Source organism: Geotrypetes seraphini, chromosome 4, assembly GCF_902459505.1.
Source record: "Geotrypetes seraphini chromosome 4, aGeoSer1.1, whole genome shotgun sequence".
Lineage (NCBI taxonomy): Eukaryota > Metazoa > Chordata > Amphibia > Gymnophiona > Dermophiidae > Geotrypetes > Geotrypetes seraphini.
Window position 1 is genome coordinate 200,057,244 of NC_047087.1, and position 72,089 is coordinate 200,129,332.

Here is a 72,089-nt window from a genome sequence, read left to right on the forward strand (position 1 = left end):
TGTCAAGTTTAACAAGAAATGTAATGTTTGTTCGTTGCTCTAATTCAAGCTCAGACATTCTCGTGACGGCACACAAAAACATGCAACAACAATAATGAATGCCACTCAGCAAAACAACAGCACACGTCGACATGAACACAGCAGTAAGACACTGATATACCAAGGTTTTGAAACCTTACCATGCTGCCAACGTAAGCGTACGGTGGCAAGTTCATGAACTTAATTGTCAGACCTTGTATATATGTATGTATATATACATTTAATTTCTATTCTACTTTAAGGGCTTCTTTTATGAAGGTACGCTACGGGTTTTACCACACACACTGGATTAGCACGCGCTAGCCAAAAATCCACTGCCTGCTCAAAAGGAATTGGTAGCGGCTAGCGCACGCGGCATTTTAGTGCATGCTATTCCACGCGTTAAGGCCCTAGCGCGCCTTTGTAAAAGGAGCCCTAAGTCAAAGCGGATTACAATAAAACGCACAAATTCAAATGTAACACACAAAAACACATATCACAAAAACACCTGAGCATCAATTAAACAGACTTTACATTATCAATATCCTTTTCCACAGAGCTTCAGCAAATTTCTAAAATGTAATCCAGTTAATAAAAGGCCTGAACAAAAGAAAGGTGTGTCTTTAACATCTTCTTAAAATTCATCTTATCATCACACAATTGTAAAACTCCAGGCAATGAATTCCACATCTGTGGTCCTGCTGTTGGAATAGCAGATGTCCAGGTTTCCATATAATGCACATCACTCGCTGCCACTGATTCCAATTTTATCATACCCTGGGATTGCAAAACACAATCTGGTATACATCTCTGTGATATCTGAACCAGATACCATGGTGCATCCTTGTAAATCACATGGTAAATAATCATCAAGATTTTGTAATCTATACGGTGTGAAATTGGAAGCCAGTTCAGTTGTCTTAGAACAGGGGAGATGTGTTCATATCGTGACACTCCTGTTATTAACCTTGTCACAGTATTCTGAATAAGCTGCAGGGCCCTTATCTTTGGTTTTGTCACACCTAACAATAAAGAGTTACAAAAATCAAGCTTAGTAATCACCAGACTTTGTACAATCATTCGAAAATCCTGGCTGGATAATAATGGTTTTATCTGTGTTAAGAACCATAGCTAAAAATAAAATACTTTTAATCGCCTTTTATATATGTTCTTGTATCATAGGTCTTGTGTCTAGGAATACTCCTAACAACCTCATGTGTGTCAGTATCGGCAATTTCACAACATCCAATTTTATTTTATTAGTCTGCAATAATTCTTCATCCTTTCTGACAAACATAACCTCTGTTTTCCGTAGGTTTAACATTAATCCATGGCTATGCATCCAATTTTCAATACTGCACATACATGAAGTTAACTTTGCAATCACATATTCAATTCCCGCCATCACTGGGAAGAAAACCTGTATATCGTCTGCATATATCCTATAATGTACCCCTAATTCTTCCATTATTTATCCCAAAGGTGCAATGCAGATATTGAATAGCAACGCAGAGAGGGTAAATCCCTGAGGGACTCCCTTATCAAGTCTCTTTACAACCGAGGTCTTACTCCCATTCTGCACCACAAACTTCCAATCGTATAGAAATGATTGGAACCATTCCAAAACTGTCCCTCCTAATCCCCCTATTTCCAATACGTTAAATAACAAATCGACATCTACAGTATCAAACATGGATGATATATCCAACGATACTACAGAAAATGTCTGACTCTTAGCCATTCCCTGCCAAAGCACATCCATCGTTGACAACATTAGGGTCTTCTTGACTACATATCCTTTTCTGAATCTGTATTGATATTTATCCAACTAGTTTTTCCTTTGCACAAAATCCTCCAACCCATATAATACTATCCCCCTCTTTTACTAAGGTGCGCTAACCGATTAGCGCATACAAACTGATTTAGCATGCGCTAATCAATTTAGCACACGCTTTAAACCCGTGGGCTCACACTGCACAGAAAGCAGCACGAGATCACTATAGTATGGAAATCATGTAGGGTAGAAGGCAGAATCTGTGAATGCAAAATAGAAGAAAAGAATATATTGGAGCGTCTTGCAGGCAAAGGAGCAAGTTCCTGACTTTGGAACTGGAGTGAAGAAGAAGGCAGCTGAAGCAGGGAATGTCCTGGATTGAAGGCTAAAAGATGGAGTTCCTTTTTCTGGGCTTAGCAGTTTCTTTTTTGGACTTCGGCTTCCGCAGCCCCTGAAACAGCGAGATCGGGGCAGCAGAGAGCAGGGTGGCGCTGGAGAGTGGGAAAAGAAGGTCTGCAACTGGTCCCCAGCGGTCGCTTCTGGAGTTGATCAGCCAGCCCAATCGGATCGTGAAATGTATATTGTGAATCACGTCCCTGCCTACTTTGCATGTGTTTCTCCTCATTTGCCTGCCCAGATTCAAAGCAGATCGCCGGAGAGGTTAGCGAATGGGGCCAGTGGGAAATTTGATAGTAAAGAGGTCGCAAACCGATCGGTACACGATCGGTTTGCTTTGTGAATCTAGCCCTTAATAAGTTTAACTGCCCAGCTTCTAAGCAAACAAAACAACAAAAGATAAGTCTCCTGCCTTGCTTAATTAGGGTTAGCTGGTCTCTGCTTGCAGAGACTCAGCCAGCTTCAAACCTCCAGTGAACAAACACAGACCCTCCATCCCTTCAGGAATACAGCATGCTCCTTGAGGCTATTCAAGTGTGTCTAGAGCCTCAGCTTCCAACAGGCCCTCAGGAGCTGGACCCAGACCAGGTGAGTCCTCAGCCATTACCACATCTTCACTGCTGTGAGGTGGAAGGGAGAGACTTCTCCCCTCACCTTGCTGGCTGCACTCTTCCATGGGCTTACCTTGCTTCCCTTGCTGCTTGTGCCTCTCCTGTCTCCCCCGTCTCTCCCCTACTGTGATTCAGGGCTTTGAATTTAAGACTGTCATAGTCCCACTCCTCTCTCCTAGGAGAGGAGTTGGGCTGAAAATCCCTAGGGAAATAAAGCTGGTTTCTCCTAGGCTGGCGATAGTGTGAATATCCTGCAGGACCAGGTCTCCCCTTCTCAGTAAAAGTCCTAGTAGGCTTTCTGGGATCTTTATACTGGTATGGCACTTTCTGCTGAATAACTTTAGGCTCATACCCTTCCTGCTCTACCTCACTGTCTGAGGGGTAGTCAGCCATTTCTATTTCATTGCTTTTAATCAGGGTCAAAGCTGGCCATGGATTTGTCACACTATATAGAATCAGGCCCTTATTGTCCTATAACATAGGTTTAGGGCTTGCTTTTAATGGCATCAATGAACTGGAATTGGATTCATATTTAACTCATCCAATACAATATAAATTTCTATACCTTAATCCTCCTAAAGTCCGCCTAAAAGGAGCACACAAGGAGGCAGTCTCTGGTGCTGGACTGGGCATCTTCACTCGGTGCTACTGAGTGACATCACTCATTGAGGTGGAGTCAGCACTGTCCTGGGCCCAAACCAGCAGCTGTTCTCAGGAGGTTATTCTCAGGGCAAAAAGATGGAATGTGTCTCTCCATCTCTCGGAATGTGTCCCTCCACACCAATTCAAAGAACTCCTCATTTTCATTAATAGCCTGTTTTTCACCAACAGGATGATCAGGACAAACTCAACAAATAAGTTGCAAGTGATATCATTATTTTTTTCATTAAACTAAATGCATTTGTGTCTAGCTTTAGACAGCTCTGCTCCTGTTCTCTGGTAAAGCCACATAAATAGCCTTAAGAAAGTAAAAATGGCAACAGTATCTACTGTCTGCATTTGGTACTAGTGTGAAACAGTACAATATACTTTATCTCTTGCTAATCCTAAGCAAACCATTTCTGTGAAAGAGGAGCATCTTTTATTAAAGACTCAAGAGGCATCTATAATGGGTTTTTGTATAACTGGGAGGAGAAGATGCCTTGTAGCAAAAGGATTATAGCAGTGACAGCATGCTGTGTAATGCATCCTCACTGGTATGGAGTATTTGCCTAGAATTGTAATATGTCACTTGTTAACAGCATATGAACTGCTAAACTAATAAGACTTAAAGTCCATCCCACCCAGAATCCTCACTGTGACAGTGGGAAAGCAGCAGATGGTTAGAGGAAGTACCTGAATTACTAATGGTGCTGTAAGCCACCTGGAGCTTTATATGGAAAGACCTTTATAAGTGTAAACCAGGGGTGCCCACACTTTTTTTGGCTTGCGAGCTACTTTTAAAATGACCAAGTCAAAATGATCTACCAACAATAAAATAAAAAAAAAAACAACACAAAGCACATTGTACGCAAAGAAAATGTTAATTATCATTTATATTCAGGGGTTTTTTTCAAAGTGGTCAAGGCAGATGACTTTAAAATATGCAATGTCACCTCAGTAACAACTATACAAACCATACAAATATACCCCTCCCTTTTTACTAAACCGCGATAGTGGTTTTTAGCACAGGGAGCTGCGCTGAATGCCCTGCCCTGCTCTCAACGCTCATAGGCTCCCTGCGCTAAAATCCGCTACTGCGGTTTAGTAAAAGGGGTCCATAGTGCAAAATATAGACAGCAGATTTAAATTCTCAAAATGGACACATTTTGATCACTAAATTGAAAATAAAATCATTTTTCCTACCTTTGTTGTCTGGTGATTTCATGAGTCTCTGGTTGCACTTTCTTCATCCAATATTTCTTCCCTTCTTTCTGCCTTCTGCATGATTCGTCTCCTTCAAACCTCATTCCATTCCCCAACCAAAATCTCTGTCCTTCTATGAGTCCAACTTTTTCTTCCTCTCTCCTTGCCCCCTCTCCTTTCTTTCTTTCTGTCTGTCTCCCTGCCCCTTTCTTTCTTTCTTTTTCTCTTTGTCTGTCTTTCTGTGTCCCTGCCCCTTTCTTACTTTCTTTCTGTCTCCCTGTTCTGTCTCCCTGTCTTTCTGCCACCCTGTCTTTTCTGTTTCCCTGTCTGTCTCCCTGTTCTGCCTCCCTGTCTTTTCTGTCTTTCTCCCTGTCTTTCTGTCTCCCCAAGCCACTGCCGGGGCTGTCATCTGGGAACAGGCTCCCCAAGCCACCGCCAATTTCTGGGAGCATCGCCAACTTCTGGGCCTTCAAGCCACTGCAGATGCCGCCGTTGCTGAGTTCTTCATTTTCCAACACTGCAACAGGCCAGCAGCCTTCTCCCTAATGTCAATTCTGACGTTGGAGAGGAACTTCCTTTCTGATGTCAGAATTGAAGTCGGGGAGAATGCTTCTGCAGGGAGAGCTTGGGGCAGCGGTGGGGGACATCGGGGAGAGGAAGGCTGATCGGCCTGGTAGATCGCGAAGGCAATGCGAGTCTATCACGGAGCCCGGGATAGGCTCCGAGATCGACTCACATTGCCTTCGAGATCTACCGGTTGATCGCGATCGACGTATTGGGCACCCCTGGTCTAAACCTTCAAATTGTGAATTTGCTTTAAGAAATTGGAGATGTGAAGAGTTCTAGTCTTCCAGTCATGGCCCTAAGCTCCGCTATTTGGAGGATGGTGGGCCTGCCGGGTGGGCGGGCTTGGGACTTGTCCGTCCAGCCAACTAATGTAAGTTAAGGAAGGTTGGGGTGAGGGGGGTGGTCACAGGGTTGTGGGGTTCGGGGGTGATCACGGATATGGGGGAATGTACATGAGGGGTGTCATGGGCAGGAGGGCCTGGGATGCCCCCTGCCCGTATTTTAAGGGGGTGGGGGATGCATCATGGGCAGGAGGGATTGGGCTCCCTTCTGCCTGTATTTTAAGGGGGGAAGGGGGTCATGGGGCTCACGCCTTGATAGGAGGAGTTGGGCTCCCTCCTGCCCATATTGGTTTGGGGGTGGGGGGGTTGGTTGCGGCAGGAGAGATTGGGCATATCTCCTGCCGTGATCGCAATCATCCCTCTTCCTGAACTGCCATGAACCGTGGCAGAAGAGATTGGGCATCTCTCCTGCCGCGGGTCATGGCAATTCAGGGGTGAGGTGATCGCGGCAGGGGATATAAGCCATCTCTCCTGCTGTGATCATTGTGGTGGGTGGTGGGCAGGTTGCTGTGGCCACTGAGCTGATCGCAGAAGCTGCGATCAGCTCAGTGGCCCCTTTTTGGAATTTATACCTGTTTTGACTTGGTTTAAGTCAAAAAGTATAAGTTCCGATTGGGCAACCTGCTCAATTTTTTTATTGTACTTGTTATACGACTAAGTCTAGGTCAGCCCAACTCCCGACCACCTCCTGCCCTTTCCCCTCTTCTAAAAATGCCTCTTTTCGCTCTAGGTGTTTAGAGGCGGGGAAAAGGCCTAAGCTTTTTTTTAGATACGTCTAAAACCAGCTTTGATTATCGGTACTGTACCGATTTAGGCCCCTTTTTGGACTTTAAAAAAAAATTATTATTATAAGCCCCATAGGGTTCACTTCATTAGTGTGTTTTAAAAATTTACCAGGGACAAAATCAATTCAGCACACATTAACTTACATTAACCTACACATTAACCTACCCGTACTTCTTCAAAATCTGTGCCAGCGCAAGCAACTACTCTAGTCTACTGTTCGCGCTGGCCTGGCTCCCTCTGAAATCATTTCCAGGTCGCAGGGCCAGGAAGTGATGTCGGAGGGAAAGCCAGCACAAGTGGCAGGCCAGAGAAGCTGCTCATGCTGGCAAAGATTTAAAGAGGTATTGGGGGTGTGAAGGTAAGTTGTGAGTGAGGTGTGTTGGGTGGGGGGGGGTGCGGAAGGAGCAGGGAGGGTTGGTGCAGAAAAAAACAGAGGGTTGGCATGGAAGGAGTGGGGGAAGGGGGGCATTGCCCTGGGCACCTCTTACCCTCACTACACCAATGGAGGGAAGTATAAAAGTATAAGCAAGGAGCCAAGTCTTCCTAACTAAAAGGGTATCCAACAAGGAGAATGTACTGTAGAGAAAAAAAATAGGTGAGGAGCCTCACCTAGGGGCCCACTGGAGCACAGAGATTGCTAGCTATACTCGCAGCCATGCCTTGTAACACCCTGAAGGAAAGAATTTGTCCCCTAACATCAGCACTGATCAGCGAAAGTCACAGCTAACTCTCTGAGGCACAGAGGGCCATATTTTGTAAACAGAGCCTAAATTGGCAGATGCCTTGAGAAAAGGTGATGGCCGCCTATCAGTCACACTTAGGTGCCATTTTAACAAAATCACATCTAACGGCGCCTATCACAAAACCTAGGCACAGTCATGTAGGCCAGGGTTTAACTGGCCCACATTGCAGGTGCCTAAGTTCTCTTGAGAACTGTGCTCAGCAGCTCCTATCTCTATCTCTACCTTCAAACACTCCCATTTAGGCATCAGGGGCCTACTTTTGATAGAATTAGGTAGGTGCCTATCAGCCAACTAAACTTTTTTTTTTTTTCAATTATGAGCTTGTTAAAGCTTGTGTAGATAATTAATGTCAGTGGCTCTTACAGAATCTGACCCAAAGTGTCCTGAGGAAGAAAGCCTGGTCATGGAAAAACTGGATCCTGACTCCGAGTCAGAGAGAGAGAGAGAAGACAGAGTAAAGTTGTTGACAGTGGACAGTCCCAAACAGGGAGATGACTTGAAGGCGGTGGAGCCAGTGAGTGCCTATCACAGAGGGCTGTGAACTTTTTAAAGCCCCGGCACGCTAAACACGGGCCCGTGGCTAGAGAGCATCCGGAAGCATGCGGACGTCGACCTCATGATGTCACGCACACGTGTGATGTCATTGCATAGACATCCGCTCATGCACGGAGGTGGTCCAGATGTGGCCCTGAGACTCCTAGTGCCACCGATGGTAGGGTTCTAGAGAGGGAGAGGTGACTGCATATAGGACATGCCTCCAGGGCAGGATTAATTTATCGAGGGCCCCTAGGCACCCAAGTACACTGGGTCCCCTGCCTCGCCCCACCCCACCATGCGCCCAGGCGGAAACAGGAAGCTGCGTCAGAGGGAAGCTTTGGGCAAGCAGCACCGCTTCCAAAATTACAGTTCCCGTTGCCTTTCTTACCCGCGTTGCTTGCTTGTCTTACTTTCCGTCGATTGGGGGGGCGTGTTGCCGATCATGGGGGGGCCCGCGTTGCCGATCGATGCTGGAGGGGTCCATCGCCGTTTCGAAAAAACAATGTTTATGCCCTCCTTCATCGGGCCCCCCTGACCATTTTGGGCCCTAGGTACGTGCCTACTTGCCCTATTGGTTAATCCTGCCCTGCATGCCTCTCACCGCAAGAGGCATGTCCTGTTAGCAGTCAGCCAGTACTGGCGCCTCGCCTCCTCAGGCATCTCACGGCACACCTGGAATCTGCCGTGGCACACAGTTTGTGATACACTGGCCTATTACCTTAACAAGCAGAGGATAATAAACCCATCCAAAGACTTATCTTTAACCTGTTGCAAAAGGCCAAAGTTGCAGCACTCGGGGGTTACAAAGAACACCAACAAAAGCTGTCTGATTCACTAGAGGGATAAGAGCACACAAAAGCTGTTCCCAGCCACTAGGTGATATAATAAGGAGAATCACATCTTTGTCCTTAGTAGATACATTTAATTTACTGTGGAGAAAAGGGCTATAGAGAGAGTAACCAAGGAAGATAAAAATAGCAAGAAAAGCACCATCATCAGGAGTAAGAAGTGTTTCTTGCAGATTACCCTTTAAGAGTGAAAAGAATAATGTTGGAACTTGAAATGAAAGGTCTTTGATCATTTCTGCAAATATTGTACACTGTTCTTGTGAATAATTAGTTTTCTTCTTCTTTTGTAGGGTAAGACTGGAGTAGGTGTTTCACCTAGGTGGTTGCCTACTGTGTACCTAGAAACTGAGAAACCCCACCATGTAAATAAGATGTATTGGTTGGGCCCAGAGCTGGAACTGAAATTCTTTGAGAGGCTGAAAACAGCTTCCCTCCATGCTCTCCTTTTAATGTTTAAAAAGTATTTGATAATACTGCTTTTCTTCTAGGCAGCTAGGAAGATCTAAGTGATGTACAAAAGGCAATTAGCCAAAAACACAGAAAAGGACCGAGGAAACAACAGGGCAAACTCCAATATGGCAGCAAAACAGAGCAGATCAGATACAAGTATTTCTCAAAATCCTTAATTTTCATGTGAGGTCTAAAGCACAAAATCAAAACAAGCCCAACACTGGCCATATTTTGCCTACACAAGGGTTGTGTCACAGACTAGAATACCAAGTGGCATGAAAAAAATCAACCTGTTTGTCCACCTTAAGATCATCACTTACTATCACACCCAAGTCCCGCTTCTCTTTCGTGTACAAAAGTTCTTCACCCCCAGGCCTAAACTATATCGTTCCCTCAGAATTTGCAGCCCAAATGCATGACTTTTCATTTCTTAACTGCCAAATTTCGGACCATTGCTCAAGCACTCAGTTTATTTATTAGAAGCCTGTGTGGAACACTGTCAAAGACTTTGCTAAAATTTAAATATAACACATCTAGCACTCTCCCTGCCTCCAACTTTCTGATCAGCCAGTTAAAGAAATTGATCACATTTGTCTGATAAGACCTGCCTCTGGATTCCAGAAACTTCACTAGTCTCTGTTTCAAAAATATTTCCATTAATTGAATTACCACAGAAGTCAGACTTACGGGCCTATAGTGCCCCACCTCATCTTTACTTCCACTTTTGTGAAGAAGGACCACATCCACCCTTCTCCAGTCCTCAGGTACTACTCCTGACTCTGAAGAAACATTGAAAAGGTCAGTCAGCAGAGCTGCCAGAAATTCCCTAAGTTCCTCAGTACCCTCAGATGTACAACATTCGACCCCATCGCTTATGGCTTAACAAAGGTCAGGCAAGATCCTAAGGCAGTGAGTCAAAATATTATAGTCAAGGAGTTTCCTTCTCCCTATTATTATGATATGTCATTCCTAGCTTCTACCTCTTTCTGGAAGAGGCTAGAATGTCTAATTGGTCAAGTATTATTTTGCCTGCCTACCACTGAGTTCAAATGAGATAAAAAAAACAGTTGGCTAAAGTAATGGCAACAGAAATCTAAGCAGGCTAAATTAACTGCTGCCCTTCTGTACATTCTCATTCAAGAAGAGCAGGATTTGGGGGTGATTGTGTCTGATGACCCTAAGGTGGCAAAACAGGTAGAAAGGGTGATGGTCAAAGCCAAGAAGATGCTTGGCTGCCTAAGGAGAGGAATGGCCAGTAGGAAAAAGGAATTGATAGTACCATTATAAATGTCTCTGGTGAGGCCTCATTTAGAATACTGTGTAGAATTTTGGAGAGAGCACCTTAAAAAAAGATTTAAATAGAATGGATTCAGTCCAGAAATTGGATAGTGGTCTTTGACATACAGCATATGGGGTCGGACATAGACCTCAATATGTATACTTTGGAAGAAAGGAGCGGGAGATGGGATCTAATCTAATCTAATCTAAACCTTAGGTTTGAATACCGCATCATCTCTACATTCGTAAAGCTCGACACGGTTAACAAGAGTTAGGGTAGAAAGGAACTCCAGTGGAGGGAAGAGGCAAAATGAGACACTTAAATATCTCTGTGGCATTAATATACAGGAGGTGAGTCTTTTTCAAATGACAGGACACTTTGGAATGAGAGGGCATAAGATGAAGTTAAGAGGTGATAGACTCAGGAGTAATATAAGGAAATGCTTTTTTTATATATAGAAAAGGTGGTAGATGGTTACAAAGACTGTGTCTGAATTCAAGAAAGCATGGGACAGATACATGGGATTTCTTAGGGAGAGGAGGAGATAATGGATGCTATATATAGGCAGACTAGATAGGCCATTTGGTCTTTATTGACCATCATGTTTTTATGTTTCTATTCACTATTGGAGTGTCCATTAAAGGGAACTGCAAAGTGGAGCATGGGAGAAAGAGGAATCTGAACTATAGTTATATGATACAGTGGTGTTCTCAAACTCAAACTCTTTGCAGGGCCACAGTTTGGATTTGTAGGTACTTGGAGAGCCTCAGAAAAAATAGGTTAATGTCTTATTAAAGAAATGACAATTTTGCATGGGGTAGAACTCTTTATAGTTTATAAATCTTTCCTTTTGGCTGTCTTAATAATAATATTGTCATTTATAGCTAAAGAGACATATGATTAAGAAACTGTTTTATTTTACTTTTCTGATTATGATAAACATACCGAGGGCCTCAAAATAGTACCTGGCGGGCCGCATGTGGCCCCCAGGCCATGAGATTTAGACCACTGTGATACAGGGTTCCATGTTAGGAGTCAGCATGCAAGAAAAGGATATAGGTGTCATTATTGGGTATACATTGAGACCCTCTGTTCAGTGTGCAGTGGTGGTTAAGAAAGCAAATAGAATGTTAGGAAGTATCAGAAACCCCCCCACAAAAAAAAAAAAATAAAAAAAAACCCCAAAGATGAGAATGTTATAATGCCCTGATATCACTCCATGGTGCAGCCGCACCTTGAATACTGTGCGCAATTTTGGTTGCCACATCTCAAAAAAGATATAGGGGAATAAGAAAAGGTATAGCGAAGGGTGCCAAAAATGGTAAAAGAAATGGAACATCTTCTCTATGAGGAAAGGCTAAAGCAGCTAAGGCTCTTCAGCCTGGAGAAGAGACAGCTTGGGGAAGATGTGATAAAGGTCTATAAAATGGAATGGGTAGATGTGAGCTTTTCGTGCTCCTGCTCTACACTGACCCCTCTGAATGGCTGCTGTGAGTTCTTGCGGTCTAGCGTGTACCAGGCAGGAGTGAGCTTTTTACGCTCCTGCCAGGCGCTGAGCTGCTCACTGAATAGTTGCCACCAGTTTTCGTGAGGGCCGCCGCGTGAGCAGACTGCTGGGCAGGATAGACCACTGGTCTGACCCAGCAGCGGCAATTCTTATGTTCTTAGTGGCTCAGGAGCGCAGAAAGCTTGCTCCTGCCAGGTACTCCACTGGACCACCAAGGTTTTAAAAAGGCACATGGGGGGAGGTGGGAGAAAGGTTAAAAAAATGGTCAGAGTCATCCGAGACAGGAGACGGGAGGGATCCCTCCTGTCCCAGTCTGCTACCAGTCATATGGCAGGCTCAGTGGAGGCCTGCAGGACATCAGGAGAGAGGGGGGACAGGGTACAGGACTGGGAGGTGGGACAATTCAGAACCAGGGAGGGAGGGAGGGGGGACAGGGTGGAGAGCCTGGCAGGGTAGGGCTCATGAATATCCCCCCCCCCCCCGATTATTTTCAAGTCAACCTTTTTTCCTCCTTTTTGGGGGAAAAAGGATACATCGACTTATATTTGGATCACCTTATATTCGAGTATATACGGTACCTCCCAAGATGCATTGGGAGGGAAAGCCCCATCATTTGCAGCATGCGACCCTGTAGGCAAGAGGGAGTGAGCTTCCCTTCTGCCATTTTCTCGTCCAAAGGTACGGGGGGTATGGGGATGTGGGAGGGGACCCAGGAATATTAGGGGGGATGTACCGGGGGGGGGGGGCAAGATGTCAGGAGACATCAGGGGAGGTGTGGGATATCAGGGGGATGTAGGAGAAATGAGGGGGATGTGGGGGAGGTCAGGGGATATCAAGGGGAGGGATGTATGGCACCATGGCTCAGCTGATCCTGGAAGGAGGAATCCCTATCAGCTGAGCTGCCAGGAATCCCCAAAACTGGCTCAACTGATGGGGATTCCTCCTGTCTCGATCAGACAAGGTAGTTGGTGGGTATGTCTACAAAACTTGATTTTGTGCATTTTTCACATGGACATTTTTATTTTTGAAAAGGGGCAAAAAAGTAGACAGCTTAAGGACCAAAAGTTATACCTAGCTCATTTTCAAAAATAAAAGTTAGACTTTTGACAGCTTTGACAATGGATATTTTTCCTTCTAGGTTTGTGGATGTCTTGCACAAAATGTCCAATCTGAGACTTAGGGCCTCTTCTATTAAACTGCGCTAGCAGTTTCTAGTGCAGGGAGCCGCGCTGAATGGCCCGCGCTGCTCCTGATGCTCACAGAGTTCCTATGAGCGTCGGGAACAGCAATTTATATATAAATGACCCCAACCCTGCCCATAGCCATGCCTGGTTTGAATTTCAGCACAACTAAGCGACTGCGTTAATGCAATTCTACTGCTGTGTTTTGTAGGTGCCTCGTGGCACCTACTTTTTTAAATTTTATTTACTTTTAATTGTTTTTTTAATAGCACAGTCAATTACCATGCCATTAATATCTCATTAAAACAATTAACTTTGGTGCAGGTAGAGCGCCTACTGGCCCCCTTTTTGGCCCCTTTTCTATTGGCACAAAGTTCTTGATGCGGTACACTACTTCCCTTTCTAAAGTGTGTCATTGCAAGGGAGGGTGGGGGAACGGAGATTGGAAGGGAGGGGGGTTGTTGCTTTCTTTCTATAATTATTGTCAATTCAGGGTGCTTTGATGCTATGTATTGCTTTTGTTTTACACTTTTTTGACTGCTTATGGCTGTTCTCTTTGTATTGTTGTATTGACCCTCGTTTCAATAAACATTTTCATAAATTTAAAAAAAAACCTAAAATAAAAAAGATGGGTGCTATAATTCCAATTTGAATATTGAAAAGCTTTACCTGCCACTGTAATTCCTCTATATAAAATGCTTAAGAGTACCTGATAGAATAAAATTGTGTACCACACTGAAGTTCTCTGAGATAGGACATTCTCCTAGGACAAGCAGGATGAGTCAGCCACATATGGGTGTTGTCCCAACAGCTCCCAATTTGCAGATAAGCTCTCCAATAGCAAAGAGAGATTTTTTTTTTTTTCTATCTCTCTCTCTCTGAGCACGTGCAGTGTCCAGGCCCCACTGGGCATGCCCGAGCACTACCCATTTCCCACTGCTTCCCCCTAATCCCCAGTATTTAGTCTCCGCCCGTTCCCATCGGTCGGACTTTTACAGCTCTCCACTTTTCTACCATTACAACCTTTCTACTTACCACTTTGAAGATGCCAGAAACATATGTTTTGCTAGTGCAACCTCTGATGAGCAAGGGTACTGTATTTTCTGAATATGTTTAGGTAGTGCAGTTTCCGCTTATCAGCAGGCTCTGAGGTTTCCAGTAGGGTTTCTGCCTAGCCCAGTGTCCCACAAACTTCTTTACTCAGCGGCACAGTAAACTCCGGGCAGTGCTGGAGGTCACCCGGATATGCGCGGCCATCGACATTATGATGTCATGCACATACGTGACATCATCACATTGACATCTGCGCATGTGCAAAGGCCCTCCGGATGGGGCCCTGAGCCACCAGGATTGGGGGGGGGGGGTCTGGAGCATGAGAGGCATTGAGGAGAGGCACCGGCAAGGAGAAGAGACACACGTGCCGGCTAACTGCCTACAGGACATGCTTCTCACCGCAAGAAGCACATCCTGTAGGCAGTTAGCCAGCACCAGCGTCTTGTGGCACGCCCTGAATCTTGTGTGCCGCGGCACACAGTTTACGATACACTACTAATCTCAACCTCGCCTCCCTTCCTCCCCCTCTTCCCTGGTTATTTTTCCTTTTCCCCTTTCTGCACCCCCCTTGCAACAGTTATTGGATCATTTTGTAATTGCCACTGGTTTATACCATACACTTGATAATCTAATTCTCTGTACCTTCATTGCATATGTACAGTTCTCATCTCTTGTAAACTGCTCTGAACTGTTTTCTGATATTCTGTAACTTCGCTGTATATGTACAGTCTCTTCCCCTGTAAACCGCTCTGAACTGTTTTGTGGTATTGCGGTATACAAAAATAAAGTTATTATTATTATTATTATTATTAGCCTAGCCTAACAGAAAACAAGGAAGTTGTGCAGCTTTCTGAAGGTCAAAGTCAGTACTTGTGACCCTGGGCAAGTCACTTAATCCCCCATTGCCCCAGGTACATTAGATAAAGTGTGAGCCCACTGGGACAGATAGGGACAAATGCTTGAGTACCTGAATGTAAAACCACTTAGGCTATAAGTGGTATATAAAGAAATACTTGAATGGCTCACCCATGTTCGGAACCTAGGTCCTGCCTCAGTTCCCTGGAGCTTTGTTGTAATCTCTTTATTACACTGCTTCTCCAGTTTTTTTTGTCACTGGTGGCCAAATTAACCCATTAGTATCCTAACACAGGACTACCGTATTTTCACGTAGATAACGCGCACCCGTGTAAAACGCGCACACGGGTATAGCGCGCGAAAAACACAAATTTATGTACAGAAATTTTTATATACCGCGCACACCCATATACCGTGCATGCTGCCCGACTCTCCTTTCGCCCGCCCCGACTCTCCTCTCCCCCTTGAAGTCCTGTCCCCACCCTGAAAGCCTGATGCCCCCCCCGACGTCCGATTCACCCCCCCCCCGCAGGACACGATCGGGGCAAGAGGGAGCTCAAGCCCTCTTGCACCAGCCAACCGCGGCACCCCCGACAAGATCGGGGCAAGAGGGAGTTCAAGCCCTCTTGCCCCAGCCAACCGCGGCACCCCCGACACGATCGGGGCAAGAGGGAGCTCAAGCCCTCTTGCACCCCCGACTCCCTGACACGATCGGGGCAAAAGGGAGCCCAAGTCCTCTTGCCCCGCCGACTCCTCAACTCCCCGACAATATCGGGCCAGGAGGGAGCCCAAGTCCTCCTGGCCCTGGCGACCCCCCCCCCCCCCCCCGCTAGTTGTTCGGGCCAGGAGGGAGCCCAAACCCTCCTGGCCACGGCGACCCCCTACCCCCATCCCGCACTACATTACGGGCAGGAGGGATCCCAGGCCCTCCTGCCCTCGACGCAAACCCCCCTCCCCCCAACGACCGCCCCCCCCCAAGAACCTCCGACCGCCCCCCCAGCTGACCCGCGACCCCCCTGGCCGACCACCACGACACCCCCATCCCCCCTTCCCCGTACCTTAGTGTAGTTGGCCGGACAGACGGGAGCCAAACTCGCCTGTCCGGCAGGCAGCCAACAACGGAATGAGGCCGGATTGGCCCATCCGTCCCAAAGCTCCGCCTAATGGTGGGGCCTAAGGCGCCCGGGCCAATCAGAATAGGCCCGGGAGCCTTAGGTCCCTCCTGGGGGCGGGGCCTTGGGCACATGGTCGGGTTGGGTCCATGTGCCTCAGGCCCCGCCCCCAGGTGGGACCTAGGCTCCCGGGCCTATTCTGATTGGCCCAGGCGCCTTAGGCCCCACCATTAGGCGGAGCTTTGGGACGGATGGGCCAATCCGGCCTCATTCCGTTGTTGGCTGCCTGCCGGACAGGCGAGTTTGGCTCCCGTCTGTCCGGCCAACTACACTAAGGTACGGGGAAGGGGGGATGGGGGTGTTGTGGTGGTCGGCCAGGGGGTCGCGGGTCGGCTGGGGGGACGGTCGGAGGTTCTTGGGGGGGGGCGGTCGTTGGGGGGAGGGGGGTTTGCGTCGAGGGCAGGAGGGCCTGGGATCCCTCCTGCCCGTAATGTAGTGCGGGGTGGGGGTAGGGGGTCGCCGTGGCCAGGAGGGTTTGGGCTCCCTCCTGGCCCGAACAACTAGCGGGGGGGGGGGTCGCCAGGGCCAGGAGGACTTGGGCTCCCTCCTGGCCCGAACAACTAGCGGGGGGGGGGGGGTCACCAGGGCTAGGAGGACTTGGGCTCCCTCCTGGCCCGATATTGTCGGGGAGTTGAGGAGTCGGCGGGGCAAGAGGGCTTGGGCTCCCTTTTGCCCCGATCGTGTCAGGGAGTCGGGGGGGCAAGAGGGCTTGAGCTCCCTCTTGCCCCGATCGTGTCAGGGGTGCCGCGGTTGGCTGGGGCAAGAGGGCTTGAGCTCCCTCTTGCCCCGATCATGTCGGGGGTGCCGCGGTTGGCTGGGGCAAGAGGGCTTGAGCTCCCTCTTGCCCCGATCGTGTCCTGCGGGGGGAGGGGGGGTGAATCAGACGTCGGGGGGGGAACTATGTAAAAAAAATTTTGTACAACGCGCTCACGCGTATAACACGCAAGGGTATGCGCGGTACGTAAAAACCACGTATAACGCGCACGTTATATGCGAGAAAATACGGTACTTGAATCATAAATGACACCAAAATTAGGCTCAGAATATGCTCACTTCAAAGGGTTAACTGAAGGTATGACCAGGCAGAGAAGGAATTCTCAGGTTGCATATGGGACATTAGCATAGCCAGCTACCTAATTTTACTGTGATAGATTAGTTTGTAAAATACCTTTCTGCTGCTTAATAAAAATGATCTCAAGCCATAAACTACCACAGTATAACCTTGAAGGCACTCAGCAGGGGACACATAAGCAACAAGGTCTCTTTTTTCCAGACTGACCTTAGCCACTGAGTGTCGGTTCAGTGCATTCTATAGTCTAGCACAGTGTTTTTCAACCTTTTTACACCTATGGACCGGCAGAAATAAAATAATTATTCTGTGGACCGGCGGTTGGGGAACACTGGGCTAGGTCGTGGGCCAGACTCCGCCCATCTCTACCCAATCTCCACCCCAGACCCCGCCCCCTAATAGTACTAATTGCACCTTGCAACGTCAGAGAGAAGGCTTCCGGTTCAGGTGCAGGATGCCCGTAGGAGCCATTGCCCGTGGCTTTGTGCACTGAATCAGTTAGGAAGAGGGAGCTGGCTCGAAGATAGCGCCGCATCGATCACACCGTGGACTGGCGATTAAAGAACACTGTGTTGGGCCTGATGCACGTGCTGGCCCTGTGGACTGGCAGGAAATTTCTGTGGACCCGCACTGGTCCATGGAACGATGGTTGAAGAACACTGATCTAGCATATGGCCATGTCCCTTTAAATGGGAACTCTATCCTTTGCGCACTCTGCAACATTTACTAAGCACACAAGATCAATAATTTGTATGCACCATTTTCAGATCCCACTGAAGACATGCCCCGTAGGAAGTCTTCCACAAAATGAGGCTAAAAGCATACCACCCCATTGTTCTACAGCATGTAGTTTTAGCTTTGTGGAAAGAGAGCAAGTTGCAAAGAACAAATATGGTTATGCAAACAGCTTTGAAAGCAGTCATGTGTGATATCATTATCAATATGGGCAAACTAATTTGGGTTATTTCTGACAACCAGATCTCCCGACAGTGACTCCTTAGTGGATCTCTTGTCCACACGAATCCTGCCAAAGGAACAGGGAAATTGCCAGGAATTGTTTCAGAAAGTTTTTTTTTAAATAAAAAAGGAGGTAATGGTAACAACAAGCAAGTTACTTAATCCCCCCATTGCCCCTAGATCAGGGATCTCAAAGTCCCTCCTAGAGGGCCGCAATCCAGTTGGGTTTTCAGGATTTCCCCAATGAATATGCATGAGATCTATGTGCATGCACTGCTTTCAATGCATATTCATTGGGGAAATCCTGAAAACCCGACTAGATTGCAGCCCTCAAGGAGGGACTTTGAGATCCCTGCCCTAGATTGTGAGCCCACTCAGACAGATAGGGAAAAATGTAAATTCATGTTAACCATTCTGAGCTCTACTTGGGAGAACAGTATAGAAAATTGAATAAATAGTGTGAAAAGTTTCAGCCTCTGATAACCAGAGCTGGCATTGGGACATCATAATGTCTCGTTCCACCAATGCCTAAGAGCCAACCTCATCAGTGATGTCACAATGGCTTCATTGGCCTATACTTGACTCACTTCTACTACATTTTGATTGGTGCAGTTGTGGGTTCAAACTCATACTGCTCCTTGTGACACTGGGCAAGTCACTTATACCCCCCTCCCCACCACACACACACACACACACACACTGCCCTAGGTACATTAGATAGATTGTGAGCCTGGCGGGACAGATAGGGAAAATGCTTTAAGTACCTGAATAAATGAATGTAAACCATTCTGAGCTCCCCTGGGAGAGCACTATAGAAAATTGAATAAATAAAATAGTATTCAGAAGATACAGCATTATTATTCGGGACAGTAAGGGAATTTTTCAAGTACCTTTCTTATTTCTAATCTTAATGTATATTTTCTGTAAACCGCTTAGAACCTAACGGATGTAGCGGTATATAAGAAATAAATTACATTACATTACATTACATTATGCTGACTTTAAAATGTCCCAGTTAATTCCTATTAAAAAATCCAATATAGGATTTCAGTTGAATACATTAGTAAGACTATACAAAATCTGCTGAACTGCAGTCTGTGGAATTCTACTATAGAAATACTTCTCGTCATTGCTAAACAGAGAAATGATTTGCTGTGATGTGTCATAATGCATTTGGAACCCCTTAGGCCAGTTACAGGCTTACCTTAGTGATTTTGATCTGTTGTTTTGTTTTATCTCACCTTGTATCTTGTCTTTTATCTATTTAATTGATAGGTAATTACATTTGTGATGTGTTTAGTGCTATCACAGCAATGAAAATCAGTTTTATTTAAGATGTATGAGCAAGAGAGCTATAATGATACAGATTAAGGGGAAGAAGTTATCCGCATGGGTTACCCTTAAGATGGGCTACTTTACCACAAAGTCCTATTTTATGCAAAGAGACCTTGTGCTAAAATAAAATGATTTATACTCAAACATTATAATGGTAGCTAGGCCACACTGATAATTCCCCTCCCCCCTTCCCCCAAGACTGAGCTCTACAGACTAATTATAAAAGTTCACTACCACAAAGGCACATTTTAAAGTTCTATAAGCAAAAAACAAACAATTTAAAGAACGCGCTGCTGACAAGTATTGGAGGGAGAACCATAATCATTCAAACAAATACATAAACAATACAAAATAATAAATAAACTGCGAAGAAAAACAGACCTCAATACAGTGGCTTTCGGGCCTGCAAGGTACCCATAAAAGCCTGTGTCATCACTGGTCTGTAAAAAAAACTCTACAACATCGATATATATCAGTTGTGCACACGAATATTCTTTAGAATCTATATTTTCAGTGTGAGTTTAATGAGATCCAGGCTCCATGCCAACAAACTTAAGGAGTGATGGCTACAATTGTGTAAAAGGTATTTCAATTGCCAAAATTGGCGTGAAACACATTTTAACTTTCCTATCAAACAGTAGTGCTCCAACACTGTTCCAGAACAGCAAACCTACATAGCACGAAGATAGGAAGGCATGGCATTCCATAATGTGGGAGCAGTTACTGAGAAAATAGATTTGCGAGTAGTTTTGCAGCCCAAATGCATGACCTTGTAGTTCTTAGCATGAAATCTTAGCTACCAAATTTCAGACCATTCCTCAAGCTTCACTAGGTCCTTCTTCATGTTATCCATACTATCAGGGATGTCTACTTTATTGCAGATTTTGATATCATCCGCAAGTAGGCAAATCTTACTAGACAGTCCTTCAGCAAAATCACTTATAAAAATGTTAAAAAGAATAGGCCCAAAAACTGAATGATTTTGGCTAGCACTGACTTAAAAGAAAGGAAAGGGGTTGGGATTTAATATACCACTTTTATCTAGTTACAATGAAAGTGGTCTACATATTATATGCAGATACTTATTTTGTACCTGGGGAATGGAGGGTTACATGACTTGCTCAGACTTGCTGAAGGTAACATAAACAGAGCGTGAGACATGGGATTCCAGAGGATGAGTGGAACCAGGTTTATTCTTCTATAGTTTGTATCACTAGGCTGGGAATTTTGGGCACGGGCTTCAAACAGGTCTAGTTTTTTGGAGATCTACAACCAATACATATATCATAATGCATTGTGTACATATCTATCTATACATCTATATACCAACCATATTTGGGATCTTAAGAGTTGAAAACACTTGCTGGACCGTTCCGTTTTCAGACCCCCTATCCCGTTGTCCCCACACACAGCTTCGGGATGCCGAAATGTCCCGTTTTCAGGGACAGCATCCTGAAGCTGTGTGCGGGGACAATGGGGCAGGCGATCGCTTCCTGTCCCTGACCCTGCCACGCAAAAAACAAACAAACAAAGAGCCTCTTTTTCTGGCCTCTTGTAGCGCTGGAGGGAGGGAGGGAGAGAAGGGCAGAGACGAGGGCTGAGTGACGCACGTTCTTCAATCCCTTTCAGTGCTGATTGTTCAGAACAGTTCCTGGGGCAGGGAGAGTCATAGAAGGGTCCGCCCTCTAGCTCTGATTGGGGGAGAAGAGAAAAGAAGGCATCACTCTCAGCTCCTTCTGCTACTCATTGCTAGGGCGGGAGGAGGAACCAGGGCTGAGCATGCAGCTGGGGAGATGGGCTCCCGATTTAAACCCCCCCCCCATCGGCTGCCGCCGCTGTTCTCCTTCTTACCTCCCTGCTGCTGCTAGTAATCGTCCCTCAGAAGCCTTCTTCCAGACGTCAGTTCTGACGTCGGAGAGGACGTTCCGGGCCAGCCAAGCAGTGATTGGCTGGCTCAGAACGTCCTCTCCGACGTCAGAATTGACATCGGGAAGAAGGCTTCTGGGCAGCGATTGCCAGCAGCAGCAGGGAGGTAAGAAGGAGAGAAGCAGCGGTGGGGAGGGGGATTAAATTGGGCGCTGGAGGGAGGCTTTTTTTTTTTGCAGTGGCAGGGAGGGAAGGAGGTAGGTAGGCAGGCAGGTTAGCTTCGGTGGTAGGAGTGGGACAAAGTCTGGAAGGCAGTGTGGGGGGAATCATGGGAAGGAGGCACTGGGGGCACTAAGGACATGGGAAGGAGGCACTGGGGGCACTAAGGACATGGGAAGGAGGCACTGGGGGGCACTAAGGACATGGGAAGGAGGCACTAGGGGCACTAAGGACATAGGAAGGAAGGAGGGAGGGAATAGAAAGGGACAATTGTTGGGCCTGAGTGCAGAAAGAAATGAAAGAAAGGATACACAGAATGAAGGAAATGCAACGAGAGACTCATAAAATCACCAGACAGCAAAGGTAGGAAAAATGATTTTATTTTCAATTTAATGATCAAAATGTGTCAGTTTTGAGAATTTATATCTGCTGTCTATATTTTGCACTATATTTGTCTATTTTTCTATAGTTTTTGAGGTGACATTGCATATTTTAAAGTCATCTGCCTTGACATCTTTGAAACCCCCCGAAATATAAATGATAATTAAAATTTCCTTTGCGTATAGTATGCTTTGTAGTTTTTTTAAAATTTTATGGTTACCATTATGAATTAATAAGATATTATGTGTGCATGAAAAATGAATGGAAGAAATTGGGGGCAGGGCTATGGTGGGATTGGGGCAGGACTAGGGTGGGATTGGGGGCAGGACTGACAATTAAAAGATGTCCCCTTTTGATGAAAAAAATAAATGGTCACCTTAGTTATAGTACACCGTAATCTCTAGTAACACATGACACTAACCCTCAAAGATGCTAAGGAATATAGCTAGATTTCTCAATGAAGTGAGCCAGTTGATTATCATTTTACAAAAGTTGCAGTTGACACTTTAGTACCATTAAATTCACTTCCAAGAGGGTAACTGTTAGTTTGAGGCTGTACACATGACAGAGGCTGATAAAGTAGACCCTTTCAATCCATGTTTGTACATTTATATCCCCAGCATAAAGCACTAAAATGCTCCAACACTGTTCCAACACTGTTTCTATGAGCGTCAGAGCATTTAGTCTCCAGCCTGCAGTAGAAATCTCTACTGCAGCTTAGTAAAATGGGGGTAAGGTGGGCGTAAATATTTAATGAGCATTGAAAATTTTAATATTTCAGAATTAGAGGGAACTTTGAAGATAATATCCTGTTCTAATTCAGAATAGTCATTAGTAATCAGTGGCGTACCTAGGGGGGGGGCGGGGGGGCGGGCCGCCCCGGGTACCAGCCCTGAGGGGGTGTTCCCGGCCTTGCCGCTCAGTCCCCCCCCCACGCCCGAAGGACCGCTCGCCCCACTGACCTTCCAGCACACCTATGAAGCAGCCCGCAGCAGGATCGCGACGTCAGCAATCCCTCAGCTGCTTGGGCGCTGCTTCCTCTGACGTCAGAGGAGGGGGCGGGACCGCGACGCAGGAAGCAGCTCCTAAGTAGCGCAAATATAGCTGACGTCGCGATCCTGCTGCGGCTGCTTCATAGGTAGTGCGGGGAGGCCAGGGGGGCGAATGGTCCTTCGGGGTGGGTCGGGGATCTGACCCAGTTCTAATACCTCTCCGTCTCCGTGCCGACCGACCCCCTCAAGGACCGACCCTTGGAAACATGTTTTCAGGCTTGGAATCCAGTTAAAAGGCAATAGACGCTCTGTCTATACCTGGGACCAAACTGAAAGAAATTTGTCCAGCCCTGGCAAGTTCAAACCCAACTCAAACCAAATTCTGCACTCCTGGGGAAGGGGGAGGTTTTGCTTCTGAGAAAGTGCTCCTTAGTACATCAGAATCTCTGTCTGCTTCTTGGCACCAGCACTGGAGAAATAATGAGACGCCCTACTTTCTTTCTGCATGTGAAGCCATCTGGAGGGGGGGGGGTGTGTTTGTGAGTACCAGAAGGCACTGCGAGGAAGGAACGGGGTATATTAGTAGATCTGTGTGTGATGGAGGGCACTAGGGCCAGCAGGAGTGAGGTACATAGTTAGAGCTGTAGAGGGGGGGGGGGAGAAGGAGGGTGTCCCTATTGCAAGGGAGGAGTGAGGTTTTCCCTCGCCTTTTCTTCAGTCCTAAAGTTCACATTTTCTGGCTTTGGCTGCCTTCAGCAGTCATGCGACCGGGTAACAAAGCCCCCCTGACCCTGCACGCTGTCTGATTCGGCTGCTGTTGAACAGTTTGCGTGCCGGAACCCTTCTCAGGCTGAGTGGAATTTGGGTTATGAGCTGCAGGGAGTGGTTGTGAATTTCTCCGTGAGAACCTTGTGCATCCTCCTCCAGCTTGAGTCCGCACTAGACGCCCGCACTAGACGTCCCCACGTAGACGTCCGCACTAGACGTCCGCAATAGACGTCCGCACTAGACGTCCCCACTAGACGTCCGCAATAGACGTCCCCACTAGACGTCCGCAATAGACGTCCCCACTAGACGCCCGCACTAGACGCCCGCACTAGACGTCCCCACTAGACGTCCCCACTAGACGTCCGCACTAGACGTCCCCACTAGACGTCCGCAATAGACGTCCCCACTAGACGTCCGCACTAGACGTCCCCACTAGACGTCCGCAATAGACGTCCGCATTAGACGTCCCCACTAGACGTCCGCAATAGACGTCCGCACTAGACGTCCCCACTAGACGTCCGCAATAGACGTCCGCAATAGACGTCCCCACTAGACGTCCGCACTAGACGTCCGCACTAGACGCCCGCACTAGACGTCCCCACGTAGACGTCCCCACTAGACGTCCCCACTAGACGTCCCCACTAGACGTCCCCACGTAGACGCCCGCACTAGACGTCCCCACTAGACGTCCGCACTAGACGTCCCCACGTAGACGTCCGCACTAGACGCCCGCACTAGACGTCTAGTGCGGACGTCTACGTGGGGACGTCTAGTGCGGACGTCTACGTGGGGACGTCTACGTGGGGACGTCTAGTGCGCGTCCTCGTGCGCGCGTCTTACATTCAGCACCAAGTGGCAGAAACCTAAACCCCAAACTCAGATAAATGCATTCCCAGGCCTTGTTCTCCCCTCCTCCAGGTCAGATTGCTGTTGAAAGCTGAGGCAACAGGAAATACGTCAGCCTCGGGGAGGATCGGAACTCAAGCTGGAGGAGGATGCACAAGGTTCTCACGGAGAAATTCACAACCACTCCCTGCAGCTCATAACCCAAATTCCACTCAGCCTGAGAAGGGTTCCGGCACGCAAACTGTTCAACAGCAGCCGAATCAGACAGCGTGCAGGGTCAGGGGGGCTTTGTTACCCGGTCGCATGACTGCTGAAGGCAGCCAAAGCCAGAAAATGTGAACTTTAGGACTGAAGAAAAGGCGAGGGAAAACCTCACTCCTCCCTTGCAATAGGGACACCCTCCTTCTCCCCCCCCCCCCCTCTACAGCTCTAACTATGTACCTCACTCCTGCTGGCCCTAGTGCCCTCCATCACACACAGATCTACTAATATACCCCGTTCCTTCCTCGCAGTGCCTTCTGGTACTCACAAACACCCCCCCCCCCCCTCCAGATGGCTTCACATGCAGAAAGAAAGTAGGGCGTCTCATTATTTCTCCAGTGCTGGTGCCAAGAAGCAGACAGAGATTCTGATGTACTAAGGAGCACTTTCTCAGAAGCAAAACCTCCCCCTTCCCCAGGAGTGCAGAATTTGGTTTGAGTTGGGTTTGAACTTGCCAGGGCTGGACAAATTTCTTTCAGTTTGGTCCCAGGTATAGACAGAGCGTCTATTGCCTTTTAACTGGATTCCAAGCCTGAAAACATGTTTCCAAGGGTCGGTCCTTGAGGGGGTCGGTCGGCACGGAGACGGAGAGGTATTAGAACTGGGTCAGATCCCTGAAGAAGCTCATTCTCCTTCTATCAGTTTGGTTCGGTGCAGTGGCGTACCTAGGGGGGTGCGGGGGGGGCGGGCCGCCCCGGGTACCAGCCCTGAGGGGGTGTTCCCGGCCTTGCCGCTCAGTCCCCCCCCACGCCCGAAGGACCGCTCGCCCCACTGACCTTCCAGCACACCTATGAAGCAGCCCGCAGCAGGATCGCGACGTCAGCAATCCCTCAGCTGCTTGGGCGCTGCTTCCTGCGCCGCGGTCCCGTCCCTCCTCTGACGTCAGAGGAGGGGGCGGGACCGCGACGCAGGAAGCAGCTCCTAAGTAGCGCAAATATAGCTGACGTCGCGATCCTGCTGCGGCTGCTTCATAGGTAGTGCGGGGAGGCCAGGGGGGCGAATGGTCCTTCGGGGTGGGTCGGGGCATCAGGCCTTCAGGGTGGGGCGGGCGGGCGGGCAGGCAGACTTTCAAGGGGGAGGGGGGTGACAGGCAGGCAGGCAGGCCTTCAAGGGGGGGTGCAGGTCTTCGGGGGGGGGTGCAGACCTTCAAGGGGGTGCAGGCCTTCAAGGGGGGGACAGGCAGGCAGGCCTTCAAGGGGGGGGACAGGCCTACAAGGGGGGGGGGACAGGCCTACAAGGGGGTGCAGGCCTACAAGGGGGGGGGACAGGCCTTCAAGGGGGGACAGGCCTTCAGGGGGGGTGCATGCCTTCAGGGGGGGTGCCGACCTTCAAGGGGGGGCAGGCCTTCAAGGGGGTGCAGGCCTTTGGGGGGGTGCCAACCTTCAAGGGGGGGTGCAGGCCTTCAAGGGGGGGGACAGGCCTTCAAGGGGGGACAAGCAGGCAGGCCTTCAAGGGGGGGACAGGCCTACAAGGGGGTGCAGGCCTTTGGGGGGGTGCCAACCTTCAAGGGGGGGGACAGGCCTTCAAGGGGGGACAAGCAGGCAGGCCTTCAAGGGGGGGTCAGGCCTTCAAGGGGGGGACAGGCCTACAAGGGGGTGGGACAGGCAGACCTTTAAGGGGGGACAGGCCTACAAGGGGGTGGGACAGGCAGACCTTTAAGGGGGGATAGGCCTTCAAGGGGGGACAAGCAGGCAGGCCTTCAAGGGGGGGTCAGGCCTTCAAGGGGGGGGACAGGCCTTCGGGGGTGCAGGCCTTCGGGGTGGGTGCAGGCCTTCGGGGTGGGTGCAGGCATTCGGGGTGGGTGCAGGCCTTCGGGATGGGTGCAGGCCTTCAGGGAGGGACAGACCTTCGGGTGGGGGGTACAATCCTTCGGGGAGGGTGCAGGCCTTCAGGGGTGGGGTTTAGGCCTTCAGAGGGGGACAGACCTTCGGGTGGGAGGTAAAGTCCTTCGGGGGTGCAGGTCTTCAGGGGTGGGGTGTAGCCCTTCGGAGGGGGGACAGACCTTCGGGGGAGGGGGGTCCTGGTGTAAAAGTACACAGAGGGAGAGAGGGAAGGGGGGGTTCAAAGATACGTGCATATGCCAGACTTTGGGGGTTAGAAATAATGGGTCTAAAAACAGAGGAGTGGGAGAGAGATGGTGCGTAATGGGATTTAGGGAGGGAAGGAACAGAAAGGGAGAGAACTTGGAAACAGGGGATGGTGTGGAGGGGGGATAGAGATACTGGATAGGAGGATAGTTGGGAACAGAAAGGGAGAGATGGTGGATCCTGGGGTGGTGGGGAGTTGAGAAAAGGTGAATCTGTGGATGGAGACAAAAAAAAGGAAAGATGCCAGATCTCCGGGAGAGGGAAGGGAAACGGAAGGGGAGAACAGAGATGGCAGACGGATGGTTAGCACGGAGAAAGGAGACCCTGGCAAGCAAGACAACAAGAGCCTGGGACCAACAAGATTTGAATATTGATCAGAGAACAAAAGGTAGAAAAAATAATTTTATTTTCTGTTTTGTGATTACAATATGTTAGATTTGAAAAGTGTACATGAGACAGCTTGAAATGGGAACTTTTCTATTTTTGTGAATGGCAAGGCTGAGTTCAGTTAAAATATATGCTTTATAAGAAAATATAATAATGTGTTTTATAAAGTTTATAAGCATTGCTGGCATACTCGGTGAGGTGTTCCTAGTGTTGGTGGTGGTGGTAGCATGTCAGTGTGTTGAGAGGAAGAGGTAGTCTGGGAAATTCTGCTGAGCAAACTCTGGGCCCATTTCCACCCCCAGTTAGTCCACTCCACTCAACTGGTTCACACACTGAGTGGGTCTTTGGGTGTTATTTCTGGGTAGTTGTTTTAGAATCTCTTCCAGTGGTTTGTCAGTATCTCCTTCTGGTCCAAGGAAGGAAACTTTGTCAACCTTAGCATTGACCTTCAGAATATGTTTGTAACAGCGCTGCTTGTGTGGCATTAGGCTATGTAGTGATCGAAAGAAAAAAACAGACCTTTGCACATTTTTGCACTATATGGTGGGTGTATGAGGAGATTCATTTCCTGCACAGTTAAGTCCATGTGAAGTTACCTTGTGCTGTATTTGACATCTAGCAAGGTCTCTGTTTGGAAGGAAAGATCTAAGCTTAAAAATGAAGTGGCCAGAAGTTATGTTAAAAGTAGATAGCGTAGCTGGTTTTAAGAAAGGTTTGGACAAATTCCTGGAGGAAAAGTCCATTGTCTGTTATTAAGACATGGGGGAAGCGTCTGCTTACCCTGGATTGGTGCACTCAGTTGTTCCCACTTGGAGAACCTATTGACTTTTACTGCTTTTCTGTGTGGCTTTAACATTTTTGCTATTCAGTATACCTAAACTATTATTCAGTAGAAAAAATTTGTTTGTTCAATCAAATCCTGTGTGGACATTGGACTTCTATGAGTGAATGTTCTGCTTGATTGAACAAACTAAATTTTTTCTACTGAATAATAGTCTAGGTACAATGAAAGTAAATAGCAAAAATGTTTGAGTAGATAATTAAGGAAATCTTTTTCATATTGCTTGCTTATGGACTGGGAAAAAAGACTGTTCAAGCAAATGTCTCCAGAACTGCTTTAATGGAAAAATGTGATTTTTTTTTTTTAAAGTACTTTGTGAAATTTATTGTTGTTGTGAAATTTATTGTTATACTTTGTTTAAACTTAAAAAGCGGTGTCATTAACAGTGAATCTAATCGAAAAATCGATTCAACAGGGTGAATCGGATCGAATGAAATATTTTTCTCTGAATCAGGCAGCACTATTGGCTACCATGAGAATGGGCTACTGGGCATGATGGACCATTGGTGTGACCCAGTTAGGCTATTCTTATGTTATGTTCTCATCTGTAGGGGCCTTTGTTTTCACTTCTTATTTTAATGTATTTTTTTCCTGGGAACTTATCAGTGTTTTTTTATAATGGGAACAAAAATGGAAGAGAATTAATGTGTGTGGAATGGGGGGGGGTAACTAATTTCTTCAGCTAAATAATTCAATCCACTTCAAACAGACATAGGAGAACTCACGCACCATTCACACACCCCTCCAACCAAAAACGTCAAAAGAAAAAAACTGTTCGACAACCTCCTAGCCATTCGAGCTGCAAACACTTGACCCCCAACTCTACAACCTATTGACCTCGACCACAAACTACAAAACCTTAAAAAAAGAAATAAAAAACCCTTCTATTAAAAAAACACATAAAACCAAACTAACATAATCAGAACTGTCCCAAGCATCACCTGCAACTACTCCATATGTACTTCTGATGTCATGACAATTCAGACATAATTTATGTTATGTTATGTTTGGAATAATGGTTACATAAATGAGGTTCAATAAAAGAAAATTTTCTGTGGGAGCATTTGTTGGAACTTCTGTTATCCTGATTTCTTCTATCTGTGGGCTTTCTTTAGCTAACCTACTTATCTGGGGCTTTCCACTTCTGCAGCTGCCCTTTTCACGGTCCACTTTGCGCTTGCACTCTCTGGGGAGGGGGGGTTGGGTCTGGGCTTGGTGGGGTAGGTGTGTCTGGTAGTTTTGTCTGGGTGGTGGCTGGGTGTTTCTTGGGTGCTTGTTGTGCGGATTGGTGTGTCTGGTGAGCGGTCTGGGTGTTGTTGCTTGTGGGGGTTTTTTTCATTATAAAATATGGCTGAGGGTCTAGTCCGGCTTATTATTCTTGTGGGTTCTGGGGTGGGATTTGTTTGCTTGCCCCAAGTTTTGGCCTTTTGTTGTGTATTGCTATGCCTCTCATTGGCAATTTTCTCTTGGGAGAGGCTTGTTCATGCTTGTTGTTGCTGTTACTCTCATTCTGTGTTCTTTTTGATAATGTATAAGTTTCTGTACAGACCATGGTTGCTTGTCTGGACCTTTTGCCATTCTCAATAAAAATACTTTGAAAAAAAAAAAAAAAAAAGAAAATTTTCACTGCCTGTTTCTATTCTGACCATTTATTCCATTTCATGGTTATTGCAAAAAAAAAAAAAAAAAAAAAAAATTTTACATGAGGGGGGGGGGGGGTGTCAAAAAATGATGGGCCCCGGGTGCCACATACCCTAGGTACGCCACTGTTAGTAATACACTGGAACTTCACTAATGTCTATATAATTAATTCACCAAACCATTCCTTATATACCCAACATATATTTGAAGTGATATAGAGTGGTACCTCGGAATCCGAATGCCCCAGAACTCGAACGTTTTGGAATCCGAACTTTTTTTGTAGTAAATTTTGCCCCAGAATCCAAACTCTGCTTTGGAATCCGAGCACCCTGCACATTGTATGTGTGTGTTTCTGCCCCAGAATCTGAATGCTGCTTTGGAATATTTGTTAATATTTTACCTTAAAATCCAGTGTATTTACTGTTAAAATTTGAGTTTGTGGGATCCAGGAAAGGATTAATCCAGTTTCTATTATTTTCAATGGGAAAAATTGTCTTGGAACTCGAATGCTTTGGAACTCGAATAGGGTTCTGGAACGGATTAAGTTTGGATTCCAAGGCATCACTGTAATTGTTTTTGCTTGCACTGAGCCACAGGTGTTCTGGGAACCATCATTGCTATATCAATGTCCCCTTCATACTTCTGTCACACAAACATTGAACCTTTAAAACAGATGAAACTGTACCAGCTCAATTAAGGTGAACTTGGCGGTTCAGCAGTATTCCCATCACTCCTGTCCAACTCAGCTACAACTATAGTGACCTCTTAGTACTCCTCTGTGGTTCCTAGTCAAGAATGAGTTTTAACACTCCTCAACGCTCCTTGACCCAGTCCTGAGTTTCACAACACTTTCTCAGGAGGAGTGAACATCTAAAAATTAGAAAATATAATATGAACCCATCATATGAATATGAACCCACCTGACTAATCCCAACTGCTAAGTGAATTTGAATGTCTTGTATGTAACATCACTGTCTGTATACAGTCTCTTCCTCTGTAAACCGCTCTGAACTGTTGTGGTACTGCGATATACAAAAATAAAGTTATTCTTATTCTTATTATCATCATTCCAATGATTATGATAACATACTATCACTGGATGTTTACTAAATATTAAAAGTAATACCTACCATATTTAACAATGATTATCTGGCAGTCGCATGCAATGGCCATGATGCCATCTCCAAGAGGTATCTAAGCTCCACCTACTACCAGATTTAAATTGCTTGCAGGACTGATGAACCTGCGTTACACTGCATGTGACTGCACAAGTCTCAAACGTTTACTGATGATCTCATACATTATTCCTTTCCACCTCTTTGTTCAGACCATTTGGAGAAACAGTGTCCCAATAATAGATTAGCCACTGCTCCTTATGACATAACTGTTGAGATATGTTGCCACCTCTAGGTAATTCAAGCTGCATGAGTACTACATATATCTGTTCTCCCAAAATATGTTGTTTACTAGTCCAGTGTTCAACCAATGGTGCTTGTTTTCTACCATTTCTTATAGAGCTTAAATGTTCCACAACTCGGATTTTAATTGACCGTTTTGTTTGACCAAAGTAGTACAATACAATATAATACAACTGCTTATATCCCGCAAATTTCAACTTAGAATCATTGCAGCTTACAGCAAGTTAAGTTACATTTGTGATAAAGCATTATTGATAAGCGAGGTCAATATAAATCACATGGACAAATAATACAATAAACTACTTGAGTAAAATTGCAATTCTTATTGTTTTTCAAATAAAGTTGTTTCTATACTATAATATAAGGGGTCTCTGAAAAGTTCTCAACCCAACCAAGAAGAGAATGATTTGGAGCCATGAAACCTACAAGTTATTCCACACTTTTCTTGACACTTTTCATTTCATTTCATATCATTGAAATGAAATAACTTGAATAACTTGTAAGTTTCTTGGTTCCACATCATTCTCTTCTTGGCTGGGCTGAGAACTTTTCAGTGGCTCCTCGTATTGTGATGTCATAATGCCTCATTCCATCAATGCCTAAGAGCCAACCTTATCGGTGATGTCACAATGGCTTGGTTTCCCTAAACTTGTGCCCATTTACTAGATGCATTTGTCTAATTAAACGAAAAGTATCAAGAAAAGTGTGGAATAACTTGTAAGTTTCATGACTCCACATCATTCTCTTCTTGTTTGGACTGAGAATTTTTCAGCAGCCCCTCGTATACACATTGACCACATCATTGATGACCTGTCCATGTTTGTGATACAGGTTCATCAGCCCTGCATGCAGTTTAAATCCAGTAGTAGGTGGAGCTTAGATACGATTACTGGATATGGCGTCCTGGCTGTTATATATGACTGCTGGATAATCATTGTTAAATATGCTTATGGTAAATATTGCATTTAATATTTTGTAGAGTACAGTAATACATAGTATGTTGACATAATCATTGGAATGCTGATGATGAATTAATATTATATTTTCTAATACAGTATTTAGATATTCACTCCTTCTGAGAAAGCATTGTGAAATTCAGGTCTGGGCCAAGGATTGTTGAAGAGTGTAAAAACTCATACTTAACTAGCAAATCACAGAGGAGAACTAAGAGGTCACTATAAGAACATAAGAATTGCTGCTGCTAGGTCAGACCAGTGGTCCATCGTGTCCAGCAGTCCGCTCCCATGGTGGCCCTTTGGTCAAAGACTAGTGCCCTAATTGAGTCTAGCCTTACCTGCGTACATTCTGGTTCAGCAGGAACTTGTCTAACTTTGTCTTGAATTCCTGGAGGATGTTTTCCCCTATAACAACCTCTGGAAGAGAGTTCCAGATTTCTATCACTCTCTGTGTGAAGAAGAACTTTTCTTACGTTTGTACGAAATCTATCCCCTTTTAACTTTAGAGAGTGCCCTCTCGTTCTCTCTACCTTGGAGACAGTAAACAACCTGACTTTATCTACTGTCTATTCCCTTCATTATCTTGAATGTTTCAATCATGTCCCCTCTCAGTCTCCTCTTTTCAAGGGAGAAAAGGCCCAGTTTCTATAATCTCTCACTATACGGCAACTCCTCCAGCCCCTTAACCATTTTAGTCGCTCTTCTCTGGACAGGAGTGATGAGAATACTGCTGAACCATCAAGTTCACCTTAATTGAGCTAAGTACAGATTCATCTTTTTTAGAGGTTGAATGTTTGTGTGGCAGAAGTATAAAAGGAATATTGATGTAGCAATGATGGTTCCCTAAACACCTGCAAGCGCAGGTAAACAGAATTGGGTCTGAGCACATCATATCAGTTTCTGTTCCCATTTATCTGGGATTGCAAGAGAAAGAGAGAGAGTGAGATTGGAGCCAGCTAGCTGGCCGACAGTGCTCTGCTAGCAGTGTTTGGAAGGTCAGAGGGAGAGATACTGGACTACGGGGGGAGGGAGGAGGAGAGAGATACCAGACTGCGGGGGAGCGAGGGAAGAGGAGAAACACCGGACTGCAGGGGGAAGGAATAAGAGAGAAATACTGGACCATGGGTGGAGGCAGGAGGAGGAGAGAAAGAGAGAGAGAGAGACCTGGGAGAGTGATATCAGATGCATAGGGGGAGGGAAGAGGAGGATGAGGATTCAGATGCAGAAAAATTTACCAAAGAAGGAGGACAGAGATCATGTACCCCGGGAGTGGGAGAGGAGGATTCAGGTGCACAGGAAGATTTTCTGGGAGAAAGAGGGAAAGAAAAAAAGATGCAGATGCAGGATGCTTGATGTCTGAGAGGGCCAGATGCTAGAAAAAGGGGATGGAAAAAGCAAGGGACATGGTAACAAGGGAGGGAAGGAGAGAAATGGTGATCATGGAGTGGTGGGGATAGGAAGGGAAGAGATGGTGCCTATGAAGGGAAGGGGAGGGAACTAGACAGATTTGAATAGGTGGAAGAAAAATGGAAGAAAATTTCATTGTGTCTGTGAAAGATGGATATAGGGCAGGAAATGAAGAGGGGAAAAAAGAGTAAATAGACAGTAGGCTCTGGAAATAAAGTTCAGAGCACAGGGAAGCAAAACTAGAGATGTGTAATGAGATGATTAGAAAGTTAAATCACTAGACAACAAGAATAAGATAAATGATTATATTTTTAGTGTAGTAAGGGGGAAGGGAGATGGGATTTAATATTCCGCCTTTCTGTGGGACAATTGAATTGAAATGTATCAGTTTTGAGAATTTACATCTGCTATCTATATATAACACTATATAGGAGGAAAAGTGAGGGGGCACTTTATGCGATTAATCATATGATTAAATATTTTAATAATAATTAATCATGCAACCACAATTTTTATGCGATGTACAGCCCTACTCATAAAATGCCTCTTTACAACAGATCTACACTTAGGATGAGGAATTAGTCTTAGCACCTTCCTTATTTCTGCAGCCATTGAAGGTAGAAAGGTCTCTTACTATTCTGTGTTTATTTATTACCAGAGAACTGGATTCCTCACTCACTGACTTATCTCACCTTGTCTCTGATGCTGATAAAGTATGGTGGTACATGGCACGTTCTGTCCAAGCGGTGAAGCAGAAGAACACAGTACTTGTGAAGTCTGCCTGAAAATAATTTATTGCAGGATACAAACTGGTGAGGTTTTTTTTCCCCCCCTTAAGCAGGAGACATAGGTGGTAGCTTTTCAGATTGTGAAGGAGGTGACCTTACACATGTTGTTGTGGGTTTTTTTTTTTAATTTGGGGGGAGGAAGGGAATGGTGTTTGAGGGAGTATGATTCAGTCTGTCTTTGGATACTTTCCAATCTTATATGAAAAGTATGGGCAGGACTTGCAGCGTGGGCAGCTTTTTAAAAATCTTTTCAGCACAGTAAAACTATCTAATAAAAAGAAGTCAAATGAAGGGGCTGGATGAGAGCCATTGAACACCATGTCAGATGTAACTTTCCATCAGGAGCAGCTCAATCGAAAAGGAAAAAATTGTTTCTATTAAAACTTCTTTACAAATCTATTGGCAGGAGTTTATCACCAGCCTGCATGCCTCTCTGATAAACTCTTGTATTTAGCAAATGCCTTCAGTCAGCATGCTTGTGTGTTTTTCATTTCCTGACTTCTATTTTACTGAGTGGAATTAGATGTTTGCAGTTTTTACTTGTTATTCATCAGCCACCCTCTGAAGGCCTCTATTTCCATCACATTGACCTCTCAACGGGTCATATTCCACCTACATGTAACCACTAGTGCTGACCAATTCACCAATTTGAATCGATTCATCAGTTCATTCCAGTGAATTGATTCGAATCGATTCATTTTCTTAAAAAATTGGACTTACCAATTCAGTGAGTCCTGACATACTTCCAGGTCTCCTAAAGCAGCAACAGTTGTGGCAGTGGCCAGAGGACTGCGGCCCTCGAGGAGGGACTTTGACACCCCTGCTCTATAGTGTTGCTCTTATATCACCTAAACAGAATCTTTCACCGAACACTTTTTTTCTTTTCCCGTTCTCCCAATATGCCCCCTCTGAAATCCTATTTCAAACTGTATTTTGTAATTCGGGACCTTTCATCTAATATGTCCCCTTTGTAATTCGCGACCTTTTCCAAACAGGTCCTCTCGGAAATTTCTTAGCAAGCTGTATATTTTATTTTTCGCTTTCTTAAAGTTTCTGTACTCTGTATTTCCTCTGACTATCTGCATATTGTAACTCGCTGAATGTCCAGCTCTCTTGAATGTAAACCGCCTAGAAGTCGCAAGATTGTGGCGGTATAGAAGAATAAAGTTATTATTATTATTATATTAACAGAAGGAACAATCTGAAATTTGATAGACCACTGTGTATATAGGACAAAGGTGACAGCAAGGGCCAGAGCATACAAATTGCTGGTTATATTATGAAAGAAAGTTTACTAATTGCTATTGCTGCATATTTAAATGCTACTTAATGATCAAAGTTGAAGGATAAGAATATATGCAGTATGATACACACACTACACAGAAGTAAAATGAGTTTCCAGTGTCTTGCAAACTCCTCACCATAACCAGACAAGGAAGTATTTGGTATGACAACGGCATTAGCTAATAGCTTGGATAAATTTTAGAAAATAGTTGAGAGCTAGGAATGAAGCCTTGCTTAATGGCTTTCTAGAGGTTTTGGGGGGGCAGATTGTCTTTTGATTAAGAGGAGAAGATTCCATACAGAGGAAGAAAAACTGAATTGCAAGTCACAAAGATCTTAAAAACTGTAGACTTGACAAGGAGGTTACTTCCGGGTTAGAGGCTTGAAAAGGTAAATTTCCTAAGATGGTGTGTGTGGAGCTGCAGGGTCCAGCAGGAAGCAGCCCCTCCTGGCAAGAGGCCAATCGGTTAAAAGTTACAAGTCCATGGACAAAAAGAAGTAGAATTCAAAAGTCTCTACATCAAAGCATCAGTTGAGTCTTACTGTCTATTTTGTAGGAGCCTCAAACTATTTTGCATGGTTGTATTCTTTTTTGCCTGCTGTAAAAATGAAAAAAAAAAAAGTCAGAAATGAACATTAAAACTATCTAAAAATTGTGAACAAGTCAAGAAATATCCAAAAATGAACTGAAAAGTCTTATTTTTCCATGTTCCTACTCTGCAGAGAAAAATTTGTATTATTATCATAACATTCACAATGTACAGAAATCAGAAAGACGTACAGAGTCAGCCCAAGCCAAATTAATCACATTTTGACCTCATCTCCTCCCTAGTTGACAACAGATAGCACTGGTACTATGAGATGAATTGCTCAGTGTTCGAAAAGTTGGGCTAAAATTGATTACTGGAGTATACTGGTTAGAGGAGGGATGTGAGGAATACTTTATTTTTAGATTTATGGATGAGTTTTATGGAATCAATTGAAAACTGGGTCAGGCACACTGCTGCAACAATGTTTTCAACATCTTGACTGCATAAAGGAAATAAAACACAGTGGAAAAAAAGAAAGCAAGTTCAGAGTGATGAAAAGTCTTCATAGTTATAAATAGAGGGGAGAAGGAGAGCCTGGGAAATAGTGAAAAGTACTGTTTGACAATTTCAGAACACATTACAGACTAGCACACTGTTAATTTTTTTTTTCTCTTATTCTCACTTTTGGGGGTCTATTCCATTTCTTTTCAACCAGCATGGTGATCAGAATAAGTTGAACATTGGCCCCAACGTTTAACTTGAATCCACAATCAGTGCTTCAATCCATATAGGTAGCAGCGCTGAATGTACAGATAAGTGTGGCATGCTGGGAGAACAAATTCTATAATGGCATCTGGACTCCAGGATTCCATTATAGAATGCTAGCATAAGTTGGCATCAATATATCTAAAATAAGGCATGCCGCCTTATGCCATACAACAGTAGGCATAAACACGCACACCTAAATGGAGCATTTTAGCATGTAATTTACACTATTCTGTGCTTGCATCTTGGTTCTACCCATTCCCCTCCTATGTTTCTCCCCAATGAATGCACTTCTTGAATTTTCCCACTATGTTGTTCCCTATGCTTTGTTCGCTCTAAGTAGGGTTACCAGATTTCCGGATTTCCCCGGACATGTCCTCCAGCTTGGACTCAAAACCCTTCTCCTCCTTTAAACTGCCCCACCTATCAGAGAGCTAGTTTTTTTGTCTACCCCTCCAGATGCCTCTCTCCAGTTCTCTTCTGGCAGGAACCAGAACTTTGCTGGGAGCTGGAACCTTTAGGTCCTAGCAAGGGTTTGTGGGAGTTGTAATTTCCTGCTTATTTAAAGAGTAACTGCCCTTTTTCTTAATTTGACTCATGATCAGGGAACCTGAGCTCCCTTCTGTGGCTTCTGGGGGACAAGGCACCCTCTTTTAAAACCTGAAAAGAATGCAACCTGTCACACACACACACCGGGTCCTGCATCTTTTCCCTCCCCTCTCCTTTACTCCGTGTCTTTCTCTTTCTCTCCCCCTTATCTCTGCTTCCATCTACCATATTTCTCCCCGATTCCTTTACTCCAGGTCTCTCTCTGACTGTCCTCTAATTTCTTCCCTCAGTTCCAACATTTCTCAACCTCTGGGGGTCCAGTATGTCTCTCACCCAGTGATTCCCAAACCTGTCCTGGGGGACCCCCAGCCAGTCAGGTTTTCCAGATATTCCTAATGAATATGCATGAGAGAGATTTGCATATAATGGAAGTGACAGGTATGCAAATCTCTCTCATGCATATTTATTAGGGATATCTGGAAAACCTGACTGGCTGGGGGGTCCCCCAGGACAGGTTTGGGAACCACTGCTCTAACCCCTTTCTCTCTCCTTGTGCATGCCCAGAATATCTTTATCCTCCTCCTTCCTTTCTTTCCCAGCTCGCAGGAAACTTTCTTATTCAACAAAAGGAGCTAAAAATTCTGGAAAGTTCATCTTTTAAGACCTTTTTAGACAGGACTTTAGAATATCAAGCTGGGCTAAGTCCGATGATTGTTCAATCTAATTCTTACTTCACATTTAGGAAATCATTAAAGACCTATTTATTTGACAAATAAGAATATTAATTTTGATATATTTAGTGGCTGAGAAAATAAAGGCGAAAGAGTTGGCGTTTGTGAAATATAAAAAAACCAAGGAGAGCAGAAAGGACTGAAACTGAAAGAAGCCAAGAGAGAGATACGTCTGGCAAAAGCACAGGCGGAAGAACAAATGGCTAAAAATGTAAAAAAGGGAGACAAAATTTTTTAAAGATATATTAGTGAAAGGAGGAAGATGAAAAATGGAATTTCTAGGCTAAAAGATACTGGGAACCAATATGTGGAAAGTGATGAGGAGAAAGCGAATGTGCTAAACAAATACTTCTGTTCTGTGTTCACAGAAGAAAATCCTGGAGAAGGACCGAGATTTTCTAGCAAAATTACACGAGAAAATGGAGTAGATTCTGCGCCATTCATGGAGAATGGTGTTTATGAGCAACTTGAAAAATTGAAGGTGGACAAAGTGATGGGACCAGACGGGATCCATCCCAGGATACTAAGGGAGCTCAGAGAGGTTCTGGTGATTCCTTGGGATTGGAGGAGAGCGGATGTGGTCCCTATTCATAAAAGTGGTCACAGGGATGAAGCAGGAAACTACAGGCCGGTGAGCCTCACTTTAGTTGTTGGAAAAATAATAGAAGTTTTGCTGAAAGAAAGGATAGTGTACTTCCTTGAATCTAATGGGTTACAGGATCCGAGGCAACATGGCTTTACAAAAGGTAAATCGTGCCAAACGAACCTGATTGAATTTTTTGATTGGGTGACCAGAGAGCTGGATCGAGGACATATGCTAGATATAATTTACTTGGATTTCAGCAAAGCCTTTGATACAGTTCCTCATAGGAGGCTGTTGAACAAACTTGAAGGGCTTAAGTTAGGACCCAAAGTGGTGAACTGGGTCAGAAACTGGCTGTCGGACAGACGCCAGAGGGTGGTGGTTAATGGAAATCGCTCGAAGGAAGGAAAGGTGAGTAGTGGAATCCCTCAGGGATCGGTGCTGGGACCAATCCTGTTCAATATGTTTGTGAGTGACATTGCTGAAGGGTTAGAAGGAAAAGTGTGCCTTTTTGCAGATGATACCAAGATTTGTAACAGAGTAGACACCGAAGAGGGAGTGGAAAAGATGAAAAAGGATCTGCAAAAGTTAGAGGAATGGTCTAATGCCTGGCAACTAAAATTCAATGCAAAGAAATGCAGAGTAATGCATTTGGGGATTAATAATAGGAAGGAACCGTATATGCTGGGAGGAGAGAAGCTGATATGCAAGGACGGGGAGAGGGACCTTGGTGTGATAGTGTCCGAAGATCTAAAGGTGAAAAAACAGTGTGACAAGGCAGTGGCTGCTGCCAGAAGGATGCTTGGCTGTATAAAGAGAGGCGTAGTCAGTAGAAGGAAGAAGGTGTTGATGCCCCTGTACAGGTCATTGGTAAGGCCCCACTTGGAGTATTGTGTTCAGTTTTGGAGACCGTATCTGGCGAAGGACGTAAGAAGACTTGAGGCGGTCCAGAGGAGGGCGACGAAAATAATAGGAGGCTTGCGCCAGAAGACGTATGAGGAGAGACTGGAAGCCCTGAATATGTATACCCTAGAGGAAAGGAGAGACAGGGGAGATATGATTCAGACGTTCAAATACTTGAAGGGTATTAACGTAGAACAAAATCTTTTTCAGAGAAAGGAAAATGGTAAAACCAGAGGACATAATTTGAGGTTGAGGGGTGGTAGATTCAAAGGCAATGTTAGGAAATTCTACTTTACAGAGAGGGTGGTGGATGCCTGGAATGCGCTCCCGAGAGAGGTGGTGGAGAATAAAACTGTGACTGAGTTCAAAGAAGCGTGGGATGAACACAGAGGATTTAAAATCAGAAAATAATATTAAATATTGAACTAAGGCCAGTATTGGGCAGACTTGCACGGTCTGTGTCTGTATATGGCTGTTTGGTGGAGGATGGGCTGGGGAGGGCTTCAATGGCTGGGAGGGTGTAGATGGGCTGGAGTAAGTCTTAACAGAGATTTCGGCAGTTGGAACCCAAGCACAGTACAGGGTAAAGCTTTGAATTCTTGCCCAGAAATAGCTAAGAAGAAAAAATTTAAAAATTTAAATTGAATCAGGTTGGGCAAACTGGATGGACCATTCGGGTCTTTATTTGCCATCATCTACTATGTTACTATGAGGTCTTTTGTTTCTATTCTTATTGTCATAGTATGTTTTAATTTTTTAATAATTTTTAACATTGTACTTGAATGTTTTTAACAATTGTATTACTTTTATTATATAATTTTAAATTGTACGTAGATAGTGTGTTCTATGAAACTGTACAATGTGCTGAAATGTCTCAGTATTCTCCTGTTGTGAACTGCCCAGAACTACTGGTTGGGCGGTATACAAGAAAATAAATTATTATTATTATTATCCACGTGCATTTTCAGGACTGGGTGGGGTGTGTGTGAGAGATATCAAGCTGCATGGGTACGGGAGGTGTCATCGAGATAGTGGACCCACAGGTCGGGTCCTGGTATCTAACAGCTGGGGGGGGGGGTGAAGGGGTGTTCACCACCACAGATGGCCTCTTCCATTGAGAGGCCCTGTGGATTTTGCCAGGCTCGCTAAATGGAAGCTATGCTTTCATGACCTTCTGTGGCAGTCTTGTAATGGTTCACAATAGAGAAGTCTGTGGTTTAATAATGCAATCATTAATTAACATACAAAATCCCTAATCTTTATTGTATAAGCATATCACATCATAAATATAATGACATTCATAATCCCCCAGACACAGAAATCCACTAAAATCACCCCATATCGCAAACATAAAAAACTCTGAAATGTTCAGTCCTGAGTCGGAGATTTTTTTCACATGAATCCAAGAAATTTCTTTTCACAAAAGGTTAGTTCAATTTCCAAATTTCAGATGAGAGTCCAAAACAACTATATGTTGTACTCGTAGTATAACTTCAATTGGATCAAATTAGAACCAGTCTTGCTCCACACCAGGGGTGTCAAAGTCCCTCCTCGAGGGCCGCAATCCAGTCGGGTTTTCAGGATTTCCCCAATGAATATACATGAGATCTATTAGCATACAATGAAAGCAGTGCAAGCAAATAGATCTCATGCATATTCATTGGGGAAATCCTGAAACCCCGACTGGATTGTGGCCCTCGAGGAGGGACTTTGATACCCCTGCTCTACACCAAGCTGTGTTTCACAAAGAGTGTCTTCAGGAGACAAGACTCATTGTGTTAGGTTCCACAGATCTGTTGACCTAAAATCAATTACAGCATCCTATAATATAATCTATCACATCAAATATAACAAAATACATAAAGATAACTCATCAATACCTTTTTCAGATAATCTTTTTACAACAGCCAAACAAGACAAACAATCTCCTCCCTAGCCTACCTTGGGATGCTAGCATTCTATAATGGAAAACTGTTCGGAAGGCTAAATCTGAATGAATGGTCTTTAGAGGCAAAAGCACATACTCCAATGTCTTTACAATATCATGGTGAAGGTAGATTATTTTACATTCAATAATTTACATACTACTTGACAGAAAAATTCAAACTGTTCAGATAGTTTTCAGGTTTTGAAAAAAATAGATCTAGATTATCTGAGGCTAAAACTCAAATGGTATTCTTGAATATGAATTTTGATCCTGTTAAGGTATATTGTAGACAAGATTTATACCTAATTTGCTATTATTTATAGAGACAGAGAAATATGATGGCAGATAAAGGCCAATTGGCCATCCAGTCTGCCCATCCACATCATCCACTATCTTCTCCTCTCCCTAAGAGATCCCACGTGCCTGTCCCATGCTTTCTTGAATTCAGACAGTCTTTTTCTCCACCACCTCTAATGGGAGACTATTCCATGCTACTACCATCCTTTTTGTAAAAATGTATTTCCTTAGATTACTCCTGAGCCTATCACCTCTTAACATCATTCTATGCCCTCTCATTCTGGAGCTTCTTTTCAAATGAAAGAGATTCGCCTCATGCACATTTATGCCATGTAGGTATTTAAACGTATCTATCATAACTCCCCTCTCCCACCTTTCTTCCAAAATTTACATATTGAGATCTTTAAGTCTGCCCCATACGCCCTATGTCATACCATTTTAGTAGCCTTCCTCTGGACTGACTCCATCCTGTTTATATTTTTCTGAAGGTGTGTTCTCCAGAATGCACACAGTATTCTAAAAGAGGTTTCACTATATTCATATACAGGGGCATCAATATCTCCTTTTTCATACTGGCTGTACCTCTTCCTATGCACCCATGCATCCTTCTAGCTTTTGCTCTCACCTTTTCAACCTGTTTGGCCATCTTAAGAACATCATATGTTATCACACCCAAGTTATGCTCCTCTTTCATGCACAAAAGTTTTTAAATCCCTAAACTGTACTGTTCCCTTGGGTTATTGCAGCCCAAATGCTTGACCTTGAATTTCTTAGAAATAGCGGTGACAAATTTCAGACCATTCTTCAAGCTTCGCTAGGTCCTTCCTCATGATATTCATGTAGCATGATACCACACTCTGTACACAAAATGTCTCTCTTTCTTTATACTATCCCTCTCTCTCTTTCTCTTCCTCTCTTTCAAGGTTTATACTTCCTGGTAACCTACCAGGCCAATTAAATAATAAGTATTTTGTATATAGTTTGTTATATTAATTGCATCCTTAGTAGAATGTGTGCTTTTATCTTATATTCCCAATTTTTATATTTAGTTTTGTTGGAGGTAAATTATTTAAGTTTGCTTGAAATTATGGACTTAAAGTAAAAATGATTTCTGATTGGGATTCTAAAAAAGTTTTGAGTCCAGCCCTGCCTCCAACCATCTTATCCAGGTTTTGTGTTAAATGCACCTATTACAAAAGAATGGACTGAGCCATCTGCCTTCAGTAAGTGTTAAGTACACCTATTCAGGTAAGACAAAGACATGGCCAGGGTGGATATTAGAGCTAAACAGAACTTTAACAGGATGTAAGCCAGCATCTCTTCACACCAAATTAATCTCTGGACTACTCCAGTCTGCAAGAACAATAGAAGCTCATCCTCCTTTTTAAGCTGCTCAGACATAGATTCATACAATATTCAGCAAGGACAGTAACAATACTCTGTATTGGAATGCCATTTTAAGCCAAAGAAGATTCAATCAGATGACCTCAGCTGCCTTGAAACAGAGGGAATTGAAAGACTGCTCTATGATTGGATGCGATGCCAGCCTCAGGGACTGCTCTCCAGCCTCAGAGATGGGACAATTGTTTTCAAGCCAGCCACATCTTTAAAGCCAGACACACGCTTTGCCTTTGCTCTCTTTTCTTCTTCACTCGGATCACAGAGCTGGATCACCATGCTGCAACATCTTTCCAAGCCATGTGCTCAACTAGGCCTCTTCTCTATTTTAAGGACTATTCATATTATGAGTAATCTTTTGAATCCAGATAAATTGATCCTTCTGCTTTAGCAACATTTTGTCTTGTGTGACACTGTTTATTTTTTATTTATTTATTTATAATTTCAAATAACAAATCAAGATTCACTTGTATAGAAAGTGATTACAGCAAAAGAAAAAATAATACATAATCCAATTTTATGAAGAACAGAATATTACTTAATCACTCAAGTCCACAATAAGATCCATGATGTAACACAAACGGAATAATAAGAAAATATATTAAACTTAAGATACGTGGAACATGGTTATCTGGTAATCAGGCGTCTAATATGTTAAAGCCCTCATTTCTTTTCTCTCTCCAGGGGGAACATAGATAGAAAAGCCGTTAGCTGGTATGGCTCAAAGAAAACATATTTCTGATAATTATATTGTACTATACATTTGCAGGGATGGCGAAGATAAAAAGTGCCTCCAAGAGCTAAGACTCCAGGATAGTAAGAACTCTCTTCTACGTCTCTGTGTGTCTTTTGCCAAATCTGGGAATTGTATCTTAAGATCAAGAAACTTTTTCTCTTTATTTTTGAAGAATAATCTCAGAAGCCAATTTTTAGGCAATGTAATAGCTAAGGTCACAATCAGTGTTGCAGGTGTTGCACTTTCTTTATCTGACAATTCAAGTAAAGCAGACACAACAATTGGATCTTGGTTCCTTTCCTGATGAATTTGATTTTTATTCGGCAAGTAATAGACCTGGGTGAAAGGAGGCATTGAATCTTTCGGAACTTCTAATATCTCCAACAAATAGCGTTTTAACATTTCTCTTGGAGTGACTGTTAAAATTTGGGGAAAATTAATCAATCTAAGATTATTATTCCTAGAGAAATTTTCAAATGTCTCTATCTTCCTTCTTAAATTAACATTATCCTTAATTAGAGTCTCTTGAAGTAATTTGGAAGACTTAAGTTGATCTTTAATATTCTGAATATCTAATTTTGATTCACCCAGGTCTTGTTTTATCTGAAGAACTTCTTTGTCCTGATATTTTATTTTCGCCTCAAGTTGAAAATAATTAGTGTTAACTCCACCCCCCGGGGAGCTAGCAGCACGGGGATTGGGAGGAGGAGCTCTCATGTCGGGGCTCAACGAGATCTCATGCGCCCAAAACGACACCTCTATTCCGTCTCCCGGAAGCGTCTCAGTCAGTGGCAATGCTGACGTTCCTATGGCGCCCTGCATCCGCCTCAGCAGGTCTTCAATATTGCTGGAGGAGACCACTCCAGGGCGCCGCGGGGTTCCAAGGACACCCTTCCCTCTCCTCTTCGGCATGATTCCTATTCACCAAACGAAAACCACAGGGAAGAAAAGTTTCAGAAAGTGAGACTTGCGGGCAGTTGCTCAGCAAACCATGTCCGCGGCCATCTTGGTGACACTATTTATTATCTTTGCTTAAAAAGATCCTATCTGTATCTGCTTTACCTGTTTGATTTTAATTTTATAATTGGTCTTGCTCTACAAGAAAAAAAACTCTAGTTTGTTTGCAAATGCTTTGAATCTCAGTCTTTTTATACATTACTAGTGTTTAAGCCCGTTACATTAACAGGTGCTAGAATATATGTCTGTCTGTCTTTCTTTCTTTCTGTGTCTCTCCCTGCCCCTGTCTCTCTCTTCCTTTCTTTCTTTCTCCCTCCCACTGTCTGTCCTTCTTTCTTTCTGGTTCTTTCTCTGGCACCCTGTCTGTCTTTCTTTCTTTCTGTCTCTCTCCCTGCCCGCTGTCTTTCTGTGTGTCTGTCTTTCGTTCTAATACGCTGGCTGCCTGCCTGTCTTTCCGTCTCTCCATGGCCCCCTTCTGTCTCCCCTCCCCCAAAGCAAACCAAGATTGCTCCCAGGTCCCCTTTCCCTCTCCGTCCCCTCCACTTCCCTGTGCAGCAGCAGCAGCATTTCCCTCCCATCCTTCCCTGTGCAGCAGCAGCATTTCCAGCCCTTCCCTATGCAGCAGCATTTCCCCCCACACACACACACACACTTTCCTGTGCAGCAGCAGCATTTCCCGGCCTTCTCTGTGCAGAAGCAGCATTTCCCCTCCCACACACACACACACTTCCCTGTGCAACAGCAGCATTTCCCACCCTTCCCTGTGCAGCAGCAGCATTTCCCACCCTTCCCTGTGCAGAAGCAGCATTTCTCCCACACACACACACTTCCCTGTGCAGCAGCAGCATTTCCCACCCTTCCCTGTGCAGCAGCAGCATTTCCCACTATTTCCTGTGCAGAAGCAGCATTTCCCCCCCCCACACACACACACTTCCCTGTGCAGCAGCAGCATTTCCCACCCTTCCCTGTGCAGCAGCAGCAGCATTTCCCCCCCACACACACACACTTCCCTGTGCAGCAGCAGCATTTCCCGGCCTTCCCTGTGCAGAAGCAGCATTTCCCACACACACACACACACACATTTCCCTGTGCAGCAGCAGCATTTCCCCAATACACACACACTTCCCTGTGCAGCAGCAGCATTTCCCGGCATTCCCTGTGCAGCAGCAGCATTTCCCACAGTCCCCTTCACAGCCGCCGTGCTTAAATTCACAGAAAAGCACTGCGCCGCGCTACCGCTGTCTTAAGCATTTCTATCCACTGCACTGCGGCATCTTCTATTCACTGCACTGCGGCCAACCCTCGCGGAAACAGGAAGTAGTCAGAGAGGGCGGGCCGCAGTGGACAGAAGACGGCGAGGCCAGCGGTAGCACGGTGCAGCACTTTTCTGTGAATTTAAATGCGGGTGAGCCGGCAGAAGGAGGAGGCTTTGGCGGTAGTGGTTTTGGCGGTGAGTGAGGGCGGGAGGGGGAGTCTCCAGCTGTGCTGTGTCTCTCCGTGTTCCAATTCGAAAATGGAATTCGGCACAGAGGGACACAGCACTTGTCAGGTACCCACAGCCTCTTAAATGCACATGCGCGCTTAAGAGGATTATTATTATAGATTATTACAGAGTTATGTTTTAAACAAGTGAGCTGATTTTCCCCATATTAATATTTCTTTATAAATTATATTCCTCTCTTTGAGAGGGTGTATAGTTTATTGGTGGAGTTCCATCCATTTAATAATAATTTTGTAACATTCACACCATCAGGGGTGTCTACTCTATTGCAAGTTTTCATATCATCCACAAAGAGGCAAATCTTACCTGAAAGCCCTTCAGCAATTGCTTACTTAAAAAGAATAGGCCCAAGAACCGAATCTTGAGGCATACCATTGGTAATATCCCTTTCCTCAGAGCGATCACCATTGACCAATATTCCCTGTTGCCTTCCACTCAACCAGTTTTTGACCCACTCCATTACTTTGGGGCCAACCCACAAGCATTTATGGCTGTTGCACCATTGTTATGGAATAGTATAGCTTCTCAGTTCAGACTGAAGAACAATTATATAATGTTTGAAAAGAAGGGAAGACTAATGAAGCTTCCTGAACAGTGGAAGTAGGTAGGCTTTTGATGGGTATTTAACTTAGTAGAGCTGGGACTACATATCTAGGGTTACCAGTCGTCTGGGAAAAACATAGTAACATAGTAAATGATGGCAGATAAAGACCTGAATGGTGCATCCAGCCTACCCATTAGAAATACATGATTAAGTTAACTTGTCTCTTCTTTGATATTTCTGGGCCATAGACTAAAATCCACCTGGTATTGTCCTAGGTTCTAACTGCTGAAGATGCCATCCAAGCTCACTCCAGCCTATCCAATGATCCAGTTGTTTGCAGGATATCTACTGTAAAGTCTGGCCTGTAATGTCCTCATGTTCCAAGTTAATGGAGTTCCCATTGATGCCCTCCCCAACCCAACCTTTACAAAATCACCACATAGGGGATACAAACTATACAAGCTTGTCCAATATTGACCTTAGTTCTTTAATTTATATAATTTGTTTGTTTTCTAATTAGAGATTCTTTATGTTTATCCCACGCATTTTTGAATTCCATCACCATTTTCCTCTCCACCACCTCCCTCGGGAGGGCATTCCAGGCATCCACCACCCTCTCTGTGAAAAAGAATTTCCTAACATTACTCCTAAGTCTTCCTCCCTGCAACCTCAAGTTATGCCCTCTAGTTTTACCATTTTCCCTTTTCTGGAAAATATTTGGTTCTATATTAATACTTTTCAACCCGTACCTGCCCAACAAATTCTGAAGAAAAACATTATTTGAAGAAAAACATTGTTTGAAACATGCATGTCGGGAGAAGTGGCATTGATGAACATTTGAGAGCTAACCTCTGAAGCTAAGTAGCTAAGTAATAAGATTAAATTAGAAGAAAAAGACATTAAGTAAGGAAATGAAGGAAACTAACATGAAATACAATGAAGAAATAGTTATGGAATTATGAAAATAAGAATAAGTATGAAACTAAATTAATTTTAGAGTTTTGAGTAAATAAACAATACAGTGGACTGATGAAGACAAGAGATTGCTGGGCATTATTTATGGTCCAGTTGATATCCGAAGGTCCATACAAATGAAAAAATAAAGAATTAATATATAGATACATAAACATATATAATGAAGTGTATGTTAGTATTAGACCAATAATCTCTTTACAGTGTATATGTGGCCGCAATATGTAAACAGGCACCATATAGCTTTACAATATTAGAGATTTAAAAACAGTACAGAGAATAGTTAGTGATTTAGAGAAAAGTGATTAAGGACTACACTAACAATTAAGATTTATCAAGTGATTGTAAGAAATAACCAACAAATTCTGGCCACATATGTAGGGCCTCAGAGCTTGTGTGGATGATGTCACACACATCCACTCTTGCTCTAGGTCCTCAAGACATGACCGGAGCTCATTGCAGAAGAGAGGAGGCTTGCTGGGGGCGGGGCTGGGGGCAGGACTGGCCGGGGATGGAGACAGAATTGGGTGGTGATGGAGATGGAATGGGCAGAGCCGGGATGGGCTAGGGTGGGCTGGAGGCGGAACAGGGTGGGGTTATGTGTCCGGAGTTTTCCTTTGTAAAATATGGTAACTCTATATATATCTCAATGTGATTTTTATATAAATGTCCACCACTTATGCTTTTCATTTGAAAAAATGGTTAAATAAAAGTTTGGAAAAATATATGTGTTTTTTAAACATTTGTTTGAAACAAAGAAAATGATGGCAGAGTAGAGAAAGGCCATACAGCCTCTTCAGTCTTCTCATCCAAATTAAACCAATATCTTGTTTTGTTCTGTAATCAAGGTGCTTATAACCATCTTCCAGAATCTACTACATTCATTTCTCGCTTGGGGCCTTTTAAAATAATGACTCATTCTTCCTTTGTGACTATGAAATTATAATTATTTATTGAATAAGGCCCTTAAATCCCTAATTTTATTTGGATATCATCCCCTCTTTCTTTTTTGTTCAAATTAGAATTGATAAAATTGTTTTGAAAAATGGGACATATGTTAACACTGCCCTGACTGATTAGAATTACAGTGTTAGTGGCAATGCTCCCTTGGGCAATGGTAGCATTGCCTTTACTCTAACCACTCTCTATATCATCTCCTTTACCAGTGCTTCCTGTGAACTGTGCCCTCGAGGTCAAGCAATATGCAATGGCATTAAGAGACTTCAAGGGGATGCAAATCATCTGAATAATTCACACATCCATCTCCTGTGAATGTCTGACTTGTCTCTTGACATTTGACACGAGAAGGGGTGTGAATAATATACATTACCACCTTCCTTGTCATGCCTTAATGCTTAATTATACTTTTCATGTTTATTCCGATCACAATTAAAAAAAAAGAAAAAGCTGATAACCACAATCTTTTTCATTAAAAAAAATCACCATGACAAAGGACAATTATTGGCATACCAGTTGGCAGTCAGCAGAGGAGAAGAGGATTACATTAGCATATTAACTAAATTAGTCTGTCCATTATCAAGGTGGTTCCAAGAGATCAGGTTTGATGGAGCTTTCCCCGGAGTGGTAAGAGAAAGCCTGCATTGTCTTTGCCAGTGGAGCAGCTGTTTTGTGGGTAAACACAGGACTGCAGTTTGTAGACATGCCAATATGGCATCTTAGCACAAGCTCTCAATCCATTAAAACATTAATAAAGAAGAAATAAGGTTGAAGACCTATTTATCATGAAAGATACTATAATTAGGGAAATCCAAAGAAGGTCACATTTTATAGGCTGATATCCTGCTTTAACTAAACCATATTGCTATTGATTCATGCCCATTTTGCTGGCAATTTTGCAGCAGTGCCCCATTTTAGACACCTCAATACTGCACAGGAAGGGCCAGATTCTCAATGGGATGCCCAAAGTTAGGCGGTGGTAGGATTCCTACTGCCATCCAACTTAAGAGTCCCAAGGTCCTAAAAGCCCATGTAAAAGGAAATTAAGAGAGGAAATGAGGCATCGTACCTTCGCCACCCACAACGGTGTTGGAATCGCAGCTACAGAGGCAACCTCTGGCGTGACCAATGCTGGAAGTTGTCTTAGGCATCAGAATGCACCTCCTTAGCTGTGATTCACATAACAGTTGGGTGCCAGGAATGTAGGCCAGTAAAACCCTGGCCTATATATTCTGGCACCTATTTTGACATCGGCAGTGATTATCTTACCGGAACTGTCGTATGACTGACATGCGGCGGGCACTATTTCTGGAGGCGCCGGCCACTGAAGGTGCCAGTAAGAGAATCCCCCTCCCCTGAAGTGTCTAGTCTATAAGAGCATCTTGGAGCCCCAATTCCATTTATAGTACTGTAGCATAAATCCACACTGACTATGTACTAACCCCAAATTCTATATACAGTATGGCGCCAACATTTGCACACGGATCAAAAATGCACAAATTAGTCAATAAGCCATTAACTAGTAAAAAATTGATGTCAACAAGCAATTATTTGATGTCAACAAGTTAATTGGTAGTAATTTTTTAATTACATTTATAACCCACCTATTAACTAGGTGGGGAACAACAATGTACACATAATAAATTATTGCAGATAATTGGCAATAATTTCTACAGAACTTTGTAAATCTAAGTGCTATGAAAATGACCCCCTTAGTGGTACTGTGTGGTTAAATTCTACTGAATATCCAGGGATGCCCACTAAGTAGGATTTAAGACAGTCTAAAACCCCATAGAATATTGATTACATACACATTTATGTCTTCCAACAAACACTAGAGAATAAGGGGGTGCTATATAAAACAAGTACTTTTCTCTAACCATGATATCTTTGGGAGCAGATGTATCTCTGGCAATATGAGCAGTGCTCGATATTTGAATTGGACACCTTTTTTGATGTAGGAAGATCTGATTGGAAGTCATCATTGGAGAGGGAGTTCTTTGTACTGGATTTAGTTGATAACTCTTGGCGTCTGTAAGAGTCACATTTTGTATGAGTGAGGATGAATAATAAGAAGCACTTACAAATGTTTGGTTTTGTAAGTACAGCGATGACCACTGAACCTGCCGCTGGTGAAACAGGAACTGCCTGTCGGGTTCAAGTTTGAGGAGTGTGGACTGCAATAATGGACTAAGCGCATTATCTTTGGCGTTTAATTGCCTTCTTTATGTATTTGGGTAGGCACAGTGAACCAGTTCAACATTTTGGAGATTATTTAGAGTAAAGATGATTGATATTATTTGAACTGTTTCAAATTGTTGGAGAACATTGAAGAGGAAAAGACTGATATTGTTTATAGTGGAGTTTTTTTTCTGAACTATGAAGATAAACTGAGATCTTTTTCTCCACCATTTTAAGTGTTTGGGGTTATCAGAACAGGTTCCTGTTCCTTCAAACATCTACATCCAAAATTCCAACTTTAATAATGACACACCTTCAAATGTGTGTCATTATTATAGTTCGATTTTTGGATGTAGAAGTTTGCGCACCCTCTTCCTACGATTTATAGCAGGTATAAGTCCCATTGTTGATCTTTTGGACATAAGACAAGTGTTTTCCTGGTGAATGAAGATCACACATTTATGTTTTTTGCCATGCCCTAGTCCCATTCAAAATAAACCCAGACCATATCCCCTTGCCACATACACATTTTTGTGTTTTTTGAAATGCATTCCAGCTATGTAAAATTGGGATTTAGATGTTTATAAGATCATAAGAACATAATAATTACCGCTGCTGGGTCAGACCATTGGTCCATCATGCCCAGCAGTCTGCTCATGTGGCGGCCCTTAGGTCAAAGACCAATGCCCTGAGTCTAGCCTTACCTGCCTACGTTCTGGTTTAGCAGGAACTTGTCTAACTTTGTCTTGAATCCCTGGAGGGTGTTTTCCCCTATAACAGCCTCCGGAAGAGGTTCCAGTTTTCTACCACTCTCTGGGTGAAGAAAAACTTCCTTACGTTCGTACGGAATCTATAACCTTTCAACTTTAGAGAGTGCCCTCTCGTTCTCCCTACCTTGGAGAGGGTGAACAATCTGTCTTTATCTGCTAAGTCTATTTCCTTCAGTATTTTGAATGTTTCGATCATGTCCCCTCTCAGTCTCCTCTTTTTAAGGGAGAAGAGGCCCAGTTTCTCTAATCTCTCACTGTATGGCAACTCCTTCGTCCCTTAACCATTTTAGTCGCTCTTCTCTGGACCCTCGAGTAGTATCGTGTCCTTCTTCATGTACAGCAACCAGTGTTGGACACAGTATTCCAGGTGGGGGCGCATCATGGCCCGGTACCGCAGCATGATAACCTTCTCTGATCTGTTCATGATCCCCTTCTTTAAAAAAAAAAAAAAAAATCTTTATTCATTTTCAAACAAACAATAAGTGTATCAATATGTTAAAACAAATTAATCATAAATATATCACTTAATAATCATCAATAGTACAAATAATATGCTATTATCTTCCACCCTTCCCATCCCTTTCTATTATATAATCAAATACATTGTATAATATATAATTTAAAAACTCATAAAATTATCCCCCCACCCCCTAATAATTGAACCTGTAAAATTAAGGGGAAAATGTCATCTAATCAGAACAATATTTTGATAATGGCTCCCACACATCTTGAAATTTTCTAAAACACCCTGGCTGTATTGCAATGAACCTTTCCATTTTATATATGTGACATAGGGAGTTCCACCAAAAATTATAATTTAGTCTACTCCAGTTCTTCCAATTATAAGTAATTTGTTGAATGGCAACCCCAGTCATTATGAGCAATAATTTGTTATTATTTGAAGAAATCTGACTTTTTGTTCTCATTCACTCAAAAGCATAAAACCAAAGTGGAAATGTCCCAATCAGAATGGTGTGCACCAAACAAAAGTGTCCTTCAACTCATCTGATAAATCCAAATGCCTTTATTCATCCAATGTCTCATAAATTCATCCAGTTTGTGGTTTTGTTTCTCCTGTTTCATTTTTGCTCTCATTGCCCTACCAAACAGCACAGTATCATATGATAATGCCACAGGGTTGTCTAATAAACAATTAATTTGGTCCCAAATTGATTTCCAAAAGGTCATAATAAATGGACAGTAGAATAACAAATGATCTAAAGTCCCTGCTTCAAGATGACAGTGCCAACATTTATTAGACTTAGAGCTGTCCAATTTTTGTAACTGAACAGGGGTCCATAATGCTCTATGCAACAGAAAAAACCATGTTTGTCTCATAGATGTTGACATTGTACATCTCATCCTCCAAGTTCAAATTTGTGTCCATTGAGATGCAGAAATTTGATACTTGATCTCAATGCTCCAAATGTCTTTCAGACCAGTGTTTGGTTTTTTTTAAGAAGTCCAGATAATAATTTATATCACTGGGCAGCCTGGTCACCCAGGAAGTCCGCCTGAAAGCATAAGAACTCCATACCATGATCCCTTCTTAATCATCCCAGCTAGATGTTGGGTAATACACATCTAAAACAGACTTAGGACAATTATTGGAAATATCTCTTTCTGACAATACCGAAAGAGCATCTTTCATCTTTGAACACGATATGAATGCAGTAATACAACTTTATTTCTACAATTCACAAACTCTTGTGGGAAAAGGATTTGGATGTACCTGGATGTCACAAGGCAAACCCAGGAGAAAAGAAACAGTTTCTTGGTAATGAGATCAGAAACTCTAGCTATAGGTGCATCATTTTTACTGGCATAGCCATGTAAATGTGTAATTAAATATCTTGGCACGAAGCACATATTCTTCTTTCCGGAACAACTGAGAGTCTTTCTTGACATGAAGAAAATGGTCACTAGGAGTAGTTTCTTTAGTAGTATGGTTGGATTAGAAATATTATGTGGGAAATAAGTGGCCTTTCCATTTTTAGGATCTCCTAATCCTTTAATGGTGGCACTCCCCTTTGTGCTCTACTGAGGATCGTATTTATTTTCTGCTGTGAAAGTCAATATATTCCTCCTTTTTTTGTTATCCGAGCTTCTTATATTTGTGCATGGATCTTTTGTTGTTGTTGTTTTTTCGTGTGTGTGTGTGTTCAATATTTTTTATTAGTATTTGCACAAAATACAGAACAATACCTTATAACATGAGTTATATGCAGGGCTGTGGAGTCGGTAGATAAATGTTCCGACTCCGACTCCTCAGTTTTTTGTACTTCAGACTCCGACTCCAGGTACCAGAAATTTCCTCCGACTCCGACTCCTCGACTCCAACTCCGACTCCACAGCACTGGTTAATTTTCAGATCATTAAAATGGAATGTCAAGTTGAGAGAAATGAGCATTTTCGACACCATAGTAGATGACGGCAGATAAAGACCCGAATGGTCCATCCAGTCTGCCCAACCTGATTCAATTTAAATTTTTTTATTTTTTTTTTATTTTTTTTCTTCTTAGCTATTTCTGGGCGAGAATCCAAAGCTTTACCCGGTACTGTGCTTGAGTTCCAACTGCCAAAATCTCTATTAAGACTTACTCCAGCCCATCTACACCCTCCCAGCCATTGAAGCCCTCCCAGCCCATCCTCCACCAAACGGCCATATACAGACACAGACCGTGCAAGTCTGCCCAGTAACTGGCCTAGTTCAATATTTAATATTATTTTCTGATTCTAAATCTTCTGTGTTCATCCCACGCTTCTTTGAACTCAGTCACAGTTTTACTCTCCACCACCTCTCTCGGGAGCGCATTCCAGGCATCCACCACCCTCTCCGTAAAGTAGAATTTCCTAACATTGCCCCTGAATCTACCACCCCTCAACCTCAAATTATGTCCTCTGGTTTTACCATTTTCCTTTCTCTGGAAAAGATTTTGTTCTACGTTAATACCCTTTAAGTATTTGAACGTCTGAATCATATCTCCCCTGTCTCTCCTTTCCTCTAGGGTATACATATTCAGGTCTTCCAGTCTCTCCTCATACGTCTTCTGGCGCAAGCCTCCTATCATTTTCGTCGCCCTCCTCTGGACCGCCTCAAGTCTTCTTATGTCTTTCGCCAGATACGGTCTCCAAAACTGAACACAATACTCCAAGTGGGGCCTCACCAATGACCTGTACAGGGGCATAAACACCTTCTTCCTTCTACTGACTACGCCTCTCTTTATACAGCCCAGAATCCTTCTGGCAGCAGCCACTGCCTTATCACACTGTTTTTTCGCCTTTAGATCTTCGGACACTATCACCCCAAGGTCCCTCTCTCCGTCCGTGCATATCAGCTGCTCTCCTCCCAGCATATACGGTTCCTTCCTATTATTAATCCCCAAATGCATTACTCTGCATTTCTTTGCACCACCTTCTTTTTGCTTTTAATCAAGGTTCTAAGGCCGCAGAAGCTGCTCGCAACATTTGTGCTGTGTATATAGTGGGTGCTATAGCTGAAAGAATCACTCGTGATTGGTATGCCAAGTTCAAAAATGGAGTCAGTAGATAAATGTTCCGACTCCGACTCCTCAGTTTTTTGTACTTCTGACTCTGACTCCGACTCCAGGTACCTGAAATTTCCTCCGACTCCTCGACTCCGACTCCACAGCCCTGGTTATATGTATATATAAAAGAGAGAAAGAAGAAACATAACAAACAACAATTAACATTTACTCATTAATACTATCATAAATACAACAAGACCGAATGGATGTACACCTCGTTATAAATTATCATGATTTAACAAGCGCATGACTGTAATGTTCTAATGGCTCCCATATTTTATTAAATTTATTTAATGCATTTAATCTTTCTGAAGCAACATGTTCAAATTTAGGAATTATACAAACAGTATTTCACCAGGTTATATATTCTACCATTGATGCATCCTTATAATGCTTTAAGATTATTTTAATGGCCAAATTAAGCAAAATTCTTAGTAATTTAGAATGATCATCAGATATTGGCTGTCGAAGTCCAAAATGACCCAATACAATAATATTCAATGTTAGTGGTTTTTTAATTCTCAGCAAGTTACAGATGGTGTCCCAAACTTTTGTCCAGTAATCATGCACCATTCACGCACCCTCAAATGAAATGTCAAATGAAACGTCAAATGAAAAAAGCTGTACGACAACCTCCTAGCCACTCGAGCAGCAAAACTGGACCACCAACTCTCCAATCTACTGATCTCGACCACAGACTACAAAACCTTCAAAAAAGAAACAAAAACCCTACTATTCAAAAAATATATGAAACCAAACTAACACAACTAGATCTACCTCAAGCATCACCTTCAATACTCTCCAATCTTTAGCAACTTAGAAAATGTCCAGACCACTCTTTATGTACCTCTAAGGGCTCCTTTTACAAAGGTGCGCTAGTGGTTGTAGCACGCGCTTAGTGCGCACTAGCCACTACCGCCTCCTTTTAAGCAGGCGGTAATTTTTCAGCTAGCGCACGCTATAGTGCGCATTAATCCTGTGCGTGCGCTAAAAACGCTAGCGCAACTTTGTAAAAGGAGCCCTAAATGTCCTGACAATTCATATGTAATCCGCCATGAACCGCAAGGTAATGGCGGAATAGAAATCACTAATGCAATGTAATGTATATTATCACAGTAGTGCAGTGAATGGGTTAAAGTGCCAACCTCTTTTAAACATGACCAACATTTATTTGATGTATCGCTTTTGATTTTAGATAATTTATAAGGTGTCCATATGGCTTTGTGAAACACAAAAAATATGGATTGTTTAATTGCAGCCGATCTTAATGATTTGTGGATGGAATTCCAAACCTGCTCCCAACATGGCTCAGAGATGTCCTTCTTTATATCAAATTGCCACGTAGATTCCATTCCCTTAGGATGAGAAAATGCATTAGCCTGTAATATTTTATACCACTTAGAAGCAGCCCCCTTTTTATATGATATTACTGCCATAAAAGACAGCAGGCTAGGGGAGGAAGAACAGAGCGGTTTGCACTTCAAAAAGGCACTAAGGCAGTGTTGCAATTGTATCCATTTATAGAATTGATTAGAAGGTAACTTGCAAATCCTGAAAGGATAACCACTTTTCATCTTTTCGTAATTGACAAATTGACCAAATACCAGCCCGTTGCCACACTGACCATTGCACCATCATTCCTTGTAACATAGTAACATAGTAGATGACGGCAGATAAAGACCCGGATGGTCCATCCAGTCTGCCCAACCTGATTCAATTTAATTTTTTTTTTTTTTTTTTTAATTTTTTCTTCTTAGCTATTTCTGGGCAAGAATCCAAAGCTTTACCCGGTATTGTGCTTGGGTTCCAACTGCCGAAATCTCTGTTAAGACTTACTCCAGCCCATCTACACCCTCCCAGCCATTGAAGCCCTCCCCTGCCCATCCTCCACCAAACGGCCATACACAGACACAGACCGTACAAGTCTGCCCAGTAACTGGCCTAGTTCAATCTTTAATATTATTTTCTGATTCTAAATCTTCTGTGTTCATCCCACGCTTCTTTGAACTCAGTCACAGTTTTACTCTCCACCACCTCTCTCGGGAGCGCATTCCAGGCATCCACCACCCTCTCCGTAAAGTAGAATTTCCTAACATTGCCCCTGAATCTACCACCCCTCAACCTCAAATTATGTCCTCTGGTTTTACCATTTTCCTTTCTCTGGAAAAGATTTTGTTCTACGTTAATACCCTTCAAGTATTTGAACGTCTGAATCATATCTCCCCTGTCTCTCCTTTCCTCTAGGGTATACATATTCAGGGCTTCCAGTCTCTCCTCATACGTCTTCTGGCGCAAGCCTCCTATCATTTTCGTCGCCCTCCTCTGGACCGCCTCAAGTCTTCTTACGTCTTTCGCCAGATACGGTCTCCAAAACTGAACACAATACTCCAAGTGGGGCCTTACCAATGACCTGTACAGGGGCATCAACACCTTCTTCCTTCTACTGACTACGCCTCTCTTTATACAGCCCAGAATCCTTCTGGCAGCAGCCACTGCCTTGTCACACTGTTTTTTCACCTTTAGATCTTCGGAGACTATCACCCCAAGGTCCCTCTCCCCGTCCGTGCATATCAGCTTCTCTCCTCCTAGCATATACGGTTCCTTCCTATTATTAATCCTATAATTGTATCCTATAATTGTATCGTAATCTGCTTATTATTCCATATAGGTCCATGTAGCGTAGTCTCCCATGGCGTAGTCAAGCATTTCTCAATCCTCTTCACAGCTTGCGACTTACTATCAAGAAGAACATCTCTATTAGTTAACTTATTGTTTGATGAAAACGGGAGAAGACATAAAGGATAATTGTCCAATAGTATTAGTTACACATATAGTCATTCAAGATAATCTTCCACACCTCCACTATCAGTAAACCATCTAGTAGATTGTTTAAGGAATTGTGCTATGTGGTATTCCAGGAAGCTAGGAAAGTTAACTCCACCAGATGTCTTATTAGCTTTTAGTTTTTAATGGCGATATGTGGTGAAAAATTACAGGCGGACCTTAGGAAATTGGAAGACTGGGCATCCAAATGGCAGGTGAAATGTAAATATGGACAAATGCAACGTGATGCACATTGGGAAGAATAACCTGAATCACAGTTACCGGATGCTAGGGTCCACCTTAGGGATTAGCACCCAAGAAAAGGATCTGGGTATCATTGTAGACAATACGATGAAACCTTCCGCCCAATGTGCAGTGACAGCCAAAAAAGCAAACAGGATGCTGGGAATTATTTAAAAAGGGTTGGTTAACAAGACTAAGAATGTCATAATGCCCCTGTATCGCTCCATGGTGCAACCTCATCTGGAGTATTACATTCAGTTCTGGTCTCCTTATCTCAAGAAAGATATAGTGGCACTAGAAAAGATTCAAAGAGCGACCAAGATGGTAAAGGGGATGGAACTCCTCTCGTATGAGGAAAAACTAAGGGCTAGATTCATGAACCTTCCCGATCGGGCCTGATTCGGGCTCGATCTGGGCAGGTCCGATGAATTCCTAAAACAAAAATATGCAGATGGGGGCGATCAGAGGAACGCCTCCCCATCTGCCTGCCCGGATCACTGGTGTGAGATCCCACACATGCACAGATCATCTGCTTTCCTTGCAGATGGTCTGTGCATGCGTTTTATGTCCTGCTTTTTTTTTTTTTTTTACTGTGTTTTTTTTTCAGGCCCCGACTCTCCTGTTCCTGTTATCCCCGCTGGCGGCAGCCTCTTTCCTGTGCCGACACTCAGCTGGTCATGCCCTGCTCTCTGCGCCTTCCCTGCAGTGCGAGCCTGCAGGTTTAAAGCAGCCCTGCTTTAAACCCGCAGGCTCGCACTGCAGGGAAGGCAGCAGAGATCCAGGGCTCAGAGCAGAGAGGAAGCAGGGCAGGAAAAAACCTCCATGGGCAGAGTGCAGGGCGGCAGTGGAAGATCAGGGCAGAGAGTGCATGGCGGCAGTGGAAGATCGGGGCTGAGTGCAGGGCGGCAGTGGAAGATCGGGGCTGAGTGCAGGGCATCAATGGAACAGAAGAGTCAGCAGTGATGTGTGCGACTGGTCCCCAGCAGTCGCTTCTATTCTTGATCGGCCAGCCCAATCGGTGTCCCTGTCCACTTTGCATGTGTTTCCCCTCATTTGCATGCACGGATTTGAAGCAGATCGCACAAGAGGTTAGTGAATAGTGCAGGAGGGAAATCTGGTCGCAAAGGGGTCACTAACCGATCAGTACACAATCGGTTTGCTTTGTGAATCTAGCCCTAAAACGGTTAGGGCTCTTCAGCTTGAAAAAGAGATGGCTGAAGGGAGATATGATTGAAGTCTACAAAATCCTGAGTGGAGTAGAACGGGTATAAGTGGATCAATTTTTCACTCTGTCAAAAATTACAAAGACAAGGGGGGACTCTTGAAGTTACAGGAAAATCCTTTTAAAACCAATAGTAGGAAATTTTTTTTCACTCAGAGAATAGTTAAGCTCTGGAACACGTTGCCAAAGGATGTGGTAAGAGCAGATAGCGTAGCTAGTTTTAAGAAAGGTTTGGACAAATTCCTGGAGGAAAAGTTCATAGTCTGTTACATGGGGGAAGCCACTGCTTGCCCTGTATTGGTAGCATGGAATGTTGCTACTCCTTGGGTTTTCGCCAGGTACTAGTAACCTGGATTGGCCACCGTGAAAACAGGCTACTGGGCTTGATGGACCATTGGTCTGACCCAGTAAGGCTATTCTTATATTCAATTTAAAATTAACATAGAAAGGCAACATCTGAAGAGTATAATTAATTTTGGGCATTATCATCATTTTAATGGTGTCCAACCTTCCCCACCATGAAAGTCTTGTGTTGCCTTTATCAAGGCCCCTTCATTCAATTGAACAGTTTCTTCAATGCTTGAACCAAATAGTATGCCAAGATATTTTGAAATTATAAATAATTTTAAAGAATTAGACATAAAACACACACAGGGTTCTAAAATAGCCATACTGGTTCATACCAATGGTCCATCTAAGCCAGTATCACAGTGGCCTATCCAGGTCACAAGTACCTGGCAAAAACCCAGGGCGTTCATCTTTCAATGCTTATTGTAGAATAGCGTTGAGCCCCAATTTTTTTGACACTGATTTGTGAACACTATTTATTGACTCTAGTCCTTAATGTAGAGACAAAGGCTTGCATGTGGGTTTGATGAGAAGTCAAAAACAGGGGAAAGGGATTTGTATACTGCCTTTTTGTAGTTATACAACCACACTCAAAGTGGTTTACATACAGGTACCTCTAGCATTTTCCCTGTCTATCCCGGTGGACTCACAATCTATCTGACATACCTGGGGCAGTGGAGGATTAAGTGACTTGTCCAGTGTCACAAGGAGCAGTGCAAGGTTTGACCCACAATCTCAAGGTGCTGAGGCTGTGGCTCTAACCGCTACACCACAGTCTCCCAAGTTTATTTATGACTACTTATGACAGGAATACCAAAGACAAAAGGTCTTCAAGATTATTTCAAGATGAAAAACATAATACTGTGTAATGAATCGAAGCCATAAGAAGCCTGTAGCAGCAGGGATCCAGACAACAGAATGCACTCCCCGTTTAATTAAAAGTCTTTAAGATACTCTAGGAAACAAAATCTATTCCAGCCTTCAGCATGATAAAAGAACTTCAGATTTGCTTCAGCTAATTTATCCATCTCATGAATCTTTCTGCTATAAAACATCGGTAATGGGGGTGGGGAGGGAGGCATGTCATTCTCTCTTTCATCCAGCTGTTCAAAAAGGGCTTCTTTTTTTTTTTTTTGGCCAGTTTCAAGCCAGTGGTGCAGAAGCAAGAACTGTTCAAAGTCAAAAGTGAATCTGACTATAATATTAATTGGAGTTATTTTATTTAACAACACCCCCCCCCCCCTTTTTTTTTTTTTTCCAAACTGAGATAGTGGTTTTTAGCGCACACCCGGTACACTGAATGCTCTGTGTTGCTCTCAACACTCATAGAGTTCCAAGGATCGACGCACCAACGGTGCAGGGAGATGCACTTGGTTGTACTCCCACGAAGCAGCATGGATTTGCGAAATGCTGGCCACCATCAGTAGTTTTTTTTTTTTCACTTTTATCTTGTTTACTCTTACATTGCATTGCACAGAGTTATTTCAAAACATATAAAGGAGGTTTTTTTATACCAATGAGGTACTAATTGGTCTCACCTTGAGCTGCTTTTGTGGTTGGTGAGTACTGTTTTTCTGAGGCTTTTTCTTCCTTTTTGAGTTTGAATTAACCCATGCAATGCTTTAACTTTTTGTGTATTGGTTGTTGTGAAACTTGAATCCAGTACACTGGTTTTTTATGGTGAAAGGGTTGATTGATAATTATTGCTTGGTTTTCACTTAACTGTGTTTTTGACTATAACTTTTAGTACATTCATATAGGCCAACTAAAACCAGGTCTAAATGCCCGTACCTAAGTTGGGCATATTCTATAACAATTATTTTATTACTAATCTTTAAGCCTGTTACATTAATGGGTGCTAGAATAGAGGTGTTTGTCTTTTTGTCTTTTTCCTTCTCTCCTTGGCCACATTCTGTCTGTCTTTTTTTCTTTGTCTCTCTCTCTCATTGGCCACTGTCATTCTTTCTGTCTGTCTGTCTCTCTGGCCCCCCTGTCTGTCTGTCATTCTTTCTGTCTGTGTCTTTCCCTGGCCCCCTGTCTGTCTGTCTTTCTTTCTTTCTCTCTCTCTCTCTCTCCTTGGCCGCTGCCTGTCTGTCTTTTTTTTCTTTGACTCTCTCTCCTTGGCTGCTGTCTGTCTGTCTGGAGGTTTTTTCTTTCTCTCTCTCTCTCTCCTTGGCTGCTGCCTGTCTGTCTGTCTTTTTTTTCTTTGTCTCTCTCTCCTTGGACGCTGTCTGTCTGTCTGTCTGTCTTTCTTTCTGTCTGTCTCTCTGGCTCCCTGTCTGTTTGTCTGTCATTCTTTCTGTCTGTGTCTCTCCCTGCCCCCTGTCTTTCTGTCTTTCTTTCTTTCTCTCTCTCTCTCCTTGGCCGCTGCCTGTCTGTCTTTTTTTTCTTTGACTCTCTCTCCTTGGCCGCTGTCTGTCTGTCTTTTATTCTTTGTCTATCTCTCCTTGGCCGCTGTCTGTCTTTTTTCTTTGTCTCTCTCTCCTTAGACGCTGTCTGTCTTTCTTTCTGTCTGTCTCTCTGGGCCCCTATCTGTCTGTCATTCTTTCTGTCTGTCTCTTTCCCTGGCCCCCTGCCTGACTGTATTTCTCTGTTGCACCATGCCTGCCTGTTTCTCCGTGGCCCATTTCTGTCTCCCCCCCCCCAGAGCAAAGCATGATTTCTGTCTGCCTCCCCAGCACCCCCCCCCCCCAAAGCAGCCCCCTTTCCCTCTCCCCCTCCACTTCCCTAAGCAACAGTAGTAGAATTTTTACCAGCATGGGAAACCTCGCAGCACCCGCACGACACCTTCCTGCCTTTGCTGAGACAAATCGCCGCTCAATCCACTGCACGCACCCCAAGCCGGCACACGCGCCACAAATGGAATGCGGCCCCGGAGGCACACATCACGGTGGCAGGGATCATGGCCTCATAAATGCGCATGCGTGCTTAGGGTTTTATTATAGAGGATTATTTATTTTTAGTATTTATACACCACTAATGTAGTTTACATTTTTCCTTATCTATAACCTGGGTGTTTGTGAAACAAGTCTGGATAAGTACTTCCTTTTAAGAGATACATTTCTTCCTTTTCGGTAATTGCAGTTGAATGTTCAGATGTTAGGCCTTCCTTTGTCCTGCCCAAAGCATGCCCCTTTGCTATTTGGATGTACTGCATTGTGGGATGTCCCTAATCTACCTTTTTCAAAATCGGAATTGGACATTTCAAACACATGGATGCTCATTCTGGCCTTTTGAGACATTCATATGCTTCGAAAATGAGCATCATAATATAAACTTGGAACTGTACTACAAATTTCTTTTTAGAGCATATATATCTCCACATAGGGCATATAAGGTAAAATTAAAATTAGCTAATGAATGCCCAAAGTGTAAAAGTAGGGAGACAGGCTCATACCATATGTTCTTGCATTTCCCAGATATACAGTTATTTTGAAATGATATCTATCAGCAGTTAACTTGTCTGAGTGCAATCTACATTGCTTGAATATTGTGATTATGGTTTGATGGGCTGTTTGAGAGACGCTCTATGGATGCTGGGAAATTCCAGTTTTTTCAAAAGGCCTTGTTACTGGATAAGAAATCTGAGCTGAGCAAAAAGGTACCAAAAGTGGATCTACCAAATAACAGAGATAAAGGCTATAAAAATTTAGAGGAGTAGCTTTCATTTTGGAAAGCTTTTGTGTACTATAGCATCAGTAGAATGGGACTAAGCAATTTTTTTCACAACTTTGTTTTTCATGTTCTACAACCTAAAAATTGCAGTTACTACAGTGGGGCATATGATTTATGGGGTTAATTATTTGTTTATTGATAAATGTTTCTCTTTTTTTTTTTTAATTCAGTTAGTCCATACCTAAAACTGAATTTTTTGCAGATTTAAGCAGTTGATATCCCTCTCTCTTCTGGTATAAATAAGCCACATGCCCCACCTTTGGTACCTCCTTGTTCAGCAGGTCTCATTTTATTATGTTGGTTGGCCACAAAACACCCCAAGGTCTTCCATTGGTGAAGCCAATTGATACAACTGTTGACCATCAGCGTGTGGGAGTTTCATTCTCTAACCCTGTAATGGCACACATTTCAAAAGCTATGGGGTTCATAATAAATTTTTAAAAACGTCTAAAAAGTGGCCTAAATGGCTACTTGGACGATCAAAAAGCCTGATCGTCCAAGTACCCATAATCAAAGCTGGTTTTAGACGTATGCTGCGATCAGCTCAGCGGCCCCAGCAACCTGCCTAACCCCTACAGCAATGATCGCGGCAGGAGAGATGCCTCATCTCCCCTACCACGATGCCATCACTCCTCTACCCGAACTGCCACGACCCACAGCAGGAGAGATGCCCTATCTCTCCTGCCGCGGGCTGTGGCAGTTCGGGTAGAGGAGTGATGGCATCGCCATAGGGGAGATGAGACATTTCTCCTGCCGCGATACATCACCCCCACCCCGACAACATCGGGGCAAGAGGGAGTCCAAGCCCTCTTGCCCCGCGGCACCCCCGAACACCCAATGAAGATCGGGGCAAGAGGGAGCCCAAGTTCTCTTGCCTCGTGATCCCCAACCCCCCCCCCCACCGAGTCCGATGGGGCCAGGAAGGAGCCCAAGCCCTTCTGCCCCGCGATCTCTAATCCCCTCCCCTGAGTCCGATGGGGCAAGGAGGGAGCCTAAGCCCTCCTGGCCTCTCGCCCCCACCCCCTACAAGATCGGGGAGGAGGGAGCCCAACCCCTCCTGCCCAAGTGGACCCCCTACCCCCCCACCCCCCACTACAATACGGGCAGGAGAGATCCCAGGCCCTCCTGCCCTCAACACAACCCCCCAAAATGACTGCCCCCCACGAACCCTTGATCACCCCCCCCACCGACCCGCTAACCCCCCCCCGGCCAACCCCACGACCCCCCCACCCTCCATACCTGTTAAATGTTGGCCGGACAGACGGGTACCAAGCCCGCCCGTCCGGCAGGCCAGCCGGCTCCGGAATGGGGTCGGATTGGCCCAGGCAGCTGAAACCCCGCCCACAGGTGGGGCCTAAGGTGCCTGGGCCAACCAGAATAGGCCCGGGAGTCTTAGGCTGTTCCTATTTGGAGTACCTACCTTATGTATCAGGATAAAATTACCTCAATGCCTGATTGAACTCCAGCTTTCACATGCAGTGCAAGCAGCCATAGCAGATAATACCAGGTGGTGAAGTACTATTTGTTGTTTTCTCTTTGCTTGTTTTTGTATGTTTTATGAAATGAACAGTGAACTACCTTAAAGAAACTATCTTAGTGGAATACACTTTCCTGTAGTGTTCAGAGGATCCAGGGCTGTGGAATTATAGCCTACATGTCTGCAAGCAGACAGAAGGAAAAGTGTTTTGATTTTGTGCAACTGTTTTTCTTTGTTGTTGTGTTTATTTGCAATTAGAAACCTGACCATTCTGAACTAGGTCCAGTTAAAGGGCCAAATAAAAGTTATTTTTCACCTGCTGTTTTGTGTCTTGTTGATAATTATTACCTCAACCAGTGTATCTTTGCAGACCCCTCCCATGACCAACAGGGCTTGTTCTAGGTGTTTTTGACTTGGATGAAAAGTTGGATGAAAATGTGGTATACAGATGGACGATTTAGTAGCTTGGACGATCAAATCAGCAGGACGTATAGTTGGACGATTTTCGAAATGAAAAAAAAAATGGACGTATTTTTCGAAAATGTGTCCTAAGCTTTGGACGACTTACGACTTGGACGAAAACGGACTTAGATGTTCCTTTCGATTATGCCCCTCCACATGTTCTATCTTTCAAAAATGATTCAAACCATTTTAATATCAAACCTGTTATTCCAATTGACTGGAATTGTTTGATGAGAAGTTCATGGTCAATCAAATCAAAAGCCGCAGAAAGGTCTAAAGAGATCAAAAGAATTACATTTTTAGCATCTAGTGAAGCATGTAGTTCACTGTTCAGAGCTATTATTGTGGTCTCTGTACTATGGGTATTATGAAACCGTGTTTGATGTGGATGTAATACCTTCAACAAATTTCAGAAACTGTTCAAATGGCACATGCTCAACTATTTTTGAAATAATACAAAGATCAGATATAGGACGATAATTATCAAGTTGAGTGGATGGTAACACTGAATTTTTAATAACTGGACATACAGCTGCAGATTTCCATTCCAAAGGTCCTGGTTTTAGCTCACCAGCACTTAGCGAGATTCTATAAAAGGTACATGCACCTTGCAGAATCACGCTAAGCGCCATTCTAGACACCAGTTATTTTTAGGCAACATATATAGAATATGGCCCTAAATGTCACTGCTGACATAACCACCCTGTAAGACATGTAACATATAAGTTCACATCCTTTACTACTGAACAACCTATGTAGCATTGATTAATAAAGCTAGAAGTGGCTAAATATGGATATAGGTCCAGGATAAGGATCTACAATCATAGAATTATACAATCTACAATCTAAAATCATACAATCATAGAAAAGTCCTCTTTTTTGATAGTTCATTTTATTAGAAATGAAACCTCAAGCTCAAATTACTGGAAAGGGATTAGACTTCTGAAGGCAAAACAAGTATTTATTGAATGCCTGTACCCACATCACCAACACAAAGGCACATGCTTAGGAGAGAATTGTACACCAGACTATTCTTTAGGATATTCAAGAGGAATTCTGAGTACAGAAACATAAGTTATTGTTTCTAAATTGTGATTTAACAGTTTTAGATGCCAGGTCTCTGATGTTGAGTGGTTCCTCCATGGATTTGGGGAGTCGGCTGATCTTTAAAATGTTAGGTTAGAAATAAGAATCGGAGTCAGTGTCACAGTTTGGCTTGCACCCTGCCAACAGAAGTCAGCCACTTCGGATACAGTTCAGTTTTGAAAAAGATGGACCCTTCTATCTCTTTCCTGGTTCAAGGGTGGCTTTAATCCATCCCTAGTGTGAATCAGTACTTACTGGATGATACCTAACACCTTAACTCTCTCTATAAAGTTTACAACAAGATCAAGGATTATCATTCTTCAAAGTCAAATCAAAAACATAACAAGGTGGGAAGTAGTCAGGGAATTTATTGTTTTTATGTTTATATTATAATTTTAGTGTAATCTGACTCTTTCATGTATTCAAGAGAAGTAGAACTTCACTTACATTTCTTAATTTACAATCAGAATGCAATACAGTACAATTCAATTAAAACTATTCCCTTTACAATACACGTGTTACCTATTACCTTTATAATAGGATGCCTTTGAATATTCACTGCAGATTAGCTCTCACAATTTTGGAAAAAAAAACCCCATATTTCCATCTTCATCATCTGCTGATGCAAAGATTAACTCAAGGTTAACGAGTAAAGGAGAATTTCATATTCCATATCGTCTTGAATTGCTGACATATATGTCATTTTGAACCAAATTGTTTGTAATTTAAGTATTACTATATAACTCACCCTGAGCTTCTTAGGAAGAGAGGCTAAATAACAAAATGAAATGAAATATAAGGGTGGTTTGAAAAGTTTGGTAAGAAAAAAGTAAGTTAAACAATGTAGTTTCCATTGAGGGCTATACACGTGGAGGGGCATAATAAAAAAAAAAAAAACAACGTCTAAGTCCCTTTTTGGCCTAAGGCCTTAAACGTTGAAAGTAGAAAGGGAAAATGTCCATAATTTAAAAAAACGTCCTTTTTTTTTATAATGGCCTGCCTCTACATTCAGCTGTTTAAACGCCCAGACCACCACTACGTCTACACTTATCCCCCCACGACATCTACATTTATACCCCATAATGAACCAAAAAAACACCTAAGCCCCAAAGTCCAACTCAAGGGCTTTTAGGCAAAGGAGGAGCCAGCCTTCGCCTAAAATCATAATCAGGGGGGTTGGGGATCGCGGGGCAGGAGGGCTTGGGCTACCTCCTGCCCCGATGTCGTCAGGGAGTTCAGGGGTGCCCGGGGCAGGAGGACTTGGGCTCCCTCTTGCCCCGATGTCGTCAGGGGGAGGCTGGATTCTGTAACCGGTATTGTTTTTGACAGACACCGGTTACAGAATCCAGCTTTTAGGCGAAGGACTGGCTCCTCCTTCGCCTAAAAGCTCTTGTTTTCGATGTTTGGGGCTTAGGCTTTTTTTAGGTTGATTATAGAGTATAAATTTAGACATAGTAGTGGTCTGGGCGTTTAAACAGCTGAACGTAGAGGCAGGCCATTATAAAAAAATACTTCCTTTTGGACTTTTTTTTGATTATGGACATTTTCCATGCTTCTACTTTCAACGTTTAAGATCTTAGGCCAAAAAGGGACTTAGATGTTTTTTTTGATTATGCCCCTCCACGGGCCTAATTCTTGAAACATGTGTCCCAATTGCAGTAGGCAGCAGTAGGCATCCTACCGCTGTCTGGCAGCCAATTGGGATGCACGTTTTCTTAAAAAACGTTTCTGAGGCAGGACGCCTACATTGTAGGCCTCTGTAGTGCATCTACAGAGACGTGTACCTACACCTAAGCACGCCCAAGGCAGGGCGTGGGCATGGTTTCTCCCAGAAGTGGCCTTGTGTGGGCTGAGAGGGAAAAAGACCCTTAGGAGACCCTCAGGAGGGGCATAATGCTGCTGAATCAAACCTACCATAAGGTCTATGAATTGTGCAAAAAGTGGATATTTTCCTGTCAGCACAAATAATACTTTTGCAAGAGGACTTCATCTTTGCCCCAGAAGCTGGCAAACACCTGCTGACTGTGACAGCATTAGATATTCTGGGACTTTCCAAGAAAGTGCTTGGGTCACAAGAAGAAAAACCAAACCACATAAATCTAGGTCAAGACGACTTATCAGAAGTCATATTAACCGCAGGTGAAAAGAGCTGACAGATCTATAATCAAGCCTAGGAGGGAGGGGAGCCCACTCTCAGGAATTATTGACCTTAGTATTATGAATGCATTGTCAGGAAAAAAATAGAGAAGTCATATTTGACATCAAGTGACACCATGCTTCAATATGACTCAATTGGCAGTATATATACCATCCAATCAACAAAAATGACAAATGTGGCAATCCAATATAAATTAAGTATGTAATTTGTAACCAGGTAGCACTCTTAACCCTAGGCTACTAAACTAGAGTATAAAAGTACTAAACTAGGGTATAAAAGTAGCATACCTGGTGAATAATGCTTCAGAACAGATTGGGCAACACTCTGTGTAAGCTCCTCCGTTAGCCTAACTTGCTAATACTATCTATAATAATAAAACCCTAAGCGCACATGCGCACTCCAACTTGCATATTCTCTGATCCCTGATCTGTAGATCTGTGGCCGCAGGAGTGCGCATCCGCGCTTAAGGGTTTTTTCCCCCCTGTAAGACAGTTCGTCTTCGGCGGCGGCGTCTTCGCCCCCTCCCCGGCATACCCGAACCCCCGTTCAGCCTCCCATCTGACCCTCCCACCGCAGTCTGACCCTCCCATCCGACCCTCCCTTCCCGTGGTCTGGCCAGCTTCCTTAGTCCCTTGCCGCCACCCCTCTTCCCTTCCCGCGGTCCCGACAAACCTCCTGACTCCAGAAACAGCCTTCTACTGCCCTGATTTGCTCTGCCGTGTCCCTGATGACATCATCAGAGATGGGCAGAGCAAATCAGGGCAGTAGAAGGCCGCAAAGCAGCGTGTTTAGAGTGCTGCGGCCGCTGCTGGAGTCAGGAGGTTTATTGGGACTGCGGGAAGGGAAGGGGGCGGCAAGGGACTAAGGGAGCCAGCCAGACCACGGGGACGGCGCACAGCAGCTTCAACAGCGTGTAGGCAGGCGGCACGTGAAGGAGTTTGAACAGGTGGTAGCAGTTTCGCTGGAGTTTGAGCGGTGGTGGCAGTTTCACTCAGAGGAACGGCTGGAGGGTAACATGCCGGTGCTGCAGGTGTCCCATGCAGGTAAAAATTCTCAAAGGAGGGGGAGAGGGAAAGGGGGCTGCTTTGGGAGAGGGGTGTGCTGGGAGGCAGACAGCTTTGCTTGGGGGGGAAGACAGAAGGGGGCCACGGAGAGACAGTCAGGGAGGAACTGGAGGGGGAGAGGGAAAGGGGGCTGCTTTGGGGGAAGGGTGTGCTGGGGGGCAGATAGAAATCACACTAAGTGCAAAGGCTGTGTATTAATTGCTGAGAATGTTGCCGCATGCCGTCTGCAATTGCCACAGTGAAAACTGCACTAGAGCGTGTAAACCTGGTTACAATTAGTGTGGATGTATTTAGAATCTCCAACTGAGGAGGTGCTAATGAGGGAATTCATCAAAGAGTGCTAAGTGCATTAGTGTGCCTTAACTGCTAAAGTCACCCATTATATTCCCATGGGCATCTTTACTGGTTAGCATGCGCTAATGCATTTGCATGTACTTAGCACCCTTTAATGGATTTCCCCTTGTGAACTTACAACAACTGACAGTATACAGTAAGGGCAGGAATCACTAAAGTCCCGAAATCTATCCGATTCGTGTCCTATCCGTTTCCGAGTCATTGCTGCCGATTGATTCAGTAAAGCTTGTCCATGCAAATGATCCAATCGTAAACACGCTGCTATTAGCGCAGAAACATCGATTGACGCGCATGCGCACTGTATCCTTGTTGGTTCTGAAGCACATAACATATGCGCTAGCTCTTTAGGACTTCACTGCATAGAAATGGGGCGTGGTTTAATCGCGGATATCATTAGCGGGCTCCAAATGCGCCTACCACAAAGCATTGTCGTAAAAAAGGCAATATAAGGAAGTCTTACCAACCGTTATTTTTCTGAAGTACTGTTGCAAGCTGTACAAGCTGTGACTGTGAAGCATGAAACAACCACTATCGACACCATGATGTCACATGCACACGAAAATCTAGCTGGAAGGAAGAGGGGAGGGATAGCTGGCCCTTAAAAGTTATATTTGATTTTGGATTTTTTTTGTTATTTGGAATTAAAATTTGAAATGTACAATGCGCAAGGAGAGCACGGGGTTAATCCACAATTTTCTCGCCATGCGCATTACAAATCCGAGATTCACTCCCGCGCTCGCTATGTGCATTCCAAAAAAATAAAAAAATATTTCTAATGCTTATGTACATGAAAGTTTACATATATTTAAAAGTTTAGATATATTTTGGATTTTTGGAGGGGTAGATATATATTTTTAATGGGGTTCTTAACATGCACGCATCAGTTGCTAGGCAGAAATAGTCGGCGAGGATGTAAACGACTGGTCCTCAGCAGTCATAACTTTTTGGACAGGAAAGGCCAGTCGGTTTGAACAAAATGTTTCATGAATTGATGCGTTAAGAAATTTGCATGCCTTTTTACTCATTTGCATGCGCAGATCGGATCGGGTGCAGATGGGGTCTGGAGGAAGGTTAGTGAATCGAGCCGGAGTCGGAAAGTGAGCGCAAACCGATCGGTACATGATCGGTTTGCTTAGTGAATCTAGCCCTAAGTGCATTGTTCTAGCTGTAGTATGTAGTCCCTGCCCATGACCAGCCTAGTTTTCATAATTCAACACAACATGCAGTTAATGCACGAATCAACACAACTAACCACCATGCCACTGCAGCCACACTCATTAATTTGCGCGTTAACTGTTTCACACACTTTAGAAAAAAAAAAAATTAGTAGAGGTAAATGCAGGTGGCACGTACCTAAGAAAATAGATTCATTTGGGGGAAAAAAAGAATTCATGGTGCCTTGCAGAGGGTGTGGTTTCCTTAGTGATGTAAGGTAGACATTCCCTTTCGAATTGCAGTGGATACACATCCTTATTTGGTATACCTGGACATTTATTTCATAAGACCAAAAATCACTAGAACCAGGAGCACAAAATTCAAAACACACAAAAATGTTGTGTCTGAAAATAAGTATGCAAAGTCCCTGGGTCTGGCAGCAAAATAAAAAAATGTGGAGAGAACAAAAAGACCTCAGCCTCTGGGCACCTTGCTACACTATCAAAACCACCATCATAGCTCAGAAAAAAACTTCACATCAGTCTTCTGGGTTAGGCATATCATAATTATTTATTAAGATTGATGTGAAGTTGACCCAGAAGATTGATGTGGAGTTTTTTTTCTGAGCTATGATGGCGGTTTTGAAGGGTCCTGCTTAAAGGAAATTTGATAGTACAGCAAGGTGCCCATAAATAGAGGTCTGTTTT